The 71,225-nt window shown below is 50.6% G+C and overlaps 1 protein-coding gene across 1 annotated transcript; it reads right to left on the reverse strand.

Moving 5' to 3' along the window:
* Window positions 1–2,035: 2,035 nt before the first annotated feature.
* TNFRSF8 (TNF receptor superfamily member 8) lies at window positions 2,036–46,450 on the reverse strand. Its single transcript, XM_077763961.1, has 12 exons — window positions 46,435–46,450; window positions 42,702–42,772; window positions 39,870–40,068; window positions 29,916–30,032; window positions 27,004–27,156; window positions 19,480–19,573; window positions 19,137–19,282; window positions 17,165–17,266; window positions 16,985–17,038; window positions 10,465–10,490; window positions 7,695–7,899; window positions 2,036–4,203 (listed from the first exon to the last, which is right to left on the reverse strand). Exons 1-12 carry the CDS (start codon window positions 46,448–46,450, stop codon window positions 3,959–3,961), a joined length of 1,428 nt encoding a protein of 475 aa, XP_077620087.1. The 3' UTR covers window positions 2,036–3,958.
* Between the last annotated feature and the right edge of the window lie 24,775 nt (window positions 46,451–71,225).

Here is a 71,225-nt window from a genome sequence, read left to right on the forward strand (position 1 = left end):
GTGAGCCTATGGAAGGGAGGGAGGGCAGGATGAAGAGGGGATGGAAGCCACTCAAAAAATAGACCTTGAGGGGCTCCCAGGTGGCTCAGTCAGTTGGGCGTCCAACTTCAGCTCAGGTCATGATCTCACGGTTTGTGGGTTCGAGCCCCGCATCGGGCTCTGCGCTGACAGCTCAGAGCCTGGAGCCTGTTTCAGATTCTGTCTCCCTCTCTCTCTGACCCTCCCCTGCTCCCGCTGTCTCCTTCTCTCTCTCTCTCAGAAATAAAACATTAAAAACTTAAAAAGAAAAAAAAAAAGATCTTGAGCAGCAACACAGTGCAGCCTGGAAGGCACTAGAACCATGAGCAGGACGTCCCCTGCAGAAGGACCCAGAGTACATCGCAAATGACCATAGTTCCACACATCTAATAAACAGCCCAGTCCTAGGACTCTGACGTGAGGGGTTCTCGGGGGCACCCCACAGAGCAAGAAGTCTATTCACTGTGGGGTTCCCAATGCAACCTGGCCCCAAGGGACACCAGGTCCCAGGAGAGCCTGAAAGCCCCGGTTAACCAACACCTTTTTGAAGATGACCTGTTTGTGGGTTGGAAGGAGCTGAATTCTGCCAGCCTAGGAAGGGCTCGCTCTTGGCAAGCGGCAGCCAGGCCGCACCCACGACAGAAGCTTCCATGCAGCAAGCATGACCCATATATCAGGTGGCATCAACGGAACCCCATGACCCGGCCGGATAGGGACTGATACTGTCACCTCGCAGACCAGGAAACAGCTTTAGGGAGATACAGGCACATAACCAACACTGCCCATGTGGTAAGTGGCAGAGCTGGGATTAGAACCCAAGTCTGACTGCAGGACCCATCGCCACCTGCACACTGCTGCTGTTCTGTGCCCATGCCCCAAAGTGCAGGCCTCTCTGCCTGCATCTTGCTCTCTGCCCCTGGTGACCTGTGCTCCTCTGGCCCCGGGCATGGCCCCAGGATGTGCACCCAGCATAGGGTGCTGGCCCAGGGCAAGGGGCCTGGGGAGGGTGTAGGAGCCTAAGGTGGGCTCTGCCAACTCCTCCTTGGGCCCACGGAGCGGACTTCAAAACTTTTAATATCCTCACTTTGGCCTTCTGTCAAGCCCTATTCCCCCACTTACACTTAGTCTCAGTCCCATAGGTGTTTTTAGAAGGAAAATTCTCCCTTCTCTCTCCACTTCCACCCTCCACTTCCCCCACTGTTAGCACAGATTTTCATTTCTGTTTAGCCCAACAGCCCAGTTCCTGGTGACTGGTCTTCAGGATCTCCCCACTCTGGGGAGGGGTGAGAGGAGACAGAGGCCTCTCGTTCCACTTTAGGGACTGGCCCTGGCCTTACAGATTCTCAGAACCTAAGACAGCCTGCAGGCTATGAGACTGCCTTGGGAAATGATAAATTTCCTTTGAGTGCAATAGCTTCCGTAGGACACATCACTTACCGTCACCCCCAGGATGCAACGGCTCAGGAAGAGGGATGTACGCGTGCACGGACGGATCCTCACAGCTTACAAAGTGCTAGCCTGAGTAGGAGGGGCCTTGCCCGTCTGTCCACCTGGACATCAGGACAGACAGAAGTTGAGAAGTGGCCCCTGATCACTGGTCAGGACAGGGAAATTCACAGTGGCTCTCGGGCCAGCCACACGGCAGGCAGACGCTGGTTAAACGGCTGGGTTGATGATCAGGTCTGGGCACGAGCTGGAGTCCTGGGGCTGGGGTGGGTGAGGTCTGACCACAGCCCTCCGTCTCCTTCCTCCACCCCACAGGGGAGCCACAGTCAGAGAGGGGGACTTCCGGCTGCCTGTTGTGGGGGGCAGTCCCCTCCCAGCTGAGGCCCGAAGTCCAAGTGTCACATTTACCCACTGGTCCTCACCTTGGCCCCGCACCCCACCCCCACCCCTGGGCCTTCACGCTCCTAATTTGTGACTCCCTTTTCCTAAGCTGTGAGACTGCTCAGCCCAGCCCAGAGGGAAGAAGGTCATAGGGAGGCCAGAGATCTCTTTCTGCAAATACTCAAGGGGAGACTTATGACGAGAGGCTTTATTTTGCATATCCTTGGAGGGCAGGTCCGGGACCAGGGAGTAGGAGTTACGCGGAGAAAGGGCTGCCTCAGCAGATAGCGGGCTCCCTGCCATCAGAGGCTGGCCGCCCGGGTAGATGGGTGAAGAGGGACCCGCCTGCCCTGCGGGGAGAGAGGCTCGCCAGAACCTTCCTGCTCAGAGGTTCTCAAATACTCTTAATCCCAAAGATAATTTCCTGAGCCTTACGATTAGTTTTTTTAAGGGACCTTACTAATTTTCCGAGGATCAAAAGTTTTGGAGGATCGAAAGTTCTGTGAGGCAAGGGAGTGCTCCATTTCATTAGACGTGGGTCAGCATCTTCAAGCGAAGATTGCCAGAACCCTGCTGGGTGGGGGCAGGGGGAGGGGGCATCCTCGGGGCCTCTCAGAACCAAAGCTCCAGGCGCTGCATGCCCCCGCTGTCTCTAAAATCTCACGTAAACTCCTCCAGGTTCTGATGTAAGCGTCCTAGCCTCTCCAACTTTCCCCAAGACATCTGAGCAGTTTCAGAAACTACCCTTGTGATTCCTGACCCAGCCTCGACTTCCTCCAGAGAAGGTGCAGGCTGGCGGGTAAACAGCAGCTTTCCCAGCCCGGCCTCCAGTGGGTAATTCCAGGAGCCTCCAGGCGGCTGAGACGCAATGCCCTGGCCTGCGGCGGACCTGTCCTCTGCCCACAGGCCCCTCTCCAAGGCCCTTTGTTTGTACAGGAGTCTGAAAGCCCCGGGGAGAGCAGGTCAGCAGAACCAAGTGGGGCAGCTTTACTCCTTCCAGTGAAATGCAAAGACGCTGAAATCCAGACTGAACTACTTGTTTTTTGGGGAACCCAGAAGAAGGCACTTGAACACCAGGGCAAAGCTGCATTGCTTTTTGACATCCACATCCCTGCCGTGGGTGCTGAGCGGCGGGAGCCCGAGGACGGGGCAGGGGCCCGGGATCTGTAAGCATGGCAGATCTGGGGAGGACACGTCGTCATTTCCCGGGACACAGCGGGGCGCCCACAAGCAGGCAAAGATCCAGGAAGGGCCTGGCTCCCCTTCAGCAGGCCCTTCTCCAGGCGGCAGGGGGGCGGGCAGGGCCTCCGGCGGAGCGGAGCCCTGCAGCTGGAGCGTCTGCAGACATCGGGGTCCCAAGATGCCCCCGCTGGGAAGACTGTAGGGATGTCCTGAGACAGTTGACCCCAGGCCCTCAGCCCACGGTGGGGGCTGCAGCATAGGGAAGGGCTGGCGGCATCTGTGGGGTGTCACTCAGCCCCAGCGGGGCGGGAGGCCAGGCCAGGCACGTGCACCTTGGCACAGAGCTCAGCACGCTGGCCGCTGACAAGACGGGGCCGGCCGCCGATGCCTCATCCTTTGGCTTCCCCGCTGACTCAGGAGAAACCACCACCGGCGCTGGCTCAGTGCCCACAGGGGCCACGCTGCGGTGTCCGGGGGCTGCCGGCACAGCAGCAAGGTCGGGTGGGCATCGCTCCTGAGGCCCGGGGTGAGGGTAGCCAGCAGAGCGGTCTGTGCCTTGTGTCCTGTGCTGCCAGCGAGCTCCAGCCCTGGCGGTGTGTGTCTGATGCTCAGGGCTCCAAGGGCATCGTCCTGGCGGTGATGGCAGACGGGGCACCCCGTCCCTGCTGTCTGCCTGCTGCCATTCAGACCCAGCCGCTGGGTTGTCCCCAAGGCACGAGCCCGGGCCCCCCTGCGGTCTGGGCTGGGAGGCAGCTGGGTAGGGTGCAACTAGAAACCACCAGAACCCTCCTGCCCAGGCTGGTCTTCCACTGGATGCCGGAACCTCAGTTCAGGCCACACGGGCCTCTGCCACCATCCTGGTGCTGCTAGTGCCACCCTGGCCCCGCAGGGACCACCCAGGTGCCCTCTCAGCCCCAACCCAGACCAGGCCTCATTTCTCAGAGACGGTCATGGGCAAGGTGGCCTCCTTTCCTTCCTCTTCTACTGAGAACATGACATCCCCACAGCTGCCCAGAGGTGGTTCTGTCTCCTGCTCCGGGAAGTGGGGGGCATGGTCCCCTTCTAGATCCTCCTCCAACTCAGGCCCCGTGGGCCCTGCCAGGCCCCGGCCCTCGGGCACCTCGGTCCTCACGGTCCCCACAATCACTGTATCCGCCTTCATGATGTAGATTTTCTCTGCAAGGCAAAAGGGTGGGTTGAAGGGAGGGCACTGGAGCCATGGCTGGATGGAGCCAGGAGGCAGAAGAGGGTGCGAGCCCCAGCCCTGTCACTCCTACTGTGTGGCTTCAGGCAGATGACACAATCTCTCTGATGCACGGTAAGCCCCACCACCCTCACAGGTGTCCTGACGCCCAAAGGAAATAAAAGCTAGAAACCATGGGCTAAGGAGTTAAGGGTTGGTCCACCTGCTCCTTGTGGGAGAGGCTCCCCGTCTTCTGGGCATTTTGGTGGGGATGCAGCAGGAAGGAGAGAGTAACGCGAGAGAGAAAGCGAGCCCTGGGGAGAGAAGGGCCAGGAAGCTCTAGAGCAGGTTAGCTGGTGCTGGAAACTGTCCAGACACTTTCCACGCATTACTCCCGAATGCTCACATCCCCGCAGCCAGGGGGAAAGTTGAGGTTGTCTCCGTGGACAGACAAAAAACTGAAGCCCCAAAAGGTGAAAAGGCCCAAAGTCACCAGGTAGTTAGAAGTTTCAGAAAAAACACCCACCTGACTGGCCACCCTTTCCACTCCTATCCCAGGTTTCTGCCTAAATCAGAAACCTGGGGTGCCCGACTTGTCCCGGTTTGCCTGGGGGCACTCCTGGGGCATGGCAGTGACAGTCCTACACCCCATGAGCCTCTTAAGTCCAGGTAAACCCAGACAGTTGACCACATGCTACAGAAACCCCAGCCCTATTGATAATTAGCAGGAGGCTGGGAGTCTCTCTCTGGGCCGTATTTCAGGTGTTTATCACTTGCTGCCGAGCGCCCACCGGAGGCCTTCACAGCTGTGCCTGACTAGCACACAGTAGGGCTGCTTATGTGTGTTGCGTGGATGAATCAGCAGCATGATCCCCTGCGGTCCTCACTACCATCTGTGGCTCTGCCTTCGGAGGCTCAGGGGACCTAAGTAAGCTGCGCAAGAAGCTGAGAAGTGAGGCACCTTCATCCGGCCTTGCACTCAGGGCAGGGTCCTAGCTCCCAGCGGCTCAGCCCTGGGACTGTCTCCAGTCTGAAAGAGGAAGCTCAAGCGGAAACTTGAAAGCTGGGGTGGAGCAGCTCTGGGATCCCTGCCTCTCTGGGTAGCCCAGAGATTTAGGAACCCTCCCCAAAGATCTTCAGGGGCCCTGTACTGGGCACCACATTGCATAAGGCCAGCTCTTCCGTTTTGGTTTTTAATATCTCCAGGAAAGAGGGAAGTGATCATATTGCAGCGAGGACTACAGGATAAGCTAGTGTGGCAAGCTGAGGACTGGGGGCCCCACACCCACACCAAAAGAGAGAGCTGGGCCCCAGGCCCCAAACATACGCCCTCCACCTGGGCCTGCAGGCTCTGTGCCCGGGGAGCCTGATCAGAGGGGCTAGGGAGAGACGGGAGCCAGAGGTGGTGAGAGGGGGGAGCCCTGGGAAGCGAGAAAGGGCACTGAGCCAGACAGCTAGAGGAGATGAGGCACAGGGGAGCAGGGAGGGAGGGAAGGGGGGGGTGGGTTTGCCCGGGCAGAAGAAGCCAAAGCTGGGGCCCAGGCTAGCGACCCCTCACTTTCCATGGGTCCTGGCTGCTCTGATTCTGGGCTGCCCAGCAGCCAGCTGGGAGGGGCAGGGAGGGTCTTCCTGGAGCCGCTTGGACTTTGTGCCCCACCCAGGGCTCTAGAATCCAGAGAAGTCATCTTGGTGTGGTGGGAAGTGAAGGGGCTCCCCCTGCCTGGTGCCCTGGGGGCGAGGGATAAAGCTCAGGCCACGGTTTGGTCCCCCCGGGGGTACTGGACAGATTCATCAGGGCAGCGGGGGGCCCTCTGGGGCGGTGTCAGAAGGACGGAAGGCTCCCGAGAGGACCTCCAAGACCTCCTCTCCCAACTACCACACTCACCTGCGAGGCCGACAGGCCTCTGGGGCAGGCTGCCCACTCGCAGGCCATCCTGGGAGCCTGGTACCTCCCTGCCCCTGCCCCTGCAGCTCCGGGCACTGCCCTCGGCAGGGACTCAAACATTCAAAGTAGGACTTCTTAGGAAATTTAAAGGAGATGCCTTTGGTGGTATTTCCCCAAATAACCCTCTTTTAAAGAGCTGAGAGCTAGAATTCCAAAAGTTTTAGTTTCATATGACTCAGCCCCAAAGAGTTCAATCCACCAACACGTGCGGCAGAAATGTGTGGGACAATTACAAATGCCTCTTTGGTATCATCCCAGCAATGGCTAATCCTCCAGAGAGGACAGAGATGGCGGTCACTAAGGCCCTCCCCTCAGGGAGCTCATGGCCACGTGGGGGAGAGGGGCGCTGGGGGGAAGGGAGGCTACGAACACAGTCACACTGCTGGGTGCTTAGGATACTAGGTCGGGAGGCCTGGGGTCTGAGGTAGCACAGCAGAGGGGCATCTGGTTTCGACAGGAGAGTGGAGAGGGCCAGGAAGACTTCCTGGAGGAGGAGGCAAATAAGCAGGGGCCTCAGGACCTCAGGAATTGACTAGATTTAAAGAGGGAGTTGCCCATCCAGGGTGAGGAAGCAGCTCCCACAGAGAAGCTCAGGAGGGGAGGGAGGGCTCTGTGAACTCAGAAAACTCAGAAGCAGACCTGTCGGGTCAGGAAGCTGGTGAGTCTGCGGAGTAGGAGGCAGCTTATGACCAGTCTGAAGGTCGGGATACGAGTCCTGGAACCCACCCTGAGAGCAAAGGGCCCCCGCCCCAAGGGTTTAAGCAGGGGTGCAGAATGGACAGGCATATATTTTGGCGCACACACTCCAGGGGTACCAAGGTAGAGAGAAGGAAGAGAGGATGCAGGGAGGCCCTTGGGAAGCCAAAGCGGACAGTCTGCCTGAGTGTGAGGGTGGCCACAGCTCGGGAAGGGCTGGCCTCCAAGCCGCCAGGGGCAAGCCAAGGGCTTCGGAGCCCTGCAGGGGCCACGTCCCAGCTCTACCGTCAGTGGCTGTGTGACAGGGAAGATCTCTTCACGCACCTACCCCCACCCCCCAGCTGCAGTGTCCCCTGCTGTAAAAAGGGGAGGAAGATACTGTCCTCAGAGGGCCATGTGACAATGAGAGGTGACTTTCACCTAGACACATGGCAGGTCACATCGTCACTGGCATGTCTTCCTCCTGTCCCTTCGAGGGGCTCTTTGTTGGGGGAGGGGGCACGTTCCCATCTCACCTCAACAGCAGGCACCGGGCAGGGGGGTGCCTTGCCCCCCACCTCTCATGTGTGATTTCACAAAGTCTCGCGATGGCCCTATGAGGCAGAATGACTACTATTCCTGTTTTGCAGAAACTTAAACTGGGGTAACGGGGTGGAACAAGCTTTGTGACCCACCTGAGGGTGCTTCATTCTCTCACGAAAAGCACCTCCTGCTTACAGGGGCCGGGCCTTCCCGCCCGAGGATCTCTGATTCTGGTCGGGGCACTGGACCCTGAGCCAGTGCCCAGCTCTCCCCCGCCTCCCTGCCCTGACCACACTGGGATCCCCAGATCGGCATACTCACCGATCCTGTTGTTGGTGTGCTCTGAGGTCACTCGGGGCTCAGGAAGGTCCCTGGGGGGCTCAGGGCTCCCGGCCGGGCTGGCGTCCAGCAGGCGCACGCTCTCCAGGTGAGCCGCCCCATTGGGGCAGGTCTCCACGGCCAGGGGGTTCATTAACCCCAGCTCTTCTGTGCCCGGCTCCACCACCGATATGCTCTCCTTCAGCTGCTGTGGACACAGACGGTGTGGGAGTGGATGCGGGAGGCCCCAACGTCCCCTCAGGCTCTGAACTGGGAAGCCCCTGTCTCTTCATCTCTGTAGACCCTAGTGGTCTCCCTCTCTGCCTTAAAGCTGTCACACACCACCCAAGGCTTCACAGCTTTGAGAGCCTGATGTCCCTGTGAGAGTTTCAGAAGTCGCGTTGCTTTTCGCTTGTACTAAACGACAGTAGCCAGCACCCCACACGGCGCTCCCCACGTTCGTGGCCCTTGACACGTGTTAATCCTCACAACCACCCTGCAAGGGGGCTGATGTTAGCCCACTCCCCACTTTACAGATCAGGAAACAGAGACACAGAAGAGTTAAGGAACTCGCCCAGGTTAGTTAGTGTCTGGGCCAGTACTTGAACCCTGGCACCTAGCTCCAGAATCCATGCTTATAAGCACCTGTCGGTAAGTGTGCACCCAGACCTACCCCAACTCCCCAGCCCTGACTTCCTGGGATGGTGGTCACTGATGATGACATCAATGTGCTCTATACATTTTCAGGAAAATGGTTTAGGTTTTTAGTTTTATAGGTAAGTATAAAGGAGAAGTAGTCTCATGAAATGTTCTAATTTTTTTAAGGTTATTTATTTTTGAGAGAGAGAGAGAGGAAGCACGTGAGCACGTGGGGGAGGAACAGAGAGAGAGGGAGAGAGAGAATCTCAAGCAGTCTCTGAGCTCTGACTCGGGGCTCGAGCTCTTGAAATGTGTGATCAAGACCTGAGCCAAAACCAGGAGTCAGAGGCTTAACGCACTGAGCCGAGCAGGTGCCCCTCGTGAAATGTTCCAACACACACTATTTACCCTTAGCCTACAAAATGGAATGAGTTTGAGTGATTCACAAAGTATATCTACATAACCCTGAATATTTTTATATTAATTTGAAGTCCAAAAGATGGCATTTTAAACAAGTTGCTATAAAAGCACTGACTCCTGTGGCCAAAAGATGTTTGGTTAACTCACAAATCATTAAGTGCCTTTTTCATGAAATTTCTCGGTACTATAATAGTCCTTTATCTGACCCAAGTATATCTGAATGTGACCTCCCATAATTTGAAACTGAACTCATACTGTGGTTCTATTATATTTTAAAATTAAAGGATAGAAACCTTTCTCCATGTGTGAAAGTTTGAGCCAAAGGAAAGTCATGGTGGGGGGGGAGGGGGACATCTGGGTGGCTCGGTAAGTTAAGTGTCCGACTCTTGATTTTGGCTCAGGTTATGATCTTGCAGTTTCACAAGTTCAAGCCCCACATGGGCTCTGGGATGACAGTGGGGAGCCTGCTTGAGATTCTCCCTCTTTTTCTGCCATCCCCTACTCGTGCTTTCTCTCTCTCAAAATAAATAAATTTACTTAAAAATAAAAAAGAAGAAAGAAGTCATGGGGCACCTGGGTGGCTCAGCCGGTTAAGCATCTGACTCCTGATTTCGGCTCAGGTCGTGATCTCACAGTTCATGGGATTGAGCCCCACACTAGGCTCTGGAATGACAGTGTGGAGCCTGCTTGGGCTTCTCTCCATCCCTCTTTCTCTCTCTGCCCACCCCCACCCCCGCCTCGCACGCATGCAAGCTCTGTATCTCAAAATAAATAAACGTTTTTTAAAAAGTCATGGAAGAATTGATAAATGAAAACAAAAATTGGTGAACCATACACAGCTGAGAGCCGTCCATATGTCCTGCCCCATCCCTCAGCTCCGGATGGCAATGCCCCTACTCTTACCCCCCAAGACTACTCCTGGAGGCTGGGTGCATAGCAGGGCACCAGGCCAAGCCCAGTGGGGACCAGGTGTCTGGGCTCCATCTGGGGTAATCGTAGGATCAGTGGTAAAGTTTGCCAAGCCCCTGGCCTAGCGCCTGCCCACAGCACGCTGCCTACAAAAGGCAGATGAAGAGGTCCTCAGAGCTCAGGGTACCAGACTTGCAGCCGTACAAACCAGGGCTCAAACCAAACCAGGGCTCGCAGATCTGCTTTCCAGCTGTGGAACCACCTTTCCCATCTGCGCCTGTTTCCTCTTTTGTAACACGGACCATGGCACCAACTTCTGAGTGTTGTAAGGACTACCCAAGGAAACTTAGAGAGACACAAGCGAGGTGCCTGGCTCCTGGGAAGTGCTCCGTGTGCCACGGCTACATTTTCAGAGTCGTGCTATGCATTTGTCTTCCCAGCTGCGAGGAGGAGAGCCACAGAAGAGTGAAGGAGAAAAGGGGAGGTAAGCACGGCCTTCCTCTGACCACACCTGGCACCCAAAGTGGCCCAAACCAACTCCATAGCCCTTCTGGAAGAGTCCCCAGCAGGATGAGCCGGGAGCCAGAGGCTGCTGAGGGGGTGGCCAGCCTTGGTGGCCCCCACTGTGCTCAGAGCACCTCACGTGGGGCAGACCCAGACTGAACCTGCAGGGGGTGCCCGCACCCCAGTCACTGTGGGAGGAGAATGACCCGCCGGCAGCTCTCAGAACTGGCAGATCTGTTAGTGAGGGAGTCAGAGTTAGGGGCACAAAGCCAGGGAGGCAGGGCAAAGGAGGGCTACTTACGATCAGGTTCCTCCTGGGCCTACAGTCTGCAAAAAGAAACAGAGCAGTGACTTCACCAAGGAGGGTCTGGCAGCTACCTGGTCCTGTCCCCCCGCCACATGGATGACCCTCGGGCCTGATCCAACCAGCAGTGGATAGTTTCAGAGTCTGTGTCCACCCCGGGCCCAGACGCTCACTTCCCAGCGCTCACTTCTGTCGCAGCAATGGGAGAACTAGGAGCCACCTCTCCCAGCCACTGAACCCATCACAGTACTGAAGCCCTCTCCCAGCCTACCCACTCAGAAATTGGTTTGTGGCTGCTGCCACTATCTTGTAGCCCCCAGATTCTAGAGAACCCAGAATTCCCCAGAGCCCCATGCGAAGCTCACACGGACGACCTCAGGGCCAGGTGATAGAGAGCAGATGACTGACCCTGAGGACCTCTGCTGACCCCTGCACTGGACACACTCGAAGCCAGTCGATGCTGGAGGCCTTCTGTGGGAGTTCAGTTTCTATTACACGCGCCTGGAAGAGCCCATATGACCACCTTCCAGGATGACAGCTGCTCATCATCAGCCTGCTACCTATGGCCCCCCTCTGGTGGGCTCAGGAGGTGCTGACTCAGTGATCCTTGGGGCACAACTTCTCATCCCAAACCCCCAACCTCTGCTCCAGCTTTTCTCTCCTATCAAATATAGGGCCAGGTCATGGCCAAGCATATGTTGACATTTAACCATGGCCTACTGGCCATCTGAGACAGCTGGAGATGCTCCCAGGTATCTGGTCTACCCAAGGGCACATCAACTCCTGGCACAGACCATCCTCTGGGGACACAGAGCCCTTTGGGACTGCCAAGGAGGCCCTCTCAGAGACTTGGAATACACTGATGTGGGGTGTGCATACCTGACCAGAGAGATCTGCTCTGAAAATACCAGTGAGCTAAGTCACCTCCAGAACTCCCTGATCTCAGCAGCTCTGGGAACCACAAGCCCTGAATCCTAGCTGAAACACTCACTGGACGCCAACCAGCTGTGATAATACAAACAAGACAGGTGGTTTGAACATGCTGTGTAGACATTAGGTGAGTTTGGGGAACACTCTCACCTGTACCTCTTAAATGACCACCAGCACATAAAAAAAGTGTCTAAAGAGGAAACAAGCCGAATGATGGTCAAGAGGAGAACATGTATAAAATGACACAATTCTGGATTCTTTATTTAACAAATGCACCGCGCTTCCTGCCTCTGGTAACTGGTGTCCCCAGCAGAGTGGTCACCTTGGGAGGTCATGGCTCCTTGCCACTAGGCAGCCACAGTCCACAGTCCAACCACTTTGAGAAATGCTCTCTGGCCTGAGGCAGCCTCCTTTAAATGATGTCAATGAGGCCTAATCTTTGTCCTTTAAGAGTGAGTTTGAGTTTTGCAGACAGCCAACTTTGGTTTGGGTGGCCACAGGGAGAAAGCACGACAAAGTAACAATACAAAATAAAATAAATAAAAGTGATAAAACTCAGTCTTGGGAGGATGTGGGTAAAAAGGAACACAGCGTCTCATGCCCTGTGAACTGGTTCCACGTTTCTCAAGAGCCAACTGGCAATGAAAACCCCACACCCTTTGACCCAGTAATCCCTCTTTGGGTACACGCCCTCAGGAAATAACCCAAGAGAACACAAGAGGGCTGTGCACAGAGGTGGTATTTATAATAACCAAAAAACTGAAAACGAGCCAGATGCCAAACAATTAGGCAGCTTAGCAATCTTGAAGCAGAGGCCTTCCTGGCAGGGAGCCCCCAACACAACATTACTTCACCTTCCCAGCCTCAGTCCTCATTATCTGGAAAAAGGGACACATCATGCCCACTTTGGAGGGTTTTTGTGAAGAGAAATGAGACCTCAAACGTGAAAGCGCCCAGTGATCAATCACACGGAGACCATGTACCTCAATGTGATTTGATGAGAATGAGCCTGTACTCATGTGTCTTCCTCCCCTAGACCCATAAGCGCAATCTAAGAAGGAGGAAAATATCAGACAACTTCCAATAGGGAGGCATCCTGCAACATAACTGGCCAGTGCTCCTCAAAACTGGCAAGGTCATCGGGGAGGGGGTGCCTGAGTGGCTCAGTCAGTTAAGCATCCAACTCTTGATTTCAGCTCAGGTCGTGATCCCAGGGTCGTGAGATAAAGCCCTGTGTCAGACTCTGCTGAGCATGGAGCTTGCTTAAGAGTCTCTCTCCTGCTGCCTCTCTCCCCTGCTCATGCTCTCACTCTCTCTAAAATTAAAAAACAAACAAACAAACAAACAAAAAACTGCCAAGGTCATCAAAAACAGAAAAGTCAGAAACTGTCCCAGCCCAGAGGAGCCCAAGCAGACATAACAACTAAATGTAATGTGGTTTCCTGGGTGGGAGCCTGGAACAGTAAAAAAAAAAAAAAAAAAACTGGGTAAAACTAGGTAAATCTAAATAGAGTGTGGGGTTTAGTTAATAGTAATGTATCAATATTGATTCATTCATTGTGACAAATACACCATATTAATGTAAGACATTAATAATGGAGGAAACTGGGCGTGATAAGGAAACTCTCTGTGCTATCTTTTCCAATAGCCTACGAACCTAAAACCGCTCTAAGAAATGAAGTCTGTTTAAAATTTTTAAAAATTTAAATGTGAAAAAGGGACGGTGCCCAGGACACTGCCTAGCACGTGGTGGGTCCCAGGACATGGACGGGGCTCGGCATTCCATCACACCAAAGAGAAAGTCAGCATTTGATACTGACTCTTGGAAACTAGCATGAAATAACACAAAGGTTAAAAGGCAGAAGCCAGAGGCACTAATGTCTGCCTGCAGCTGCTTACAACCCACGTGTGTGCTTTGATTAAAGACCCAGAACCAGTCATGCCAAGCACAGAGGTCAGATTTCACAAGTGCGTTTCCCCTAAAAATGTTGCTTCAGTCTACTGCCTTCATTGATTTGTTTTCTTGCTTTGGGGAATAACTGTGATCTTCTCGTAAACACGCCCGACACCGGAGAACACGAGTCCAGGGACACACTAAGTGTTGCGGGCCCCGCTGGGACAAGTGCATGGCATCCCCGGGGCAGCTCTGAGGGTCACCATAGTGGAACACAGGGGTTCTGATGCTCACGCTATCGGTCCCCTCCATCTCGGTCGCTCTCCCTTTCAGTCCCAGCTGCCGTGGGAAGGAGAACGGGCCCAGGGAAGGAGTCTGGCACAGAGGTTCAGCCAGGCTTTGGCAATGGGCACCCCCTTAGATTAAAATCTAGGCTCCTTAGAGACACAGCTGATTCCAGGGCGGGGGCAGGAAAGCACCAGGTAAGTTGGGATCATCTTAGAGTAAAGAGGTGCTCAAAGCAGGAAAGAATGGGACAAAGGACCCAGGAGCCAGCTTCAACGGCCCCCGCTGGCCTGATCTGAGGCTATTTGAACATTAAATTAAATCATGATGGCAACAGAACAGAAGTCCGCGAGTCCATGCAGCTACGAACACAAAGGGAAAAGAATACGGTCTGAGAGGCACCGGTTTTCACGGGCCTCGACGTGCCTCGCCTGGAGGTGCTTAGCGCTTGCCAAGGAGCAAAGGGCAACGTGGTGCTGCAGCAGCCTGGCAGGACGGATGCCACCAGGGATCGCTCCTGGGATCTTCCCGCCACCAGAGCCACATGACCTGACTCCACACTCTGCAGTCGCAAGGACGCATCAGGCAAACCCAAGGTGAGGGCTGGGATCTCTAAAGTGGCAAGGTCATGAACATGGAGGAGGAGACAGGAACACACCCAGACTGAAGGAAACTCAAGAGACATGATGACCAGATGCAACATGAAATTCTGAACTGGATTCTTCGCTATAAAGGATGTTGTTGGGATCCATGAAAAAAGTTGAACGGGGTCTGGGAATTAGTTGGTGGTAAATGCATCAGTGTGACTTCTCTGATTTTGATGGTTTCACTACGCTGTGTAAAAATCTGCCCTCATTTGTACGAACACACACTAAAGTGTTGGAGGTGAGAAGGCATTAAGTTGGTAACTTATCTCAAAGGGTTCAGGAAAAATAAGTTCTTTGTACTATAGTGGCGACTTTTCTGTAAGTTTTTTGAAATTGTTTCAAAACAACACAAAATGTTTTTCAACTTCAACCTGCCCGAAGTAGCAAATAATGACTTTAGTGTCCATTAAAATGAAGGATTAAAGAATTTTAGTCAGTGTTTCTCGACCAGGCGCGATTCCCACCCCTAGGGGACAGTGAACAGTACCTGGGGATGTCTCTGATTGTCACAACTGGGAGGCGCTACTAGTATCTGGCGGGTCTACAGGCCGAGGAAACTGCAGAACTTTCTAGAATACACAGGACAGCCCCTACAGCAAAGGATGACCGGGTCCCACATGTCAACAGTGAGAGGCCCAAAAATCTCACCACTAACAGTAACAACAATATCCTGGTCATACTGCTTATTAGCCAAGTGGCCTTAAACAAGTTTTTCCACCTTTCTGTGCCTCAGATTACTCATCTGTGTAATGGGAATGAAAACAGATACCTCACTGACCCACTGTGTTTTGCAAATGCCTGTCACCAAGGACACATGCCATACAGTCACATCAGTTCAAGAGACGGCTGGTAAGCGCTGGAGCTCCGGGATGGGGAAGGCTAGGCCACGCATTCCCATCCTGCTTTCCCTTCTCCCCTGAAAGATCGGACACTGGCATGGCAGCTTGGGAGAGCTACGACCGTTTCCGTACCCAGCACAGACTCACGCGAAAGATGACGTGAATACACAAATGAGCAAGCACACGAACGAAAGCTCCTTCTCCCCGTTAGCACCCACCGCTCGGGAGGGAATGGGGCATCCACCCACCTCGTCCCTTCTCATCCTGAGCCCTGGGTGCTTATCTCGGGTTCTCCTTCCTTCCATCTCGGGCCTGGGAACCCAGACCCCACCCTGCCCCCACCCGCCCAGGGACCCACCGGAAGCCAGAGGGCCAAAAACAGCCCCAAACAGGATGGCCAGCACTGAGTCTCAGAGCTTGGTTTCTTGCAGGTCTGGCTTCTTAAGGGAAGGCGATTTTTTTTTCTTTTTCTCTCTCTCTCTTTTTCTGTGTGGCAAAACTGCCTTCACGAAGGTTTGAAGAAAAAAATAAACTGACGGCAATGGAAATTTTAATACTAGAAAAATGTCAAGAAAGCAAACACAGGTTTCAATGAGACATTAGGGCTGACAGCTCATGGAAAAAGGCTTGAAACTACCAAAACACGAAAACCCCCCTTGCTAAGGGAGCGCATGCACCTGCTGTGAAACTCATCAAATTCAAAACAGGCCTCAGTGGACAGGTTTTGTGCCCAAGTCAAAAGGCGGGCCACAGAGAGGGTCTCCAAGGGTCCTGGGGAGCAAAAGGGCTGCGATCTGACCCAACGCGGACCACTGGCCTCATGGGTGGACTCTGGGGGTGGACACAGCTTGGTGAGGAGGAAGGCGGAAGGGACAGGCCTGCACTCCACAAAGCCCACAGTCTCCAGGGCCACGCTCAAGCCTTGAAGGCTACGTGGCCCTGGGCACCTCTCCACCTTTTCTGAGCCTTGCTGCCTCCTTGTGGAACGGCCATCATCACCCACCTCCCTTGCGGTTCCTGGGTCAGGAAGACCCCCTAGGGGAGCCTGCCTCAAAACCAGAAAGGGAAGCTCAGACCATTCCTGTTCACTCCTTCCCCCGTGGTCAGGGCCCAGCACACAGCAGGTGCTCAGGCAGTGTTTATGGAGTACTGATGAAGACCTTGCCCTGCCTGGAAAGGGCTGCACAGGGGAGAAAAGGCTCTTGGGGGACAGATGGCTGGGACCCCTCCCCCACAACACACACACCAGGTGAGAGCTAGAAACAGGTCAGGGGCTCTGAAAGGTGGCCTGAGAAAGTTGGCCCGGAAGCTGGGCAGGGATCAGAGAGTAAGGGCCAGGGAGGGCTTCAGAACAACCTAGAGTTCAGAAAGCCCTGAGGTTGCTGGTGAGGAAAAAGGCTCCCAACACAGGCCAGCGTGCCAGCCAACAGGAGCCACCCACTGCACGGCACGAACAGGTCCCCTCGACTAACCCACACGGCTGCCCTCTGAAGTCCCACCGCCCCCCTTTTACAAGTGAGGAAACAGAGACACACAGGAATTAAACTCACCTGCGGCCACGTAGCTGGTAAGTGGTAGACCCAGGATCCCAGCCCCATCAGCCTGCCCCACAGACCCCTAGGGCCCCTGCTGCCAGCAGGAGAGGGGAGGAAGGAAGGAGTGGGGAGGCTGGGGAGGAGGGGAAGGCATTCCAGAATGCCTCTCCGGGTGGGGGGCAAAGGGAGGAAAGGATGAAAGGCAAGGGGGATCTTACACCTTCCTGCCAGTGCTCTGGGAGGACTGTGGGGGATGGGCCGTGTAGTTCCCACCCACATCCCGTGCCCGTTACAGATGAGGCTGTGGAGACAGGGAGCCCAAACCAGGGCCCAGAGCCGCTGCGTCCGTGTGGCCCAAGCAGCGCCTTTGGACATGCGGACACTCACCCACAGGCTCCAGCGCGGGCCGGAAGGTCCGGGCAGGGTAGCACAGGTGGAGCTCTGAAAGGACGGCAGGGTCGGCGGGAGGTGCCAGCCTCGGGGAGCCTCAGAGGGCAGGGCTGGGCCCCAGCCAGGCTAGTGCAGGGCAGCTGGCGCTTTCCAAGGCCCCAGGACCCATCTACTCACTCTGCCGGATCCACTTCCTGCAGGCCCTCCAGTGGCACAGGAGGAAGGAGACGGAGACCAGGACCACCACCAGGACCAGGACGATCCAGAAGAGCACAGGCCCTGGAACGCAGAGGCGGCCCTGCACTCTCCGCCCTGGCGCGGGGGCCCTGAGGTCCCCACCATGCGGTGCGCCAGGGGCCCTGCTGCAGCCTCACGGGAAGGCCCTCCCCCCAGGCTATGTTCTCCTCCTGGGACACAGACACCGTGGAGGCTGGCAGGACCCCGTCCTCCCCCGGCCGGGGACTGAAACCCAGACCCTGCATCTCCCTGTTGCGGCCCGCACCCGCCTGCCCTCCCTCACCTGGCTCTAGGGGCCCATCGGGGGAGTGAAGTAGTTGACAGAAGAGCAAACCATTTCTAAACAGTGAGAAACTGAGGAGTTATGGGGCCAGAGTGAAGGAACCGAGGTCCAAAACGTTACGGTCTAGGGGTGCCTGGGTGGCTCAGTCTGACTTTGGCTTAGGTCACGGTCTCACGGTTCATGGGAGTGAGCCCCACATCAGGCTCGCTGCTGTCAGCACAGAGCCCGCATCAGATTCTCTGCCCAACTCTCTCTCCACCCCTGCCCTGCTTGCAGGCTCTCTCTCTCTCTCTCTCTCTCAAAAATAAACAAACATTTAAAATCAACAACAGCAACAACACAAAAGGAGTCACACTCTCAGTGGCTGTGGAGGAGGGCACGTGCCATGTGTGTCCCCACTAGCCAGTGGCACGTTCAGTGCAGCCGGAGTCAGGCTGGGGCAGGCAGAGCAGGGAGGCGGGGGGCATGCAGAGTGTGGGACTCCCAGCTCCGCTCCAGATGGGAAGCTCCGGGACAACAGCCACGGGGTCTTTTCCGCACATAAACGCGCTCAGCAAGTGTTCCCTGAGTATCACGTAGGCACCACTACCATCTCCATTTTTACATGAAAAACTGAGGAAACTGAGGCTTGCAAAGATTAAGTAACTCACTTAAACACAAAGGGTAACAGCAGAATCATGGCTTGGGCCAGGCCAGGGTGGCTCCAGGGCCCACACACTTACCTGCTATGTTTCGTTTCGTTTTGTTTTGTTTTACAACTCAGTACTTAAATTGCTCCTTTTTTCGTCTGTCCCTTATGAAGACTGGAAGTCTAGTTACTGTTTTTTTAAGTCCAGTTTTAGATGGTAAAAAGTAGCATGTGCCATATATGTGCTTTTCAAACTTTAATGTGCATAGGTATCTCCTGGGGCCATGTTCAGATAAAGAGTCTGGTTCAGTGGGGCTGGGGTGGAGCCCACAATTTGCTCTTCTAAAAAACTGCCGAAAGTGCAAGTCCAGGACCCGCGTTTTGAGGACGGCTGGCTAGAGAACTGATGCTGCCTAGTGTCTGATATGAGAACTGCAAGCCCTAAAGTGAAGCGCGCTTAGAATGTCTGTCTAGAAGGAGCCCTGCCCATGCTGGACTCGCTGCCTGTACTCCGCGGCTCGCTGCCCTGCGTGCTACATGGCGTGACAATTTTACAGGTGAGAAAACCGAGGCTCAAAGGAATTAAGAGCAACTAGTCAAGACCATATACACATTCACCAAATTTTTTTAATTGTCTCTTGAATTTCTTCTTTTTAAAAAAGTTATATTTATTTAAGTGAACTAACTCTACACCCAACGTGGGGCTCCAACTCATGACCCTGAGATCAAGAGTTGGATCTTGATCCAACTGAGCCAACCAGGTGCAAATATTTTCTGAGTAGCAGTCATGGGCCATGGGGATGAAGCTGTGAGCAAACTCCCTGCTCACAAGAACTGAGGAACAACACTAGCCAGTGACAGCGTCGCAGGCCCAGCTCGAGAAGCCAGAAACCTGGGGTCAACCCTGGGCGCCCCCACCCTGGATGCCGCTGCTCAGGAAGGGCCTCCCTTCTCCTGGCTCCTGGGGAGGCAGACCCTCCTTTCTGAGAGGTAATCATTACCTGAAACCAGAATGGGCTTTCCTGTGGAGGAGAAAGAGATGGGAATGCTCGTTGATGTGAAGGTGTCTCCCCAGGCGTGCGTGATGCCTCCTCCATTCTCCTTACTGCTCTGGGGGTCGGCTGGGGAGACCAGAGAGGCCGTGCTGCTGCCAGGAGAGAAGCCGGAGGGAAGACTGATGACTGAGATGGAAAAAGGAAAGCGTGTACACAGGCACCATCCCAGTCACCCCAGACAGAGCTGGGCACGTCTCCAAAATGACCTGTGAGCTCGGCACAGACATCCAGCCCAGGCCCCACCTCCACCCCCCAGCCCTGCTTCCCCCGAAAAGGACCAGGAAGTCACCTGGTGGGCACCTTGCTGCCCTCTGGGTTGGTGCTGCACTCAGGGTGGGCTTCTGGGGGAGGTGGCTCATGGGTGGCATCCCTCTCGGCTGTACCTGCAGGGAGTGGACGTAGAATCCACGTCAAGGAGCCTTACCCAGCAGGACTGGTAACTTGCAGGGAAGTGGCATGGTGAGGCCAGAAGGACACTGCAGCCAGGCAGACCCAGGCTAGTGTCCTGGGCCTGTCTCCTTCTCTCCCTCCTTCCTTCCTTCCTTCCCTCTATGCAACAACTCTTTACTGAGCACCCACTATGTACCAGGGACCATGCTGCAGGCTGGGACATAGCAGTGCACAAAACTGATCCCACTGTCAGGGGCTCACAGGCTGGTGGGGCTCACAGACATGACTCAGGTGTCACACGAAGCCACACGGCCTCCCTGAACTGGGACACTCAACCTCGTCTGACCAGGAGGGCTCCCCTTGGGAGGCTGTTGCTGGGATGTGTGTATGGGTGGGCCTATCTAAGCAGAGGAAATTGAAAGTGGGGTGGCCCATAGGTGGGGGAAGGAGGAGAGTGAGCACATGGGAGAGGCTGGTGTGCAGCCGCATTAAAATGCGTATAAAAGTGTCTGTTGTACACAATTGTTCAGAGCTGGGCTCTTCATAGTAGCCAGAGAAGTGGAAACAACCCAAATGTCCATCAAGTGGTAAATGGATAAATAAACTGTAATATGTCAGTACCAGAATACTGTGTGGACGTAAGAGGAACAGAAGCACTCATTCATGCTACAGCCTGGATGAACCCCAAAAGTATTATGCTCAGTGAAAGAAACCCAACACAGAACATGTATTCTGGAAATGTCCAGAAAAGGCTTATCCAGAGGGACAGAGAGTAGATTAGTGTTTGTCTAAGCTGAGGACAGACACGGGGATTGACTACTAAAGGCATGAGGTCTCTTAGACTGAGGCGATGGTTTTACAACTTGGTAAATTTCCTTACAATCATTGAATTATACACACCTAAAACTAGCAGATCTTGTGGTATGTAAAGCATACAGCAATAAAGCTATTCTTTAGGTCTTTCTCAGGGTGTCCGGGTGGCTCAGTCAGTTAGGCATCCAACTCTTGACTTCGGCTCAGGGCATGATCTCACAGTTTGTGAGTTTGAGCCCCCGGATGGGCTCTGTGCTGACAACCTGGAGCCTGCTTGGGTTTCTCTCTCTCTCTCTCTCTGCCCTCCCCTACTCCCTATCTTTCTCTCTCTCTCAATAAATAAACATTTTTTAAAAATTGGGTCTTTCTCCCAAAACAACAATTTAATGAGCCATGAGGTGGGACCAGTGTGGCAGGTTGAATCAAGGGTCCACTCCTCACGTGTGGGAGGCGTCTGTGTTCCTGCCTCGCCAGCGTCCTGGGGCTCAGACGGCCAGTGCAGCAGGATGGAGGCAACAGCGTGCCTGTTCCCAGCCTGGGCATTTCTGCACTTCTGCCATCGCCACAAGGAGATGGTGCTCTGGGCAGGGAGCGGCCTCCGCTGGTCCCAGAGTATGAGAGAAACACTAGAAGCAAACCCAAACCAAACCAACAAACCCAGGCAAGACAGCAGAGTGCCCAGCTGACCCACGGAGGAGCAAGAGCCGAACACTAAAACGTCAGTGTTGTTTGTCAACTGCTATTCCTGCGGCTAGAGCTGGCTGAGACAGTCAGGTTTGTGTCTCAGAAGATCAAAGTGAAAGGGCTGCTCTTTATCTCCAGCCAACTGCGATCACACAGGAAGATGGGTTGGTGGTTCTAGACCTTCTGATTTTATTTAGAAGAGAAACCTGGGGACGCCTGGGTGGCTCAGTCGGTTAAGCATCCGACTCTATTTCAGCTCAGATTGTGATCTCACATTTTGTGAGTCTGAGCCCCATGTCAGGCTCTGCACTGTGAGGAGCCTGCTTCAGATTCTCTCTCTCCCTCTCTCTCTCTGTCTCTCCCCTGCTCATGCGTGCTCACTCTTTTAAATAAATAAACTTTTAAAAAAACTGATAAATACACGTAAATGAATAAATTTAAATACTATCTCCTGATATTTAAATGTAGCCTCAATTTTTAATATCTCTTTCTTTTGAAATCAACTTTATTAAAAAGGCATAATTTATAAAGAAGAAAATGACCCCTAAGTTTACAGTTTGATGGTTTTGAAGAATGTATACAACCATGTAACTCTAACTCCATTTAAGATCTACAACATTCCCGCCATTCCAGAAAGTTCTCTAGTGCCTTCGGCCATAAATCCTTCCCTCACATTCAGGCAACCACTGGTCTGCTTTATGTCACTATAGATTGGTTTGCCTGTTCTAGAATTTCACAGGATGCAATCAGGCAGTATGTACTTTCTGGTGTCTGGCTTCTTTCACTCAGCATAATATTTCCGAGATTCATTTATGTTGCAAAGAACAGTGTTCCATCGTAGAGATGTACCACCATTTACCTACTCATTCACCAGCTGATGGGCATTTGGGTTGTTTCCAGTTTGAAGCTATTATAAATAAGGCAGCTCTGAATATCCTTGTACAAGTCTTTGTGAGGACATAGAATTCCATTCCTGTTGAGTACCTAAGAGGAGGAAGGCTGTATCACTGTGCTGACCAGACAGAATGTCTTTAAGGACCATTCAGAGATGACCTCCTCTGATCTGACCCAGTCCTCTCTTTTTATATATGGAGAGAACCACAGAGCCAGAGCTAGAGCCAGAAGGCAAGGCTCCTGAGTCCCAGCCCAGAGCACACCTTCTGCCTTGGGACTTAGCACTTTCTTACAAGTTTATAATTAACTGGCCCACATTTGAAGTAGATCACTATCCCTCTTTCCCTGGTGACAGCACCCCTCTTCTGATGGGGTGCAAAGCAAATCCCCCACCCACATTCATTTCCCTTCTAAAAAGTTCTCATGATGCCTCTCAGATTTCTCCTGAAACACCTTGAAGAAAAAGTGAAGCAAGGATTAATTTCCTTTTTGGATTAGTAGGGTCCCAAGGAACTCTCCTCTTTTGAGGGTTCTCCAAATAGATGCTAAGTCTTTCCACATGGTCACTAGACTATGACTGGAATTAGCTGAAGCCTGGAGGCATTAGCCTATGAGGAAGATGATACAATTTGTTATGATAATTTCTATTTGTTTGCAAATCAGTATTTGAATTACATTTAAGATGTCATTGGTTTCAACAAGAGTTGACTTTGAGAGGACTGGAGGAGTTCTTGTGTTCAAATATACCACTTGTGGCTCCACCCAGGTAGCACCAGCAGCAGAGAGCCCTCTGGCCTCTCTCTAAGGCAGCCTCAGTCTGAGCTCCCTGAGTAGGAATACCTGCTGGAATCCAGCAACAGAACTCCTCTAAGTGGAGAAGATGGACCCAATGCTCCTTGGATACCGCTGAACCTCTCTATGTGTACCATACCTCATCTGTAGCCTTCCTCCTTCCTCCCTGGATTAGTGACCCTCCCTTTTCTTCCTTCTTTTGATCTGGTGGTGAACAGAGGTATTGTTTAGTCCCTACTTAGTCTGCCTGTGTTCTCTGGTAAAGGCCCACTGAAAAAGAAAAAAAAAAAAAAAGAAAGAAAGAGACTACCTACTCTTAGTCCCAATTTAGAACTAAAAAGGATATTATCTACCAGATTGAAATATTTCTCTTTAAATCCAAATACCTGATCCTTGGGGCCATTTGAAGGAGAATGGTCTTAGCATCAAGGTTAAATGGATTCTTTTTTTGTACATCCAACAAATGCTTAAAGTCAGATAAAATTTTCATCTTTATATTTGGAGTGTAAATTTCTTGTCCGCTGTCTATTTTCCCTAGAGTTTTCAATTGCCTTTCTTTTTCTTGTTGATAAAAGAATAATGTGCCCTCACCATATCAAGTTTTTCAAATGTACTTCTCATCAAGTTTACTGTAATTCTTTCTTTCGTTCCTGCCGACAAGATAATTCACTGGAGCCCTACTCCATTTTTCCATTCTTATCTGGCTCAACTGGTCTGCAACACAGCTATCATTCTGGGACTTCCCTTTCTTGGTCCCCTAGGACAGAGTCACTGTTTTCTAGATTCATTGATTTTTTTTTTTTTTTGGTCCTCCCTCATTTAGCTAGTTTATATCTTCAAGTAACTCTAAAAGAAGACACATGAGGGAAAATCCTTCTGCCCTTTTATGTCTGAAAATGTTTTTGTTCTGCTCTCAAACTTAATTGTATCTTAACTGAAAAATTCTAGGTTCAGAACCAAGAAGGAGCTGATGTAGTCTGGTAGAGAATAGTCTGGGCTAAAACTCAGGATCCTTGTGTTCCAGCTCTAGCTCTGGCCCTAACATTCTCTCCATCTGTAAAACTAGGTTGTGAGGTCAGATCACAGGTGGTAGGTTTTGAATTGACACTTAAAGACATTCTGTGTGGCCAGCAGAGTGATCCAGTCATTCCTCTCCTGGGTATTTACTCATGAGAGACAAAAATATATATTTACACAGAGATGTACAAGAATGTTTGTAACTGCCATATTCATAAAAGCTCCAAACTGGAGGGTGCCTGGGTGGCTCATCGGTTAAGCATCTGACTTGATCTCAGGTCATGATCTCATGCTTGTGGGTTCCACAAGTGGATGGGGCACCACTGTGGGTACGAGGCCCAGAGTACACAGTGACCAAGTCAAGAGGGCCATGAGAAATGGGAATGCAGAAGACCCAAGACTTGGGGTAGGGGGTGCATGGAGGGGATTATGGCACTTCTGCTGACATGGGGCCTGAGATGAGCAGTGTCCCCATTGGGAGGGCCACACCAGGGTGGTCACCAGACCTAGGCTGGGGCTATGAGGTTGCAAGGGACCGTCTACTCTGGGAGCATGACCGGGACCAGATGACCCCACCCACATGACCTGCTGACAGAGTGTGCAGCAAAAGCAAGAAAAAGTAAATGTAGCCAAGAAAAAGCTTCCTTCCTCCTGCAGTGGCTCCCCAGTACCCTCTATGGGCAAAGCATAACATCATGTTCACAGGAGAAATGTGCAGAGTCCAGTCCTTTACTGCACAGCAGGTGCTCAGGGTGCAATGAAGAGTTGAGAGGCAACTATTGGTAACAAGCACACTTTCTAAAAGCCTTTTTTTTTTTTTTGGTCCTCTATTTTCTTATTATTTCTTTTTCATTGTGTTCTGTTCTCACTTTATTGATGTAACAACTTCTTGAATTTTTCTGTAGACATTTTTAAAGTTTATCAATTTATTTTGAGAGAGTGAGCAGGGAAGGAGCAGAGAGAGAGAGGGAGAAAGAGAATCCCAAGAAGGCTCCACACTGTCAGCACAAAGCCCTATGCAGGGCTGGATCCCATGAACCTCTAGATCATGACCTGAGCAGAGATCAAGAGACACTCAGCTGACTGAGTCACCCGGGTGCCCCCTGTGGACACTAATTTAAATTTTTCAACTTCTATTGCTATTCCTGAAGCAATTCCTATTGCTTCATCCATAGTAAGTTTTCCTATTAGTGTATCTTGCTATTCTCCTTCATGCTGCTGGTTTTCCTTATCAGTCTGGATATCTTTATTGTTTATTCATATTTACTTAAAAAGAACTATGCTGAGGGGTGCCTGGGTGGCTCAGGTGGTTGAGCTTCCAACTTCGGCTGAGGACATGATCTCACAGTTCTTGAGTTCGAGCCCCATGTCAAGCTCTGTGCTGACAGCTCAGAGTCTGCAGCCTGCTTCAGATTCTGTCTCCCCCTCTCTCTGCCCCTCCCTCACTTGTGCTCTCTCTCTCTCTCTCTCTCTCAAATATAAATTTAAAAATATAGAGGCGCCTGGGTGGCTCAGTCAGTTAAGTGTCCAACTTCGGCTCAGGTCATGATCTCACAGTTCATGAGTTCGAGCCCCGCATCGGGCTCTGTGCTGACAGCTAGCTCGGAGTCTGGGGCCTGTTTCGGATTCTGTGTCTCCTTCTCTCTCTGACCCTCCACTGCTGGCTCTCGCTCGCTCTCTCTCTCTCTCTCTCTCAGAAATAAATAAAACATTAAAAAATAAATAAAATTTTTAAAATAATGATAAATTTTTATAAAAAAACTATGTTGAATATTCCAGCACATCCTTTTCACAGTGGGTCTCTTCGCTGAGTAGGAGGTCCCAGGAACTCTGGGCCCATGGTGGGGAGTGCGGGCTGGCAGTCTTCATTTCAGGGTGATTAGCAGGGGTAGCCTATTGACAATGCATACTCCCAAATACACAACCAAAGGGACTTTACACCAGGGTGGCAGTACCACACCGGTAGTCCTAGGTTTTCCTAGATACTCCTTCAATGTCTTTAGCCAAAAAGATGATGATTTTCACTAGAGGATGAAAGCTCAGGTACCGTCTGTTCAGACTGGTCAGTGTCCATGGTATGCCACTGTTGCAAGATTTGTTTTTATTTTCAAGATGAAGTTTCAACCCTCTATACCTTTCAACTCTCCACTCCCATCCCATCCCATTTTACTTGCCTGCTCTGAGCCCAGAGCCTCTGTGGGGGTCTTCAAACCAAGTTACCCTCACATTTCCTGCAGCACTCATGGAGTGAATCCGGGGGTGAGCTTTCCTCTCCCTGGTTTCATCTGTCACCACCCTTCCCTCTGTTTTCTGCCTTCTAGAAATTTGCTGAAATCTCTTGTCTACTGATTGTTCTATTCCCCCCACCGTCAAGAATTTATAATTGTCTGTACTCTGGCAAATTTCTAGTGTTTTTTCTGTTTCTTCTTTATTTGTTTTTTTTTCTTATTTTGTTCTTTAAGTAAGCTCTACACCCAACATGGGGCCTCAACTCATGACCCCATGATCACGAGTCCCATGCTATACTGACTGAGCCAGCAGGCACCCCAAAATGACTACCATCTTGAGTTGGAGCCCTCTTCATGTTGATTTCATATTGATCCATCTGAGTCATGAAACAGCCTTTCAAAAGCAAGTCAAGATTTTATCAACCCAACATCAAAAGGAAAAAAAATTTTTTAAATATTATCAGAATCTCTTACCAAAATGCCAAATCTAGAATTTTTCTTAGTTTATTTATGTTTTGAAGTACCTGGGTGGCTCAGTCGGTTAAGCATCTGACTCCTGGTTTCTGCTCAGGTTATGATCTCAGTCATGAGATCGAATCAAGCCTTGCATCGGACTCTGAGCTGACAGTACAGAGCCTGCTTGGGACTCTCTCTCTCTCTCTCTCTCTCTCTCTTCCACACCCCCCCCCCAAAATAAATAAACATTTTTTAAAGTTCATTTATTTCTTTTTAGTAATCTCTACACCCAACGCAGGGCTGGAACTCACAACCCCAAGATCAAGAGTTGCATGCTTTTCTGACTCAGCCAGCCAGGTGCTCCAAAATCCATATTTTATTCCACTCCCTGGATCTAGCTATTAAAAGAAAAACCAAAGCCCAAACCTGACCTAGTTAACAGCTAGGGCTGAAGGTCACTTGCCCAGCTTGGGACAGAGAGAAATACAGCTGTAGGGGCACAGACCTCAGCCCCCTGGCTGGGGGCGCAGACTGCTTACCGTGGGGTTTGGTGGCCATGCCTGGTGGGCAGATGCGGCGGGTGACACAGCGGGCACAGGAGTTGGTGGCTGATGTGACACAGAACATGCCAGGTCGACATTCGCAGACACGAGAGGAGTTCCAGGTGCAGGGTGTCTTCTCCACCAGGTCATCTAAGGGACACAGAAGGGTCACGGGGAAGGATCTGACATGGCAAGGGCAGGGAGTCCAGAGAACCCCCAGGAGGGCAGAGAAGCATTTGTCCAGAAGCAAATGCTCAGATGACTACTCTGTTGAGCCGATCTCTTGGCACACTCAAAAAATGCTGAGTGAAAGAAGGCAGGAAAAAAAGAGTATACACTATATTATTGTATTTATGGAAAAGGCTAGAAAATGCAAACTCTCCCACAGTGACAGACAGCAGAATGGTGACCTGGGAATGGACGCGGGGCGAGCAACAGTGGGAGGGATAATCAGGAGCACAAGGAAACTTTCTGGGGGGTGGAGGGTTCATTTACCTGGATTGTAGTGATGGTTTCACCGCTACATGCATATGTCAAAATGTATCAAATGGCACATTTTAGACATTACATTGCACTGCATGTCAATCATACCTCAATCGAGCTGTTAAAATACTCTAGAAGCCAGGGTGAGCAGGCATGGGTATAGATAAGCGCACACTGGCCATGCCTTGTTCATTCTTTAAAACTGGGCAATAGTCCATGACCGTTCCTGACCCGCTCTGCTTCTCAGTGTGTCTGAAATTTTCAATGATAGCAAGGGATTCACCCCCACCAAAATTAAGAGGTTTTGTAAAAGAAAACATAGAATAATGCATTTACATATGTTCAGAAATATTCTGTGTGTCTATGTGGGTGAAAATAGAGCTACTGCATTAGATTAGACAAATGTGACTTGATCATTAAGGACTTTTCTCAGTCAGCAGGATACTTAAGAGACCTCAAATGATAAAGGACCTCACAGTCTCTTCCTTAAACCTCCAGAGGGAGTGGGAAGCAGAGAGGATCTGGGGAATGTGTGTGGCGGGCAAGGGTGAGCTCCCCAGTGAGAGAGATGAGAGGGGACAGTAACAGCTATTATCAGGGTTACAGCTATTGATATCATTGAGTAGGTGTGAGGCAGCATTAATACAATAGAGTCTGGGGGAGTAGAATTCCTAGCACTCTGCCCAGATTAATCTAGTTTAAACTATTTAATTCCCACAACAGCTCTCTGGGAGAGTACTATTATTTTTTTTTATTTTTTATTTTTTTATTTCTAGGAGAGAGAGACAGCGTGAGCAGGGGAGGGTCAGAGAGAGAGGAAGTCACAGACTCTGAAACAGGCTCCAGGCTCTGAGCTGGCAGTCAGCACAGAGCCCGACGCAGGGCTCGAACCCATGAACCACGAGATCATGACCTCAGCGAAAGTCAGACACTTAACCGACTAAGCCACCCAGGTGCCCCGGGAGAGTACTATTATTATGCCCATTTTACAGATGACGAAATTGAGGCACAGAGAGGTTAAGAAACTTGCTTGTGTTTAAAAGATGTAAAGGAATGGAGCCACGATTTGAACCCAGGCACTTGGGCTGGGCTGTGCTCTTAGCCCCTGTACCACACCCCACTGCTTCGCACGCAGGGCTTTATCCTTAGAGGTGAAGGAATCTCAGACCCACAGCCACCTCTTGCATCTCTATCTGATATGGTGGTTATGACAGGTTACTTTTTTCCAAAATGGCCAGAGCAATGTTTCTGGCCCCATCTGCTCATCTTGGCCTCTACCACTTAACTACCAAGAAGCTGGATTTCTTTTCCTTCCATTGACTCAAGTGGGACTTGAGGCTGCCTCAACAGGTAGAAAACGGCAGAAGCTATGTCATGGATTCTGAGGCAACGTCACCGAAAGGGATAGCTTGGCCCCACCCCTGCCCCATCCTTGGAATCCAGCCACGAGGCCTTGAGGAAGCCCAAAGTCAGCCACGTAAGGCCAACACAGAGAGCATCGAGGCCCTGGCCTGCGGTTGGCATTGACCTGCGGGCCCGTGAATGAAAATGCTTTCAGAGGATTCCAACCTCCAGCCTTCACACTTTCCAGATGAAATGCCAGACATGGTGGAGCAGAGGCCAGCAGTCCCCGCGGTGCCCTGTCTGAATTCTGACCCACAGAACTCACGAGCACAAAGACTGGTTTGGTTATCAGCACCGAGTTCTGACAGAATTTGCTATGCGGCCGTAGTAACTGGGACAGTGGCCCCCAGTGACAACAGTGTCCTCTCCTCTTCAGGCCTCCCCTGACTTTAGGCCATGTTGTTGTGTGAAATAAACTCTGGACAAGGAAGCATAATCACGCATTCCCCGGGGCCTGGGAGGCCTCCCCAGCCCTTTGGGGCCCTGGCGGATGTCATGGGGCAGCTGGTGTTGCCGTAAGGCTGTGGTGAGCAGACTGTGCACACAACAGTCACCCAGCAAGCAGCTATCCAGGGCATGCTCTAAAGGACAGTGAATAACCACAGCCCACAACCTCAAATTTCAAACTCCAGCTCTGCCATTCTCAAAGACTTGTGGCCTTTGTAAAGCCTCAGGACCCAAGCCCTCAATTTTCTCTTCTCTAAAATGGTGACAGTCATAATCTATGCACCATAAGATAGCTACCAAAAATAACAAGACCAGTTTAGAACAGTTAGGTTATAACAAATGCTTCCTTGCAGGTGTGAGCAAATGGAAGCTCTCTGAAAAGGAGTCACCACCATCAAAACCCTATGATCATGACTGGGCTCAGAAAATCATACTGCTCAGAAATGCTAAAGAGGTGTGCTAGGCTCCTAAGGGCTGAGCAGTCCCAGAAAAACTCAAGGTTCCCCATCCCCAGGTTCTCAGTCAAGACCCTTGCTCCCAGAGGGGACCCCTGAAGGGGAAAAGATGGCCCTTACCTCCAGAACAGCTCACACAGGCCATGCAGCGGCCATCCCTATCCAGGTAGTGGTCAGGCTCACAATGCTTCCTGCAGTCAGGTGACTCCTGCGGGCACAGCTGGGGCAGGGTCAGCCCTGGGAAAGACAGAGAAGCTCCAGGCCAGGCCGCCTTGGCAAAGGCCCTACCTCTTCACCCAGCCACCACCACCAGCTCCATGGCCGGCTCCCAGACTTCACATGTGTCACATCAGTCTTCAGAAGGAGTCCTGAAGCCCAGAGAGGGAAGGAATGTGTCTAAAGCCACACAGGAGAAGAGCACTAACTGCCTCCGAACTGCTCCCCTGCTTCCAGTCCCTGCCCTCTGCGATCCGTCATTGCCACTATGCCTGAGCCCTCTCCACAGCCCCACTGCTGTGTCACCATCCTCCTCGAAACCCTGGGGCCACTTCCCTCTGACATCAGCCATGAGGCAAGGATGCCGACTACCACAGCTTCTGCTCAGTGTGGCCCTGGGGTCCCACGCGATGCAGGAAGGCAAGGAGAAGAGAGAAAAGAAGTGAGGTCGGGAGAGGAAGACACCAGTCTGTCAGGGACAGATGACATCATTAGGTGCACAGATTACCCAAAAGAATCAGCAGATATGTTATTAGGACTCCCAAGTGAGCTTAGCCAGGGAACTGGATATAATGTTATTACATCGAAATCAACGGAGTGTCTATGCATTTGGGTTGAACCACATGAGATTGCTATTTTGATAGGTTAGTCTGCCAAATATTGGCTATTGACACGGCTCAAAACAATACTAAAAATGAACACTTAGAACACGAAATACTGAAAAATAAAATATCATTGTCATCATCATCAGAAACATCAAATAACTAGAAATCTAACACAAAGAAGTAAATCGTACTACGTGGAAAATAATAAAACATTATTGGGAGAGAGAGGTTCAAGCAGACCTAAGTAAAATTAAATACATAAAGATAAAAAAGACCTGAATAAACACAGAGTTTTCCCATGTACTCGGTGCTATAAAAATACAGTGTCTCTCTAACCTGAGCTACAGACTCAGGCCAATCCCAGTCAAAATCCCAACGGGACATTTTGTGGAATTTGAAAGGATGATTCTAAAGCTGATGTAGAGATGCAAATCACCAAGAAGAGGCAGGACAGTGCTGAAGAACAGAGATGGAGAAGTTGCTCAACTGTACGGAAAACCTCTCGTAATCGAGACAGTATGGCATCCACACAGGCCAGACGAAAAGACCGATGGAAAGGAATATAAAGTCCGGATCTTAGCCAGGCACCTACAGACCTTAGATTTACCCCCAAAGAGGGCATGCAAATCAGTAGGGAAAGGACAACTGGTTTGATAAAAGGTGTTGGGTCAACTGCATATCCACGTGGCCTCTTTCAATATGACCGCTGCCTCCGCCACACACAAAAGGTAGGCAGACAGCAGAGCTAACTGTGAAAGGCTAAACAGTAAAGATCCTAGAAAGTAAGGCAGGAAGTCTCCAAGGCTTCAGTGAACATAAGGCAGGACGTAAGAAGAAAAGATGGATCCATGAAAATTAAGATCATCTTTTCAGTGGGGCACCTGGGAGGCTCAGTTGGTTCAGCATCGAACTATTGGTTTTGGCTCAGGTTGTGATCTCATGCTTCCTGGGATGGAGCCCATGTCGGGCTCTACACTGACAGCACAGAGGCTGCTTGGGATTCTCTGTCTCCCACTCTCTATGCCCCTCTAGCGTGCTCTCTCAAAATAAATTAGTAACCTTTAAAAAGTCAATTAAAAAACACAGGCACAGAGANAATTAAATTTAAAAAATTAAATGGGAATTTTATCTCAAAGAAGAAAAATATCACCGGTATAAGTAATTAACAAATGCAAACATCCCTGGAAAGAAACACAGGGCATCCTTGGTCCACCAGAAATGAAGACTTCCTGCAATACGGAAGGTAGATGGGATGCATGGAAGAAAGAGATCAAAGCCCAAAATACACCCAAAAGGATTATTCTGGGAGAGGCTCTGGGGTGGGGTGCTCTGGTCTCCAAGTGGGTGAGGGCAGGGGCAGGCCTCAGGGAAGCTGATGGGGAGTGTCCCAGGAGCATCCACGCTTCTCACCCACTGATGCCACACACCCGGAAGCCCAGCATTTCCCCCGGGAGACTCTCGCAGGAGGTATCAGGACAGTGCCCTAGGCCGGTCATACCTGGGAGGCAGGGACCCTGCAGGCCTAGATCAGCCACTTACAGAACCCCTCCCAGTCACCATCAGATAGGATGTGCAGAACTAGAGGTCACCACACATGAGAGAAAACCAGCACCAAGAAAAAAACACCTCCAAACTCACAAGAACTCTTGAGAAAGCAGATAATAGAAAACAAAAAAACAAAACAACAATAACAACAACAACAAAAACAGAACAAGCTGTTAGAATCAGTACAATGAATATTCTCTGGCACTGGCAGCTATAAAACAGAATCCCCTGGAGCTCAAGGAAGGAAGCAAAGGAAATTGAAGCCATAAAAAGAAACCCTCTGGAGCACAATGCTGTGTTCACCAATTCAAGTGGTCTCCCAGAAAGACTACATATCCCAGCCTCCCTTGCAGTTTGGGTTGGGTCATATGATGGTATTCTGGCCAATAGGAGGTGGGCAGAAATGATAAGGGCTTCTCCCAGGCCTGGCCCCTAAACCCATCTCAGGAGGCTCTCTCTTCTCTCTCATCCTTGCTGTGGTTACACTGGGGTAGCCCCTTACTCTGGCTTGCACCCCAGAAGTGGTACTGAGGACAGATAAAAATCCTGAGAATTCTAGAAAATCTGAGATAGGTAGGCCAACTGAGGACAAACAGTGGACATCGCTGTTAAATTCATGTAAAAATCCCTTTGAGGGGGTTCTGGGTGGCTCAGTGGATTTTGATCTCAGTTCAGGTCCTGATCTCAGAGTCATGAATTCAATCCCTGCTTTGGGCTCAGCACTGGGTGTGAACCCTAATTAGAAAATTTTTAAAAAATTAAAAACCCAGAATAGTAGCCCAAACATAGTTACCTCAGACCTGAGCAAAGGTGGGAAAGGCGCCGGACTGGCTAACTTTCGGGTGGACATCAGCAGAGGCCCCAGGAGTCAGGTACACCTCTCTGCAGCTGCAGGGACTCTGCTAATAACTATCTCGCAGAAGGGAAGGCAGATCTCTGCTCCAGCAAGGACGACGACACCCGTCTCTGGATGCACGCGGCCTCCCACCCAGTCGTCAGACTCCTGAACTCAGTTTCAAAAATAACACTCAGGATTCCTCAAAAACTTAAACAGGATTACCACATGATCCAGCCATTCCACTTAAGTCTATTCCCAAAAGAACTGAAAGCAGAGGCTCGAACAGGTATGTGTAGACTCACGCAGACAGCAGCAGTATTCACAATAGCTGACAGCAGAAGCACCCCAGTGTCCACCAACATGAATGGAGAAGCAAAACGTGGTAGATCCCGCCAACGGAATACTATTCAGCCTTGAAAAGGAAGGAAATTCTGACACTGGCTACAGTGCCTTGGAGACATTATGCTAAGTGAAATAAGGCAGTCTCAAAGGATAAATATTTTATGATTCTACTTATATGAACTTCCTAAAGTAGTCAAAGTCACAGAGACAAAGAGTAGATTGGCAGCTGCTAAAGTCTAGGGGGAAGAGGGGATTAGGGAACTAGTGTTTAATGGGGACCGAGTTTCAGTTGGGGCAAAGAACAAGTTCCGAAGCTAGACATTGGTGATTGTTGCCCAAAAAATATGAATGCACTTAATAGTGCTAAACAGGACACTTAAAAATGCTTACAATGATAAATTTTATACATGTATACTTTACTACAGTATTTTTTAAAATAACACTAGATTTTATGTTATGTATATTTTCCTACAGTATTTTTTTAAAGTTACACTCGTTCCCCACCTGAAACTCTGAGCAGAAAAGACTAAGTACAGCCCCATGAGGTGGGGGTGTAAGGAGATGGATCTAAAAAAGATAGAAATACATTTTGGAAAGACAAAGAACCCGGTCTAAAACAAACAGAAGCCATCCCAAGCATACTGTAAAGAACTTAATGAGAATGTAAGTTTAGCAAAGGAAAAGATGGTCTGCAAAAAGAATGGGCTGAGAAGGAAGACTAGAGAGCTAAAGAAAGCAAACTGAGATGCACTGCATAGATACCCAATAAATAAATTAGCAGTGTCCTGGCAGCCNAACAAAGGAAAAGATGGTCTGCAAAAAGAATGGGCTGAAAGGAAGACTAGAGAGCTAAAGAAAGCAAACTGAGATGCACTGCATAGATACCCAATAAATAAATTAGCAGTGTCCTGGCAGCCCTGGCGACAGCTGGGAGGCAAGCAGCAGAAGACATGACAAAGAAAACAGAGTTCATGGCACGGAGAAAGGACTGAGGAAGTACCTGTGGACGCAAGGTGAAGAGACAAAGATACTAATGCAGTTAAATAAAGCAGGAGGAAAGGCAAACACAAGCAAACAGAAGGGTAACTACAGTCCATAAAGTTGATACTGAGATACGTATTTAGCAGAAATAAAAAGCCAGGGGGCCTGGGGGCCTCAGTCGGTTGAGAGTCCCACTCCTGATTTTGGCTCAGGTCATGAACTCACAGTTTGTGACTTCAAGCTCCGCAATGGGCTCTGCACTGGGCATAGGGCCTGTTTGGGATTCTCCTTTCCCTCACTCTGTGTCCCTCCCCCACTCACATGCTCTCTATTAAAATAAATAAATAAACATAAAAAAAAAAAAGAAATTAAAATCCAGGTCAGTTTCCCTGAAATGAAGGAAGAAGTAAGTGTGCAGACAGAGAAGTCATTCCAGGGGCACCTGGCTGGCTCTGTCAGTGGAGCATGCGACTCCTGATCTTGAGGCCACAGGTGCTGCAGGTTGGGTGTAGAGATTACTTAAATAAGTAAAAACATTTTTTTAAAAAAAGGCGTTCCAGGTACTGGGAAAAATTATTTCAAAACAATTAATATCAGGGCATATTCTGGTTAGATTTTTGATGATTAAGGATTAAAAAAAAAGAATTGTTCTTGTTCATGCAGTCACCCACAAAGGAGAGAAAAGAAGGCAGATAGCAGATCCCTCCCCAGGAATATTCACCACGAGAAGACAATGCACCAAGGTCTACAAAGTTCTGGAGACCAGTGGTCCCAGAAATAATCATATACCTGCCCAGGTCGTCATTTGAGTATAAAGGCAAGAAACATTCTCAAACATTAAAGAATCCTCTGGGAGGTGTGTAAAGATGAGTCCTTCCTGATAAATCCCCAGGTCAGTGAAATCTAACCAACCAAGCAATAAATCAAAGTGAAAAAGTCAGGAATGGAGAAGCTGTGGTCAATGTGCTTATAGTGCACAGTGAGTAAGTTTAAATAGCAAACTAAAATTAACATGCTGAGGGACTGAGGGTTACAGAAAAGAATATAAATGCCATAGGCAATAACAAAGTAAAAAAAAAAATGTAACTAATAAAAGTCAGGAAGAGGACAGGGAGGTGGCAAGCTAATTACTTTATTTTTCATTACAGGAAGCCGATCTACTCTAACCCATCCAAAATCTGAAACAAACAGAACATGACTTTACCATAAGACATAGTTATTCATTAAATGATTCCTAACTGCTTCTTGATTTTAAACACCTCTTCTTAATTCTAGACGGATTTTTTAAATGTTTTTTTATTTGGAGAGAGAGAACATAAGCAGGGGAGGGGTGGAAGGAGAGGAAGAGAAAGAATCCCAAGCAGGCTCTGTGCTGTCAGCATAGAGACTGACCAGGCCTCAATCTCATACACTGAAAGATCATGACCTGAGCCGAAATCAAGTCAGATGCTTAACCAACTGAGCCACCTAAGGACCCCAGAGGGTTTTGTTTTTTGTTTTTTGTTTTTTTTAGGAAGTGCTATCTCTTGTGGTCATTTTGTTTTACTTTCTTCTTCCTCTGATACACCTGAATAAAAGTAAATGTAATCAATCACTTGAACATCATAAACAGTATGATCCCAACCTCTTAAAAATCCCAAGTCTCAGGGTGGCTGGGTGGCTCAGTCAGTTGGGCAGCCAACTTTGATTCAGGTCATGATCTCACGGTTTGTGGGTTTGAGCACCAAGTCAGGCTCTGTGCTGACAGCTAAAAGCCTGGAGCCTGCTTTGGATTCCGTGTCTCCCTCTCTCTCTGCCCCTCTCCTGCTCGTGCTCTGTCTCTATCTCTCAAAAATAAATAAAGATGTTTTTAAAAAAATTTTTAATCCCTATTCTCTATGTATGTATAGTCTGGCTACAAATCTTCCCACTCCTCTTCTCCCTATATATAGAGAAGTATCAGACATCCAACGATGGGGAACAGGCAGAGTTGGCCTTGTTCCTTACACTTCTGTATTGCTAAAATTTTTATAATGAATGCCTATAACTTTCATTTCATACAACACATCATCAATTTTAAAAACTTACAGATACAACAGAGAAATGCTGTAGACAAAGATGAATGGCAATATTATTAAACAAAAATGGAATTAAGGCAAATACATTATAAGGAGCAAAGAGGTATATTTCAACTGATAAAAGGTCCAACCCACCAAGAAAACACAGTATTCATGAACCCTGTACCTAATAACACAGCTTTGAGATAGAGAAAAAGAATAAACAGAACCCAATGAAAATCTGATGAAACACAAGCATAGGGGAAATGGATTTTAACACATCTATCTCAGACAACAACCTTTGGGAAGGTGACAAAAATAAATAAGAATGCAAAACAAATTGCATATTATTTCAAGATATGCCTGGCTGCCTTGGCTGGAAGAGCATGGGATTCTTGATCTCAGGGGTCATAAGTTCAAACTCCACATTGGGTGTAGAGATTACTGAAAAAAATAAACTTACAAAAATGTTTTTGAAAAGACAGCATATTACTTAAAAATCACAATTAACAAGCTTGATCTAATAGGTATGTAGAGAATTTTGTACACAACAAACAGAACTACATTTTCCTCCAAACACACTTAAAAATATGTACATCTATTGGGGCACAAGAAATCTCAACAAATTTCCCAATCTCACCTCACAAAACACCCACACAGAACAAAACGAACACCAGAGAGCACACAAACCACATTCACACACCCGGCTAAGAAAGTAACAACAGAAGGTTCAGTTGAAGGATCTCCTGAAAGCACCTGTGGCCGTAGGCAGAGAGCCCAGCTCCTGGTGTCAGGCCACAGCTCATACTCCAGATCTATCCCTTCTCAGACTTCTGTAACCCTGCACAGGGCCCTAACCTCCCTAAGCCTGGGTTGCCTCACTGTAAAGCAGGGATGAGAAAAGAAACTTCCTGGCGCCTGGCTGGCTCCATCTATAGAGCGTGCGACTCTCGATCTCAGGATGAGAAGTTCAAGCTCCATGTTTGGCAGAGATTACTTGAAAACAGAAAAACAAAGCTTCTCCTAGGAGTCTTGTGAAGATTGAACTCAATATGTGAGTCCCTCCCTCAAAGAAACAGGTTAACTAAGTCTCTCTGAACAGAGGCAAAACATCGTGGCTGATCTCAACTCACAAATCCAGAGGGGTAAACTGAGGCACCAGGGAGCCAACCTGGAGTCCAGGCACCAAATCTTGATTCTCCCCACCTTCTCTGCCACCCACTGCAGGGGCTCCTCCCGAGAAGCTGCCCCTGGAGGGGAGAATACGGCAGCCCTTACCTCCAGAACAGCTCACACAGGCCGTGCAGCGGCTGTCCCTGTCCAGGTAGTAGTCAGGCTCACACTGCTTCCTGCAGTCAGGTGACCCTGGGGGACAAGGCCGGTGTGGGATCAGCCCTGGGGAAAGAAGCAGAGAAGTTCCAAGCCAGGCCGCCTTGGGAAAGGCCCCATGTCTTCACCCAGCCACCACCACCAGCTCCATGGCCGGCTCCCAGACTTCACATGTGTCACATCAGTCTTCAGAAGGAGTCCTGAAGCCCAGAGAGGGAAGGAATGTGTCTAAAGCCACACAGGAGAAGAGCACTAACTGCCTCCGAACTGCTCCCCTGCTTCCAGTCCCTGCCCTCTGCGATCCGTCATTGCCACTATGCCTGAGCCCTCTCCACAGCCCCACTGCTGTGTCACCATCCTCCTCGAAACCCTGGGGCCACTTCCCTCTGACATCAGCCATGAGGCAAGGATGCCGACTACCACAGCTTCTGCTCAGTGTGGCCCTGGGGTCCCACGCGATGCAGGAAGGCAAGGAGAAGAGAGAAAAGAAGTGAGGTCGGGAGAGGAAGACACCAGTCTGTCAGGGACAGATGACATCATTAGGTGCACAGATTACCCAAAAGAATCAGCAGATATGTTATTAGGACTCCCAAGTGAGCTTAGCCAGGGAACTGGATATAATGTTATTACATCGAAATCAACGGAGTGTCTATGCATTTGGGTTGAACCACATGAGACTGCTATTTTGATAGGTTAGTCTGCCAAATATTGGCTATTGACACAGCTCAAAACAATACTAAAAGTGAACACTCAGAACATGGAATACTGAAAAATAAAATATCATTGTCATCATCATCAGAAACATCAAATAACTAGAAATCTAACACAAAGAAGTAAATCGTACTATGTGGAAAATAATAAAACATTATTGGGAGAGAGAAGTTCAAGCAGACCTAAGTAAAATTAAATACATAAAGATAAAGAAGACCTGAATAAACATACAGTTTTCCCGTGTACTCGGTGCTATAAAAATACAGTGTCTCTCTAACCTGATCTACAGACTCAGGCCAATCCCAGTCAAAATCCCAACGGGACATTTTGTGGAATTTGAAAGGATGATTCTAAAGCTGATGTAGAGATGCAAATCACCAAGAAGAGGCAGGACAGTGCTGAAGAACAGAGATGGAGAAGTTGCTCAACTGTACGGAAAACCTCTCGTAATCGAGACAGTATGGCATCCACACAGGCCAGACGAAAAGACCGATGGAAAGGAATATAAAGTCCGGATCTTAGCCAGGCACCTACAGACCTTAGATTTACCCCCAAAGAGGGCATGCAAATCAGTAGGGAAAGGACAACTGGTTTGATAAAAGGTGTTGGGTCAACTGCATATCCACGTGGCCTCTTTCAATATGACCGCTGCCTCCGCCACACACAAAAGGTAGGCAGACAGCAGAGCTAACCGTGAAAGGCACAATGATCCTAGAAAGTAAGGCAGGAAGTCTCCAAGGCTTCAGTGAACATAAGGCAGGATGTAAGAAGAAAAGATGGATCCATGTGACAACATGAAAATTAAGAACATCTCTTCAGCGGGGCACCTGGGAGGCTCAGTTGGTTCAGCATCGAACTATTGGTTTTGGCTCAGGTTGTGATCTCATGCTTCCTGGGATGGAGCCCATGTCGGGCTCTACACTGACAGCACAGAGGCTGCTTGGGATTCTCTGTCTCCCACTCTCTATGCCCCTCTAGCGTGCTCTCTCAAAATAAATTAGTAAACTTTAAAAAGTCAATTAAAAAACACAGGCACAGAGACAAGAAAATAAAGACTAATTTATCACTGTCCCTTGTAGCCAAAGAGTGGAAACGACCCGAATATCCAAACACTATCGGATACACATACTGTGTGCACCCATACAACGGAAGGCAGGTCAGTAACAAGCAGGAGGGAACTGAGGACCCCAGGCCGTCACCCAGGAATCAGAGGGCATCATATCCACACCTGCTCCCTTGCCAGCCCCTCAGTGTCTGGCCCATTGGAGGCACTAAGCTGTCAAATGAATGACTTCTTCCTCTATCCACTCTGGCCCTCGAGGCCTGCAGCCTAAGGAGACCTAGAGACCCCCTTCCCCCCAGACCAGCAGAGACCCCACCCTGGACCACCCGCGGCCCATACCACACACAAGCCGCCTGCCAGTGAGACACTGCGGCCTGGGAAACAACCCACAGCTTCTCGAGAAATTACCTGGATCTGGACTGAGCTTCCTCACAAAGGATGAAGACCTGGGGTCCCCCGTCACTTCGGGATCATCTTTGGGGGTGAGGGCAGTGCCCCCTCCAAGAGGCGTAGTCCTGGCACTGGAGCTCGCCGAGAAGGTCACCAGGGGCCTGGCCTGGGCACCGGCGCCGCTGAGAAAGAAGCCGGAAATGGCACTGCCAGCCCCCTGGATGGGGCAGGGAGGTCTGTGCTCAGGGGTAACTGCCTCCACAGGAAAGGGGGCCTCAGAGCCTCTGCCCACAGGCTCTGGCAGCCCCACNAACAGCTCAGAGCTTGAAGCCTGCTTCAAATTCTGTATCTCCCTCTCTCTCTGTTCCTCTCCCACTCACACTTTGTCTCTCTCTCTCAAAAATAAACATTAAACAAAAAATTTTTAATGGTGACTTTTAGGGGCACCTGGCTGGCTGAGTTTGTAGAACATGTGACTCTTGATCTCAGGGTCACGAGTTTGAGCCCCATGTTGAGGCTTATTTCAAGAAATTAATTAATTTAAGGAAATTATATGGTGAATTGTATCTCAAGAAGAAAAATATCACTGGTATAAGTAATTAACAAATGTAAACATCCCTCGAAAGCAATTCAGGGCAACCTTGGTCCACCGAAAATGAAGACTTCCTGCAATACGGAAGGTAGATGGGATGCATGGAAGAAAGAGATCAAAGCCCAAAATACACCCAAAAGGATTATTCTGGGAGAGGCTCTGGGGTGGGGTGCTCTGGTCTCCAAGTGGGTGAGGGCAGGGGCAGGCCTCAGGGAAGCTGATGGGGAGTGTCCCAGGAGCATCCACGCTTCTCACCCACTGATGCCACACACCCGGAAGCCCAGCATTTCCCCCGGGAGACTCTCGCAGGAGGTATCAGGACAGTGCCCTAGGCCGGTCATACCTGGGAGGCAGGGACCCTGCAGGCCTAGATCAGCCACTTACAGAACCCCTCCCAGTCACCATCAGATAGGATGTGCAGAACTAGAGGTCACCACACATGAGAGAAAACCAGCACCAAGAAAAAAACACCTCCAAACTCACAAGAACTCTTGAGAAAGCAGATAATAGAAAACAAAAAAACAAAACAACAATAACAACAACAACAAAAACAGAACAAGCTGTTAGAATCAGTACAATGAATATTCTCTGGCACTGGCAGCTATAAAACAGAATCCCCTGGAGCTCAAGGAAGGAAGCAAAGGAAATTGAAGCCATAAAAAGAAACCCTCTGGAGCACAATGCTGTGTTCACCAATTCAAGTGGTCTCCCAGAAAGACTACATATCCCAGCCTCCCTTGCAGTTTGGGTTGGGTCATATGATGGTATTCTGGCCAATAGGAGGTGGGCAGAAATGATAAGGGCTTCTCCCAGGCCTGGCCCCTAAACCCATCTCAGGAGGCTCTCTCATCTCTCTCATCCTTGCTGTGGTTACACTGGGGTAGCCCCTTACTCTGTCCTACACCCCAGAAGCAGTACTGAAGAGAGCATACAATCCTGAGAATTCTACAAAATCTAAGAAAGAGGCAGGCCAACTGAAGGCAGTGGATTTCACTGGAAAATTCATGAAAAAAACCCTTTGAGGGGCCCCTGGATAGATAGCTCAGTTGATGAAGCATCAGATTCTTGATCTCAGTTCAGGTCCTGATCTCAGGGTCATGAGTCAAGCACCACAATGGGTTCTGCACTGGACATAAAGCCTACTTAAAAAAAAAATACCCCATCCCCCCCAAGAATAGTAGCCCAAACATAGTTATCTCAGACCTGAGCAAAGGTGGGAAGGTGCCCGACTGGCTAACTTTCGGGTGGACATCAGCAGAGGCCCCAGGAGTCAGGTACACCTCTCTGCAGCTGCAGGGACTCTGCTAATAACTATCTCGCAGAAGGGAAGGCAGATCTCTGCTCCAGCAAGGACGACGACACCCGTCTCTGGATGCACGCGGCCTCCCACCCAGTCGTCAGACTCCTGAACTCAGTTTCAAAAATAACACTCAGGATTCCTCAAAAACTTAAACAGGATTACCACATGATCCAGCCATTCCACTTAAGTCTATTCCCAAAAGAACTGAAAGCAGAGGCTCGAACAGGTATGTGTAGACTCACGCAGACAGCAGCAGTATTCACAATAGCTGACAGCAGAAGCACCCCAGTGTCCACCAACATGAATGGAGAAGCAAAACGTGGTAGATCCCGCCAATGGAATACTATTCAGCCTTGAAAAGGAAGGAAATTCTGACACTGGCTACAGTGCCTTGGAGACATTATGCTAAGTGAAATAAGGCAGTCTCAAAGGATAAATATTTTATGATTCTACTTATATGAACTTCCTAGAGTAGGGGATGGCTGGGTGGCTCTGTCAGTTAAGGCCCCCACTCTGAGGTGTCTTGATCTCATGATCTGAGGTCATGATCTCATGGTTCGTGGTTTCAAGCCCCACGTCGGGCTCTGTGCTGAGAGCCTGCTTCGGATTCTGTGTGTCCCTCTCTCTGCCCCTCCCCCGCTCATTCTGTGTCTCTGTCTCTCTCTCAAATATAAATAAACATTAAAAAAAAGAAAGAAAACAAAACAAAACCTTCTAGGATTCTTGTGAAGATTGAACTCAATAAATGTGAGTCCCTCCCTGAGGAAACAGGTTAACTAAGTCTCTCTAATTACAGATGCAAAACACTGTGGCTGATCCCAACTCACAAATCCAGAGGGGTAAACTGAGGCACCGGGGGGTGCTCCCCACCTTCTCTGCCACCCGCTTGGGGGTGGGGGCCCTCCCGTGAAGCTGCCCCTAGAAGGGGAAAGTGGCCCTTACCTCTAGAACAGCTCACACAGGCCGTGCAGCGGCCGTTCCTGTCCAGGTAGTAGTCGGGCTCACACTGCTTCCTGCAGTCAGGTGACCCTGGGAGACAAGGCCGGTGCGGGGTCAGCCCTGGGGAAAGAAGCAGAGAAGCTCCAGGCCAGGCTGCCTTGGCAGAGACCCCACCTCCCCAATCGTCACCTCTCACCCCTAAAGCCATCCCCAGCTCCCCCCTTGAGCCCCCAAACATGTCAGTCCAGCTCTCAGGTTACAAACAGAGGCGCTGGCTGGTGAGAAGCCCGCTGTCCTCAAGGGCCGCGGGCAGCTGGGCGGAGCCCTGGGCCCGGTGTTGTTAGGGCTGTTGAGACGGTGACAGGGGTGTGAAAATAAACGTGTGTCCTTAGCACACAGCAAGCGCCGGAGGAGCACTGGCGGCCTTTCCCGGGTGGCCTTTCTCACCGCAGGAACTGGGGAGCCCTAAGTCCCTAGACCCTGAGCAGCCTAAGCCAGCCTGAGACACACGCAGGTGAGCGGGCCGCCCCAAACTGCTCCCTGCTCCCACTACACAGGGAAGCAACGTGAATCGCGTTGATACCGGCCGCCCGGGGCAAAGCGAGCAGGCAGCCGTCACCTGCCGCGTGGGCTCTCGGTCTAGTCACGTTCTGACGGGCCACCCGCCCACAGCTTGATTCCAAGATGGCCACTGACCCAAGGCCAATCAGAGTACGCCTCATCCTTCAGGATGGGCACATGACCCAAACAGGCCAATCAGAATACTTCATCCTTCAGGATGGGCACATGACCCAAACAGGCCAATCAGAGTACGCCTCATCCTTCAGGATGGGCACATGACCCAAACAGGCCAATCAGAATACTTCATCCTTCAGGATGGGCACATGACCCAAACAGGCCAATCAGAATACTTCATCCTCCAGAACGGGCACATGACCCAAATAGGCCAATCAGAGCACATCTTCCTCACCATTGTAATTGCTTCTTAAAAGACACCGTGACCCATGCCAGCCAATGAGGCCATCCCTGAGAGTTTCACAAAAGCTACCGGGAAATTGCCCGCCTCTTTACTGTTGGATTTCTGGTGTGGGAAGGGTGGTTTAAGTCCAGTGCTGCCAGGTCGTGGCAGGTGCAGGATGGGCAGGGTGCCTGAGAAGGAGATGATTCAAAGGCGAGCGGAAGTCCAGAGACAGACAGAAATGGACTGCTGAGGGCATTCTAACTGAATTTATGGTGCCGTGGACTTCTGTCATTTCTCTTTTGTCTTGTTTGTGTCTAAATAACTTCGGCCTGAGTTGGTTACAGACCAAAGAAGCCAAGCCATGGGTTCTCAATATTTCTTGTGCCCCCTAGTCATTCTGGGGAAACCTGGGACACCGCTCAGAATCGTGTTTCTGAGCTCATAAAATAAAATACAAAGGATTACAAGTGAACCGTGTGAGAACACGGTTATCAAAGCATTAAAATAATTTAAGATCTAGCAATATATGTGATTCTTTGTAAAGTCATTAAATAAAGTCTAATAGGGGCGCCTGGGTGGCTTAGTCGGTTAAGCGTCCGACTTTCGCTTAGGTCATGATCTCGCGGTTCGTGGGTTCGAGCCCCGCGTCGGGCTCTGTGCTGACTGCCGGCTCAGAGCCTGGAGCCTGTTTCAGTCTGTGACTCCCTCTCTCTCTGACCCTCCCCTGCTCATGCTGTCTCTCTCTCTCTCCTAGAAATAAATAAAACATTAAAAAAAATTTTAAATAAAGTCTAATAAATATGGCTTCATAGTACTGATGAGCATAAATATTTCAGGACAACCGTAGCAACTATAATTGCAATATATCACGAGAATGTCTGATTTCTACTGATGGAAAAGGTACTACGATATTATTACTGTGGTTTGTTGTCTTGATTCATAACGTTAGGAATTAAATACAGGTCATTTTAGTTAGAGGCTTATGAAAAATGAGTGACCTCGTTCAGGTTCAGGGCCTCCCTGAAATCTACCCATGGGCACTTGGGAGTCCGTGGACCCCAGGGCAAACCCCTGCTCTAGAACAACATGGAAGAACCTCTCAAAAATACTAGCTTGTTGGCTAACACCCTCTAGCTCAGAAAACTTCAGTAGCTTCCCAGTGGTCTTTCATAGAGGTAAATCTGATCCTATCTTCCCTTGCCTAAAACTTTCAAAGACTTCACATGGCTCCCAGGATAGAGGTCTAGGGCCTTACTGGGTTAAGGAGGTTCTGCACACCTACACCGCCCCCTATCTAATCTCTAGCCACATTGGCATCTCCATGTCCCCAAAGGGGCCATGCTCCCTTCTGCCCCCAGGGCCTTTGCACAAGCTGGCCCTTTGCCAGGAACGTTCCTCTCCCCTTTCCCCTGGTAAACTCCTGCTCAGCCTTCACGTTATTGTCAAGGTATCACTTTGTCAGCAGCTTGGCCAGCGTCTCTGTGATAAGCTATCAGAGACCCGTATACCTCGCCCTCCTCCACCTAACTCTGCCGTAATCTATTTAACCTAGATGTGTGATCGATCACACTGGGACAAATTGCCTCAGTGTGTGAATTCCTCTCATGAATGTCAGCTCCTCGAGGCTGAATCTTTCCCTTTCAGCTCACCAGTGATTCCCATCTCACAGAGCCTGGCACATTTCTGATCAACACATGCTCAGACCACCCAATCAATATGGACCCAGCCTCGCACTCCCAAGCCTCCCTCTGCTTCTGACTCCTGCTCTGGCATTACTGTACATGGCTCACTTCATGGACTCTATGCTGTAGCCAACACTGTGCATCTTGGACTTTTCTCTAGCACCCCTCCTATGTCCTGAAGTGCTGTTATAGGGTGAATTATATCCCCCTCTGTATTTAATTCCTAAGAGATACGCTGAAGCCCTAAGTCCCAGTATCTCAGAATGTGATTTTTTTAATGTTTATTTATTTTTGAGAGAAAGAGAGCGAGCAGGAGAGGAGCAGAGAGAGAGGGAGACAGAGGATCTGAAGTGGGCTCTGCACTGACAGCAGAAAGCCCGATGCGGGGCTCAAACTCACAACCCATGAGATCATGACCTGAGCCGAAGTTGGATGCTCAATGGCCTGAGCCACCCAGGCGTCCCCAGAATGCAATCTTGTTTGAAGACAGCATGCTGACAGAGGCAATTAAATTAAAATGCAATCATTGGGGTGGACCATAACCTGAGATGACTGGCATCCTTATAAGAAGCGGGGGGAAATCTGGATACGAAATACACATGCACACAGGAACACAGCCAGGCAAAGACTGGAGGCATGCTGCCACCAGCCAGGAAACTACCAGAAGCTGAGAGAGGGGAGACCCTTCCCAAGAGCCTGCAGAGGGAGCATGGCCCTGCCAGCACATTGATCTTGGACATCTAGACTCCAGATATGTGAGACAATAAATTTCTGTTGTGTTGACCACTCAGCTTGTGGTTTGTTGTTAACGGCAGCCCTAGGGAACGAATACAAATGTTCTTTGCCCAGGCTGAGGCATCTGTCCATCTCCATTTCCACCCAGTGGGAACCCTCTGGATACAGCAAGTTTAGGATGAAATACCATCCCCTGGTGGGATTTTCCTGATCCCCACCCATATCCCCTCTCTGGATCCCTTTAAAATCACCTCTCAGCACCAGGGGCTGTTCGGGGTGAACTTTAGAATCCCCTCCTGCAGGAAATCTATTCAAGGACCTGAGCAACTAATCTGGCTAATCTGGCGGCGGGATTATGTTTTCAGTCAGCTCACCTTTATTGACCACCATCTTTGTGCCAGGCACTGACTTAGACATAGAAGGTGAGGTCCCTGCTCCTATGGGACTTACCCTCTAGCCCAGGGAAGAGAGGCGGCAAGCAAGTGCAGAAAGAAATTAGCAAGTTGGTTTTCAGCAAAGTGGTTTCCACTTTGAAGAAAATAAAGCAGGAACTAAGAGAAGGCAGAGGGAGAAGGGTGAGAGCTCCAGAGAGTGGGATCAGGGAGGGCTCATGGAGTCCCCGAGGATGGAAGCAGGCAGCTCTGCAGAGGGCTGTGGGGAGAGCACTGGAGGCAGAAGGAACTGTCAGTGCAAAGGCCCTGAGGCAGGCACAAGCATGGCTTGTGCCAAAAAACAGAAAGGCCACAGGGGCTGCAGCAGGCCAAGCCAAAGAATTTCTATTTTCTTCTTTTCCAGTCTTCCACATAGATCTTCTGCACTGAATAGCACTTTCTTCCTTCTTTTTGTTTAATTAATTTATTTTTTTGAAAGAGAAAGCACAAGCAGGGGAGGGGCAGACAGAAGGAGAGACAGAAACCCAAGCAGGCTTCATGCCATCAGTGCAGAGCCTGACTCGGGGCTTACACTCATGAACTGTGAGATCATGCCCCGAGCCAAAATCAAGAGTCGGACACTTAACTGACTCAGCCAGGCAGGCACCCCTGAATATCACTTTCATAATCAGAAACAAAAATGGCTGAGGGGCGCCTGGGTGGCTCAGTCAGCTAAGCATTGGACTCAGTTTGGGCTGAGGTCATGATCTCATGGTTTCTGTGATCGAACCCCATGTCAGGCTCCGTGCGTGGAACCTGCTTGGGATTCTCTCTCCCTCCCTCTCTCTCTCTCTCAAAATAAATAAATAAACTGAAAGAATGAAAGAAAGAAAGAAAGAAAGAAAGAAAGAAAGAAAGGAAGAAGGGAGGGAGGGTGGAAGGAAGAACAATGGTTGAGAAAGTCTCCAGAGCTGTGGGGGTGACGCCCGAATTGGTCCCCACGTATCCCTTTGCCCTGATCTGCCTCCAGCCCCACCCACTCTGGCTCAGGGCACATTGCTGACTCCAGATGTCCTGAAAGCTCGTGCTAACATTCCCACACCGCCTCCCACCTCTGGCTCAGCAATCAGGCAACCCNTGAGCCACCAGCCTCTCCCGCCTGCCCTCCCCTGCTCCCCCTGCACACTTTGGGTTTGGGCTGTAGCCAAATGGAAACTTCTCAATTCTCCAGCGGCCCATCCTACTCCCCTCCAGGACTTTGCACATTCTGTGCCTCTGCCCAGAACACACCCCCTCCCCACCTCGGCCTGGCCTACCCCTGCTCATCCCTAGGACTCCTCCTCCAAGAAGGATGCCACCTCCTCCAGGAAGACCCCGTGCATGCCCTGATCAGGTCAGGTGTCCTGGGAGTGAGTTCCCATGGCTCCCAGCAACACCACCCCATGTTCTAACAGCCCACTGCAGCAGACACATTTTGCGAGGGCTTGCCACCCCACAGGCCACCCTTCTCGGAGAGCTGCCCCCACCGCTCCCTCCCCTGAGCTGTTGTCTAGAACAGTCCTGGCCCTGGGGACCAGAGCGGAGGTGAACATCTGGACTTATCTGCACCATCAGATGCTTCCTTATTGGGGCTGAAAGATGTTTGCCAAGTGTTCCTTCTGGTGACTGAGGGAGAACAGACTGGGGAGGGAACTATAGACCAGCCAAGCTCTGCCAAGGGCCAGAGGGCTGGGGAGGCCTCCTCCCACTCTTTCCTGCTCACAGCTCTTGGGGAGACCCTCTGCTCCTGGGACAAGATGGGATATACTCGCCAGGCCCCAAGCAAGCCACGTTCTCTGCCTAACACCAGGCCCGGCTTTCCTGGTAACCTGGGCAGGCCTCGTACATCTGCAAAGGACATCCCTTCCTCTGGTCTAGAATAAGAAGGGGTTTGTAGCCCCCACGTGGGCTCTTCGCTGATAGACTCTGCTGTCTCCTTCTCTGATATGCTCTGTCTCCGGGGTCGGCACCAGCTAAGGGGGAAGAGCTCGGGTGTCTGAGTTAGCCAGCCACACTGGAGCCCCCCACTGGCTCCTTCCTAGCATGTGACTGTGGGCAAATCTCTGAACCTCATCAAGTCCAAGTTTCCTCTCTGGGCTTCCTATCAGGGTTTTGGTGAGCTAATGTTGGTACAGGGCTAGCCGTGTGGCTGGCATAGAGCACGCTCCATTGTGGGTAATGGCTGTCCTGGTTATGTAGCAGTGAGTGAGCTCCCCATCACTGGGGGTGTGTAAGCAGAGGGCTGGGGATCAGCTGTCAAGGACGCTACAAAGAGCATGTACAGGCTGGGCAAGAAGAGAGATTCAGTGACATCTAAATTTCTCAATCTCAAAGGTCTCCCAGTTTCCTTCCTCCAGCAACTAACCCCTGGCCAACCTTGCCACACAGCTGAGCTGAGCGCTGATTGCAGAGGGCGGGCAAAATGTCAGAAATTTCCCCCAGAGACGGAGGAAGGGGTTTTTGTGGGTTTTTCTTTCTTCCGCTTGCTTGGCGGAAGCACAGAGTCAATAAAACTCCAGCAAAATGCCCCGCCCACCACACGAGCATGAAGTGCTCACCTACCCCCAGTCTCTGGGCCATGGAGAGGAAACATGGGGGGAGGGGAGCCCCCTCTTCCCAAGTCACATCATCTAAGTGAAGGGAGCTGGGGACCCATACGTCACTCTGCCTCCACCCACTTCACCGGCAGGGCCCTGCCAGGCAGGGGCGAAGGCAGCTGGAGGGCGTGGGAAAGGAGTGTCTTTCTTCCTGCAGCTGGAAGTATGGCTCCTATGGGAAGTCACAGGGCCCTGTGGGCCACCCCGCCCCGGAACCCTGACTGCAGTTGTCCTGGGGAGAAGCAGTGTGTGAGCAGCCACACGGCACTGGGCTGGTGAGGGAAGGCTTCACGGAGGAAGGGGTGCCAGGATGCAGCAGGTGGAGGCAGCAGGGGCGGGCATCCCAGGTGCAGCAGGCACGAACGGAGACCCAGAGACCTGAAAGCACACGGTGCGTTCAGGGGACACCAAGCACAGCAGTTCCAGTAGAAAGGCCCGGGGGAAAGAGGCTGGAAAGGCGGCAAGTGACCTCAGGACAAGAAGGAACAATAAACAATTGTTGAGTGGGTGGACAGAAGAGCAGGTGAAGGGGGCGCCTGGGTAGCTCAGTCGGTTAAGCGTCCGACTTCGGCTCAGGTCGTGATCTCACAAGTTCGTGGGTTCGAGCCCCGCGTCGGGCTCTGTGCTGACAGCTAGCTCAGAGCCTGGAGCCTGTTTCGGACTCTGTATCTCCCGCTCTCTCTGCCCCTCCCCTGCTCACACTGTCTCTCTCTCTCTCTCTCTCTCAGAAATAAATAAAACATTTAAAAAAAAAAAAGAAGAGCAGGTGAAGGGGGTGGGAGCTGTGGGGAGATGGGAGGGGCTGGGTGGGAGCAGTGTGGTGCTGTGGCCTGATTATGTTCCCCTCCCCCGCAATCCATATGCTGAAGGCCTGACCCCCAGTGTGGCTTTATTTGGAGAGAGGGTCTTTAGGAGATAATTAAGGTTAAATGAGGTGGGGGGGGCGGGGGACGGCGCTCAGTCTGTTAAGTGTCTGACTTTGGGTCAGGTCATGATCCTGCAGTTCGCAGGTTGGAGTCCCCCATGCTAACAGCAGAGGGCCCGCTTCGGACCCTCTGTCCCCCTCTCTCTCTGCCCCTCCTCTACTCACACCCTCTCTCTCTCTCAAAAATAAATAAACACTAAAAAACAAAAGGGAAAACTGAGATCATAATGGTGGAGCCCTGATCCGATAGGATTGGTGGCCTTATAAGGAAAGAAGAAAAATGTATCTCTTCTCTTCCCTTTCTCTCTCTCTCTCTCTCTCTCTGTCCTTCAGCCATAACAAAGGGGACTGGCTGCAAGCCGAGAAGAGGAGACTTGTCACCAGAAACCAAACCTTGCTGGAAACCTGACCCTGGACTTTCTAACCTCCAGAAAACCTTCCAGAACAGTGAGGAAACACCTGTCTGTTGTTGAAGCCTCCCGGTCTGTGATGTTCTGTTATGGCCCCCAGAGTGGACTGAGGTAGACAGGTGGATGGATGGGGGGTGGGTGGCAGAAGAGATGAGGAAGGGGGGTGAAGGAGGCAGAAAGGGGAGGAGTGGGCAGGTAAGAGCATGGGTGAAGGGATGGGGTGATGGGCAGGCATACGGGTGTGGGGCTGGCCAGTCAGGCACTGGAGTCCCAAACACCAAAAAAACCATAGGCACCCACCTGATATATCCTGCAAAACCCATACTAACCCACAAAATAAAAGTGAGAAAATACGTCTATTTTTTTCCCTACAATGACTACTTTGAATCATTTTTGGAAATAGAACATATCAAATTCTTTCCCAAAATGCTTTCCTCGGTCCTTTGGGGGCCTGAGCACCGGCTGGGCCTTCCCTCGAAGTGGCGCGTGCGGGACAGACTGCGGTTCCCGCCCGGCTCAGGCCACTTACCCTAGGTGACTTTGTGCATCACCCCCCTACCTACCCTGAAGGTCACTCGCCGCCACTTCCAGTGGCCTGCTGGCCTCCGAGCATGAGGAGTTCTCCTGAACCAGCCACGTACACCCTCACCCCCCCATCGCCAGCCACGTACAAACTCTCCCCCTCAAGACTGCGACCAGAGGTCAGAGCCCACAGTTCAGCTCTATCTCATGCCCCACCCAGCGAAGGCCCCTGGATGTGCCTTGGGAACTTTCCATAACAACCACAGCGCAGGGCAGCGCCTCACGACCCTGTGCTGCTTCTTCTTGGGGCCTAAGCATCACCTGCGAAGTGAGGACGGGCAGGCTGATAATCTACTCAGAGCCGATCACTGTGCTGAGGGTGGGCGAGACTTCCAGAAATGTGCTCTGAGCAGAGAGCCTGGTTCCAGAGAGATCTACAGTTCAGGGGGCCCAGGGATAAATGCATGTTCTGGGCTGAAAAACATGAGGACCACAAAGGGCTTCTGGGCCCAGAAATGAGGGGCAGTCAGGTGGGTGCTGAGAGCCCAGGCTCTGGGGTCATGAAACCCTGGACTCCAGCCCCAGGCAGACCCCACTGTTTCCCATCTCTGTGACCTTGGACCAGTTACCTAACCTTACAGCACCCCTAACAGCCTCGTCTGCAGAGTAGGAATGATAAAGGATACTTGTGGGGGATCCAATGAGCTCATGCAATGCATGTGAAGGCCTCAGACCAGTCTCTGTATGTATGGTACGAGTTCATAAGGAGCAGCTACTAATAACTAAAAAGAAAAACTCAGAGGGCTGGCCTTCAGACACCTATAGCCAACATGGCCATGTGGGCTCCCATCGCGCCCACTCACCAATTCCCCCCAGGGATTTTATAACTTGAGGACAAAAATCCCCCCTTGTCCCACCCCAGCACTCCCCACTCACCCACAGGGCAGCAGTGACAGCACCTACCGGCACTTTTATCATGATGGCGTCCAGGGTCTCCAGCATAAATGTCCCTCGAAACTCGATCCTGGAGGATGGGATCAATTAGTGAGACCAGGCCAGTCCCAGACACGCATCCTCCCTCCCTCCTGCCCCTCAGGTCCCAAGAGGCCTGGTCTCTCCACTCATTGTCAAGGCCAGACCTGAGACAAAGCTTCAAGTTTTAGAAGGCATCGGGACAGAAATAACTGATTTTACATCTGCCTCAAAAATGCCCCAGCTTGGGGGTGAGGGCAACTTCACCCCTTCCATAACTCCACCCAAAACCTGGGGTCTCCCCTGGCTCTCTCTTTGCATGTTCACATCCAACCCAACAGCAAACCCTCTCTCTCTCTCTCTCTCTCTCTCGGCCTCTTTGGACCAATGTCCCCCCCGCCAGCCTGATCCCAGTCCCCATCCTCTCTCTCCAGGATTAATTCACTCAGTTGCCTCCTACCTGGCCTCTGGCATGGACCCAGCAATACAGATTTCTAGTAAATCTGTTTGGTGAAGTCTAACACGCTTATACAGAAACGCGCACAGATCTCAGATGCATACCCACTGAATTTTTACAGTGTGAACACGTCTTGCGGGCAGCACCCAGATCAAGAAACGGGACATTGGCAACACCCCAGCGCCCTCCCTCTGGCCTTTCCCACGCATTACACGCAAAAGGCGGCCACTAACCCAGCTTCTGCACCATTGCTTTGCTTGGTCACCTTTGGAGCTTACGTAGGTAGGATCACTTCTGCTCTCTTACAACTGGCTTCTTTAACTCAACACTGTACTGTGAGAATCACCCACATTGTTGCAGGTGGTGACCATTCATTCAAGTTCAGTGCTTTGTAGCACTGTATCGTGTGAATATGTGCAATTTATTAATCTTTTCTACTCTTGATAGACCTTGGGGTTATCTCCACTTTTGATCATTATGAGTAATCCCACTAGGAACATTCCTATTCATATATCTTGGTGCACAAATGTATACACTTCTTCTGGATATATACCTAGGTATGGAATTGCTGGGTCATAAAGTATGTGTATGCTCAGCCTTTTTAAAAAATTTTTTTAAACATTTTTTAATGTTTATTTATTTTTGAGAGACAGAGAGCGAGTAGAGGAGGGGCAGAGAGAGAGGGAGACGCAGAATCTGAAGCAGGTTCCAGGCTCTGAGCCATCAGCACAGAACCCGATGAGGGGCTTGAACCCACAAATGCAAGATCATGACCTGTGCGGAAGTCGGATGATCAACCGACTGAGCCACCCAGGTGCCCCGTGTATGTTCAGCCTTGATAGACTTTGTACAGTTTTCCAAACTGGACTGAGACTTCACTGTAGTTTAGAAGTGTTCCAGATGGTCCACATCCTTGTCAACATTTGGTATTATCAGTTGTACAATTTTTAGCCATGTTGGACCACCTGGGTGGCTTGGTCGGTTAAGTGTCCAACTCTTGATTTCGGCTCAGGTGATGATCTCGAGGTTCTTGAGTTCGACCCTCACACTGGGCTCAGTGCTGAGAGCTCAGAGCCTGGAGCCTGCTTCAGATTCTGTGTCTCCCTCTCTCTGCCTCTCCCCCACTCGCGCTCTGTCTCTCTCTCCTCTCAAAAATAAACATTAAAGGGGCACCTGGGTGGCTCAGTCGGTTAAGCGTCCGACTTCAGCTCAGGTCATGATCTCGCGGTTCGTGGGTTCAAGCCCCGTGTCAGGCTCTGTGCTGACAGCTCAGAGCCTGGAGCCTGTTTCAGATTCTGTGTCTCCCTCTCTCTCTTACCCTCCCCTGCTCACACTGTCTCTCTCTCTCTCTCTCTCAGAAATAAATAAAACAAAAAAAATTTTAGTATAAAAAAATAAAAATAAAAAAACATTTAAAAAATGAGATTGACTTTTTTTATTGATGTGTGGGAAATCCTTATATATTCTGGATACAGACCTTTTGGTGAGTAGATGTGCTGCAAATATCCTCTCCCATTCTGTGGCTTGTCTTTTCAATTCCTTAAGGGAGACTTTTGATGAACAGAAGTTCTTAGTTTTGTTTTTTAATCTTTTTAAGATTTTTATTTTTAAGTAATCTCTACACCTAGGGCCCTGGGTGGCTCAGTGGGTTAAGCATCTGACTTCGGCTCAGGATACGATTTCATGGTTCATGAGTTTGAGCCCCACATCAGGCTGTCTGCTGTCTGTGCAGAGCCTGCTTTGTATCCTCAGTCTCCCTCTCTCTCTGCCCCTCTCCTGCTCATGCGTGCTCTCTCTCTCTCAAAAATAAACATTAAAAAAATTTTAAGTACGCTCTACACCCAATGTGGGGCTCAAACTCACAACTCTGAGATCAAGAGTCACACGCTCTACCGCTCTACCAACTGAGCCAGCCAGGCACCCCCAGAAGTTCTTAGTTTTAATGACAAACAATTTATCAGTCTTTTCTTTCACAGTTAATGTCCTATGTAAGAAATATTTGCCAGCCTGCTGTCATTCAGATTCTCTCCCACCTTATCCACTAGATGCTATCACTTAACCTGCCATAATTAGGTTTCATTTTGGTGCACGGTGTGAAGTAGGGGTCATGATTCACTTTTTTCTGGAATATGCATTTTTAACAAGCTCCATAGGTTTCCAGGTCTCTTTGAAAATGAAGCCCCTTTGTTAGGGGGGCCATAAGAGAGGAAGGTCTCTGCTGACATCCTGGGGAGGGCACTTTGTCCTGGTAGAATGAAAGGGGAAATCAGGTTTATAGACTCCAGGAAGGGAGGCGGGGAGAAGGAGGGAGCCGCATCCCACCTCTCTATCTGCAGCTTCCCAGAGGCTCCCTGACATCTGGCATGATGGATGAAGGAGATGAAAGGGCTTTCTTGGACTGGGGGAAAGCAGGGGCCGCGGCAGGAGAGGCCTGGCTGGCCTCCAGGGCTTCCCTACTCTCCTCTCCAGCCAAGGGAACAGTGAAAAGTAAGAAACATTTCCTTTATGGTCAGAGAGCAGAAGGAGGCCAGCATGGCAGGGTAGTGGACACACAGAGCACTGTTACATTTTCCTTGTTTCTTGTTTTTGCACATCTGAAATGTCTCTGTATACATGGGAAATAATAAATCCGATGTGACATTTGTACACTAGTCACGTGGCTCCCGTGTGCCTCCTTTCTCACTTAATCCAGAGCCACAGGCCTTGACAACCCTCTCTTCCCGCTCCCCTCCCCCCACACCCAGCCTCCTCCCTCCAGCAGAATCCCATTCTTCTCAAGGAAAGCGGGGAGCCCCTGGGGGCCTCTCTAGGGTCAGGGACCTCCCAGGACAACTGGAGGTTCGCTCTGACCCACAGCGTTTCACCCCGTGAGCTCGGAAGCCTACAGGTGAGGTGCAATCGGGGTGCGAGGGTTCAGGCCTGCTGGGCCTGCTGAGTGTGGGGAAAATTCTGGTGTCTGGCCTGGGTTTTCCCCTCCTGGCTGCCTGCTCATCTCATCAGTAGCTATGGACTCTGAAGGAGATGTAGGGCCAGGCCCTCCTCTGTCTCCTGGGTCTCGGGGGACAGCTGAATTCTTCTTCACTTCCTGCCAATCCTGAGTCAATGGAAGGGAACAGGGAACTCATGGTATTGCGTATCACTTCCCCCGCCTCCCTGTCACACTTCACCACCCCATGTTACACGTGAGGAAACTGCAGCTCAGAGAGGTACAGTCACCCACCCGAGGTCACACAGCAGCTAAAGGCAGAGATGGTATTTGAGCTTCACTGTGTCCCCAGTTCTCTTCCCCTCTCTGGGCCACAGGCTGCCCATCTGTAAAACAAAAACTGTCTATTGTGCTGACAAGACTCTCCTATCACATCCGTGGTCTTTTTACCAAAAGTCCATAATCTGAATCAAATCATGAGGATACATCAGATAAACCCAACTGAGGCACTTTCTGTAAAACAACTGGCCTGGACATGACAAAGCATGGACAACTGGCATGACAGACAAAGAAGAACTGTGGAACATTCCAGAATAGGGAGACTAAAGAGACATGGTGGCTGATTGCAATGTCTGCATTGGATTCTGAATCTGGGCGGGGCTATGAAAGAGCATATTGAGATTGCTGATGACTCTAAATATGGTCTTTATATCTGATTCTGTCCTATCAATGTTGAAATCCTGAATCTGATAACCTGTTTACCTAAGAGGTGTCCTTGTTGTAGAAGAACCTGCTGAAATATTTAGGGGTAAAAACTCAAAATGTTTGCAACTAACTTGCAAATGGTTCAGCGAAAGAAAATGGCAATAGGAAGAAGGAGGAGGGGGAGGGGGAGAAGAAGGAAGTGGAGAAGAAGGAAGTGGCGAAGGAGAAGATGGAGGAGAAGGTGGAGAAGACGGAGGAGGAGGAGAAGGAAAGGAAGAGGAAGAGGAAGAGGAGGGGGAGCATACATTATGAGAGAGAAATAAAGCAATTGTACAAAACCACACGTGTCAATAATAGGTTCCCCGGGAAGGGATGGCAACAAGTTTCAACGATAAACCTGTGTAAGTCCATGGCTGCCGCCGCCAGGGGGCGCTGCCTTCCCGCGGTCCACAGGAGTGGGGGGATACCTCAGCCAGGATGCCGCGGGAGAGGTCAAGGTCGTGATGGCCTTGTTCCCAGGTGGGACTTATGGGGAAAGGGGCATCAGCGGAGTCCAGGACGGGCACAGCTCAGGGCCAGCCCCCGGCATCCACCGCAGATGCTCCCAGGAAGCTGTGGCTGGCTGTCTCTGGCAGAGACACTGGGGGAATTTTCTTGCCTATGATGTCATGACTCTACAAGTGCCCAGAAAATGGGGCCAGTGCAGTGCACACGTGTTGTAGAAGCAACAGCAGTAATTGAACCCAGCAGCCCTGTGAGACCCTCATACCCTGAAAACTAGCCTCAGAGAGGAGAAAGACCTGCCCAAGACGGCACCTTGGGGCAGGCAGGATCCAAGTCGGGTCAGCTGACTCCTGACCACTCTGGGAGTACATACAGTGCCCACAGAGCACCAGAAAGCCGGCCGGGCCCCCAGACCCCCTTTGGGAGCTGGCGCTCCAATAGGGAAGACAATCCCACCTTCCCAGGGCATACCGGGCTCATAAACTAGAGAGCGATGGCACCTGGGGCCCTGGGCTTCACCTCTGCAACACTGTGATCTCCCAGAGCTGGCCCAGTCGCACACCCCAGGCACAGCCCTCACCTCTGGGCCTGTGCGTTACTCTCCTCCTCCGGCCATCTCTCCACCTGCCCCCATATCCCCTGCTGCCCTGCGCCACTGCCCATTCACACAGACCCTTTACCTTGGTACAATGCAGCCCCGAGAAGCCTGACCCTCTGAATACTGGGGCACCGCCAATCCCCACTGGCCATGGGCCCAGACCCCGGATGGCCCATCAGTTCCTGCCGCCCCTGGGGAACTGGCCCTGGCCTGGAAGAGAAGGGGCGTCAGAAAGGGGAGAGTGGGAGGGGGAAGCCCAGGGACTGGAAGGGGGGCTTTTGGGTGGGGTTCCCCAGCAGGGTGAAGGCAGAGCGAGGTGTCCACAGGGTAACGAGCTGTGCAACCCGAGGCCTGAGGCCCTACTTTGGTGGCATCAAGATAAAAAGAGAGTGGCCTGAAACCTTCCCATTTCTAAACCTGCCTATTTTCAGGCTGGGTTTGGTTTTCCCTACAAAACCTGGTAAATTTCACTTTCAAAAAGCCCCACCTGGTTTCAGCCGCAGAGGGGAACAGCAGCAGGGCCGCACCTGCAGGTACCAAGCTGGGGCCCGGGGGGCGGGGGGCTCGGAGGGGTCAGACCAAATGCAAAGTACCCAAAGGGGTCAGAGCCAGGCAGAGCTGAGGGGTGCACCCCACTCCCACCCGAGGGGATCCCCACCTCTATTACTCAAGGTGAGGTGCCTGGGCCAGGGGCACCGGCACCACTTGGCTCCCTGAAAATGCAAAATCCCAAGCCCCACCTACTATCAGATGGGGGAAACTGAGGCACGGAGGGATTAAGAAATTTGCCTCAAAGCACACAAGGGGGCGACGTTGGAGCCAGGATCTGGCCAGAACCGTCCTGTGCAGGCTCTTAGCCACAGTGCTTGTCACTGGTCCCGCCTGCTTAGCCTCAGTGCTACCCTCAGATTCACCAGCGCCTCCTCACTGCCCCCCAATCTGGACTTAAAGTAGCCGTTGAAGGCCCTCCTTGTTCTCCACGCCCCACTCACAGAGCAGGTGCCAGAGGGATCTTTTCAAATCACAGACCTGGTGGCCTCCTCTCCACCTGCTGAAGACACTTAGAAGGGTCCTGACCTAACTGTGAGTGAAGCTCATAGTGCGGACAGTGGCCCAGGAGACCCAGCTGGCCTGTGCATCCTTCAACACCCCATTCCCCTTGCTCAGCACACCCCAACCCATCCTTCTGCCCTCACTCATGTGCCTCCACGTCCTCAGGGACCCCTCCCTTCTCACTCCCATTCAGGTCAAGTCTCAGCAGGCTAAAATCAGGGTGTGGGCAGGACTGCATCCTCACTGGAGGCTATGGGGGAGAACCCATTTCCTTGTGGTGAAGACTGAGGTCCAGCATTGCTGCCAAGCAGTGAAGGGCATCTTCTAGAGACCATTGTGTTCCCTAGACTGCACTGCTCGACTCCTCCAAACTCTCCCCGCCCTTCCTCCTTCTGCCCATACTGATGGGGCAGACCCTTCCGTTCCACCTCTCCCTTCTTCTACCTCACCCCTCCCTCCCTCACACAGCCAGGGAAGATTCTGCTTTTAAGGATGCAGGTGAGGACAGCAGGCCCACCGATAAGCCAGGCCAATCTCCGCCCCCGCCCCCAAGGCCTGGACCCTTAATCACATGTACAAAGTCCCCTTTCTCCATAAGGCTCCAGGGGTCAGGATGTGGACATTTTAAGGGACTATAATTCTACCGACTACAGCCCTGCTTGTAAGTGACCGCAAGGCTATTCTGCCACCAGCCTGGGTTTTGTCATCTCCTAGTCCTGGACGGTTCTGAACCCCACTCTCTGTCCACAGGGCAGACTGAGCTCCAGGCCAAGACACCAGCTGAAATTGAAGTCATGTTCCTCTCCGCCCTTAACACACCCACAGACACGCAGTCTGTCCCTGCCTGCGGGCCACATCCCTCGCAGCTCCCACACCTGTGCGCGAGGGCCAGGTGAGCTTCTCCCGAGCGCCCACCTCTGGCCTCCAGGGAGGGGGAGGGTGCGTGGCTCTGCGCGGCCTGGCCCCGTGTCTGGAGATCAAACCCAAAGACAGAAACAGCCACAGAGGATGCAGTCTGGCACCCCTGGCAGGAGGGAACACCAGGAATCAGGTGAGGACCTTTTCTGAGCTGCAGTTCACAAGAATAGCAGCCATTCTTGCAGAGAATCTCCCCTGTGGAACAGAAGAGGAGAAGGGGGCCATGGTGGTCAGAATAATGCCCCTCCAATGACATCCCCATCCCGATCCCCAGAACCTAGAACTATGTCACCTTATGCGGCAAAGGGGGACTGAGGTTGCAAATCAGTGACCTTGACATGGGGAGACAACCTTGGATCATCCAGGTGAGCACAGGGCAATCACAAGTGTCCTCGAAAGGGCAGAAGGGTCAGAGTCAGAGAAAGCTGGGACGCAGCAGGGTCAGAGAGATGCTACGGAGGAAGGAGCCTAAGCCTCCAGTGGCTGGACAAGCAAGGGGATGGTTCAGGGTTCTGCCCCTGAACCCCCGGAGAGGAAGCCAGGCCCACCCGCACCTTGATTCCAGCCCCGTGCCATTTGGGATTTAGGAACTACAGATTGGAAGGATAATCATTGTGTTCTGACCCACTAAATGGTAATGACAGCCACAACAGGGAACTAAGCCAGGCCCCCAACCAAAGAGGCAAAGAATAAAGCCAAGTCCCTCCCCACCTTCCACCAAGCATTCCTCAAAGGCCCAGCAGGAATCAGGTGCTGGGTTAGGTGTTAGGGGCCACCCCAAAGCCAGTTCCAGATGGTTCTAGCTCATGAACGCAGCTCCCGTGACAGGCACGTGGGAGACACTAAACAGCAACCTCTGGAGTGAATGACTATAGGAGAAGCTCAAAGTCAAGACCAGAAGAGCACGTGAACCACCATAAGCGAAGCAGAATGACGCAAGTATCACAAGGTAAGGAGAGAAAAAAGCTAGCACAGGGTATTCGCGCAGGCTTCTTGGATGAGGAGCACTTCTCTGTTCTGGAAGGAGGGTAAGATCTTGGCAGGAGGAAATGAGGGGAGAGCACTCCTGGCAGGAAAAGCCGGAGAAGTGAAGGGTGCAGAAGCAGGAAAGAACAGAGTCGCAGGGGGATTCAGTGGTTTGTGGAAGGAGAAGAAACTCAGGGCTCAGAGCCACAAAGCCTGCACTTACTTGTCATTTCCCGCACACTGTTCCACCCAATGCTGGTGCGACCTGATGTCCAAGGGTGACCAGCAAAACCCAAAATACAACCAACCACCCAACCACTGGATCCCATTAGAGAGGTTTACGTTTTAAATTGGAGGGCCTTTAACGTGCCTGCTGGCTCTCCATTTCTCCAAGGAAAAGTGTGGCGGGAGGGACACAGATGGTTTCCCCAACCTTAATTGGCCATAAAACGTTGTCTTCATGCAACTCCTATTCATTCCCTGGAAGTGACTTTGGGAAATGGTGCCATCGGCCATGGGGAGCCACTTAAGGTTACAGAGCCACTCATAGGTGAGGAACCGGATGGGATGGAGGCGAGGAAGTCAGCATTGTTAGGGTCTGGCCTGGAGTCCAAATTCTGTGACTGCTCACTCCTCACTCCTCACCGAAGCCCCTCCTGCCCTAGAGTAACCCTGGGCCGGCTGCCTGAGCCAATTGTGAAAGTTCTAGGGCTGCAGCAAGCCCTCAGGCCTCACACTCAGCTATACCTCAGAGGGGATCAAATCCACCAGTCTAGACCGCCAGTCCCAGCAGCAGCCACTGTGGGACACCAGCAGCTCCCAGGGAAGATGTAATGGCATTAAAGAAGTGGCCAGTGGTACTGTGGCTTTACCCCCCCCCCTTGAGGGTAAAAAGGGCCCCAGCTAGAAGAGCCGGCTTACTTCCTCAACCACCTCCATCCCAGCCCGCACAAGAGGGAAGCCAGGTTCCCAGCCCCCCACCCCCCAAAATCGTTGGGACAGACCCAACTCTTGGCCTCCCTCCTCTGACAGAGTAACAGTGGCCACCCACGTTCTGGGCAGGAAGGCGAAGGTTTGGTTTAGGGGATTTGTGGTCCTGGGCGACTGGAACCATTTCAGAAGTGTGTGCACTCCCCCAGCGCAGGAAGCGTGTCAGGCACGTAGGTTTGGGAGGCTCAGAGACCTCACATGGAAGCTAATGATGGAGCTTCTAAGCGCCAGGCCCACCCCACACACCCTCACTGACATGCTCTTCCACCCGGCCATTGGCGAGGACGTTGGCACCATCCACGGTACACACTTTCTTGTCACTAACTCTACAGCCCGGCCATCTCATCTCCCCCGCTGCAAAAGCTGTCCCCCACCAACCCAGGTGAAGGAGAGAACAGGCCCTTTGTAGGATCCCGCTGGTGGAGGACAGAGCTCCCCATAGTGCTGGTCACTCTCCTCTGTGTCCCTCTTCCCACAACCCTCGAGGGCAAGGACTAGTTTGCCTTTATCCTTCATTCACAATACCTAGCATACAACAAGAACTTAATAATGGCTTACCTTTACACAGCGCTCAGCACATGCCAGGCACAGAGCAACTTTATGACTTTATGAGTGAATGAATGAATGAATGAATGAAGCACTTGGATGAACATCCCTGAAGACTGAAGAAGTCAATAGCTATTGGACTGGGTGACGTATAAAAGTCCCTTCCCACCAGCGAGGCCACTGAGAATGCCAATGTTTTCCAACCATAAGCAGCAAAAATTTGGGATTGAAATCTTCCTCCCTCCACCCCAAGGACCCCTTGGGGAGGTGGCAAGGGAGAGAGAGATGTTGGAGAACTGTCTTGATTAAGCTGCCTTTTTTGACATTCTATCCATTGGGTGTGGGGCGGCGGTCCTGCTCAGCCCCTGACCGGTCCTGGGTCTGTGGGCAAAGCCCTCCTCCACCTCTGAGCCTCTGCCTCCTTGTCTGGAAAACGGGGACCATGACCCCGGACAGACCATGAGGTCATGATGGCCCCGGCTGGCCTAAACTATCAGTGCCAAGGACCCCCAAGTTTCCGGTGCTCCCCAGGCCCTGACACACACATCCCTTAGGCCCCATTTTCCTTCTGATGATGTTCCCGAGATGAAAGGCGTGTTGAGGAAGGTGCATTTGAGCTTAAGGATGAATCACAATCAACTCAAGAAACAAGTCTAGGTCAGATATGAGTGGGAGCAGAGTCAGAAACTTACAGTAAATGCTGCCCTCCTTCCAGCACTGACTGGTCTCAAGCTGACTAATGTCCCCCCTCTCAAACCCCACTGTGCTCTCCTGGCTGCCCCAGCCTCTCTCTGAGGAAGGGGAGGCCCTGACTAAGACTCACGCATAGCTCCCCTGCCCGCTCTCCACATGCAGCACCCCTGCCCTCCAGGTCCCTTCCTCCTGGTGCAAAATCAGAAAAGTCTCCTTTCCCGAACAAAACCGGAAGCTCTCCTCTCCTAGTGCCAGGACCTAAACCCCACTGTTAGCACTCCACTCTACGGGGTCACCAGCCCAGCTTCGGAAAGCTTGGTGAGAAGAGAGACACACAAAGCTTATTAATCATGCTAGCAAGCTAGCAACCAAAGAACGGTGCCCAGCGGGAGCCTCAAAGGTCGACATTTGGCAGGAGGGAAAAGGAGATGGAATGGCAGGGGGTGGGGGTGGGAGGAAGCTGTGTTGTAACTTTAGCGCCGGAAACCCCGGATGGGAACGTGAAGCCTGCAGAGCTCATGGAAAGGCCCTGGGCGTCGCTGCCCTGCTGCTGCAGCCACACCGAGGCCACCACCAGGGCACCCAGGTGAGAAGGATGGAGGTGAGGGGGAGGCATCAGAGCAATGAATTCTTCTCAGGAGTCACATCAGAGCAATCGTGGGTCACATTACGAAAACCACTCTTGGGGAGACTCTGGTATCAGGCATCAGAAGCCAAATCTCTTTCTCAGGTGACACACAGCAAGAATGCATTCTCATCTCGGGCATCAACCACAAAATGATGGAGTCTCAAATCAGACGGTGAGAAAAAAGGATTTAAAATGCAACCCTTGACTTGGGAATTTTTTTTTTTTTTTTAATAATGAATTCCCACAACTTTACTGGGACAACAGAAGCAGAAGGTAGCTTGGGTGAGTCAGAGGGTGTCCCAGGCTGAGCTTGCTGCCCCTACGCCCGCAGGGAGCCCAATTCCTGCCAAGAAATGACCTAGTGTCTGAGCCTACAACAGGCACTCAGCCTCTCTAGTAAGCGGGAAATGCAAATTAAGACAACAAGGATATGGGCCTTTTCACCGGTCACGTTGACAAAAATAAAAACTGATAAGATCAAAGGTCGGTTAGGATGTGGGGAAGTCGATACTCATGCACTAGTGGTGGAGGGTAAATTGTCCAGCCACCCTGGAAGGCACTTCGGTGGGGGCTCGCCATTTGAATGCATTTTCACCCTGCAACCTCTGCATTCTCTTCTCAGCCAGCCTCTTCTCGGGGAAAGCGGCATACACGTTCTGGAAGCATCCACGGGAGGCTGCGGGGCCATGCGTTGCAATAGCAAACCAACAAAAAACAGCAGGAGGAACTTCATCACCCACCCATCAAGGACATAAACAAATAAAATGATGGAGACCCCCATCTGGTAGAATAGTACATAGCATTTTAAAGGATTCACGGGGGATCACTGAGTGGATGTCCCAGACATACTGCAGACATAGTAAAAGCCAAAGGAAGAATGGTGTGCTCTGCGGAGTATATGGAAAACCCTACCTACCTCTACAACAGTGATAAAATATGGACACGCATTTATCAAGGCCTGGGAGGCTCCACCTGGCCTGCCCAGGACCCCCAGCCACAAACAGTCCCAAAGCCGTAAAGGCAGTTATACCTCCGAGGAATCAAGAAGAGGGAAGGTCCAAAGATTCAGTTTTATCTGTATTTTTTGCATTGAGGATATAGTCATATATCCCTGGGTCATTAAATATGTACTTGGTTTTTTCATCTAAACAGGGGTTTCGCTCTACAGAAAGGGAGCATGGAAGCCCCAGCCACCAAACATGAGCAAAGCCCCCAAGTCCCCCTTCACATTCCTTCCTTCCCTTTATCTCCCCAAGACTTTGGCTCCCCAAACTCACACCCTCCCCCGGGGCCCGCTGCAGACGACTTGAAGGGCCAGGAGGGTTCTCTAACCAGGGTGTCAGCTGCCCCTCTGCCCTCTGTTGGTGGGGGATAGTCTCCTACTGCCCCGCTGAAGACCTGGGCGGGGTGGGGGGCATTTGTGTGTCCCCTTTTCTACCTAAACTCTTCCTCCTCTTGCCTGAAGCCCACCCCTCTATCCTCCTCCCCGTTCCGGCTCCCGATGTTGGGATGAACAGGGATGACCTCCACACTGGAAGGCCCCCTTCCTAAAGGATTAAGGAGCGTGGGTCTGCCTCTCCCCCAACAGACCGCGGCTGTCCCCGCCTTTGCCCTTGACACCAAGATCCAGCAGGTCCTCACCAACACCTACTGCGTTCCACCCGTATTGTGGTCCGCCACCGGCCTGTCTCTCCTCTTCAGTAGTCTCTGCGCTCGGGCGCTGGCACCGTAGACCACCTTGGGTTAATCTGAGCTCGCCCCCCACCCCATGCCTACAGCAGTGCTGGCCACTGGTAAGTGCACAGTTTTCCTAAAGAAGTCCCCAAATTTGCTTCTGGGTATTTCCTGCGACAGACGTCAGGCCCACCACTGACCTTTCTCCAGGTGCTGCGACACCTACCACGTGCTCCAGGGCAAGGAATCCACATGTTGGCCAGACAGGGGTGGGGGGGGTGGATACTAATCTGGCCTGTCTAGCACCCTCACCCCTCACACTCCATTCCCCCAAGCCAATCGTTGGCTTCTGTCCATGGAGGCCCCACCTGGCCTGCCCAGGACCCCCACCCACAAACAGCCTACCTCGCCCAGGCAGCCCCCCACGGCTCAGTTACTGCTGATGGAACGAATAATGCCAGCATTCTGCCTGGGCGAGGGAGGCGGGGACCCCCAGCAGCCGGCCCACCTCCCACCTGTGAATACTTGCACATTCCGGCCCCCCTCCTCCTCACCTGTGCCCCCTCACTCCAACTGGGCGGTAAGGAGGGGAGGAGACTCCCTGACCTCCCCCGCCCCCCATGCCCCCCACACGGCCAGAGGCTCTCGGCAGTGGCGGCAAGGAGGGGGACTCCGGACCGCTTCGGGGCTCCGGCCACTCCCTTACCTGCGGGAAGGCTCCCAGCATCCCCAGGAGCAGAAGTCCCAGAAGGGCGCGGAGGGGGCGCATCGCGGCGAGTGGGAAGTGCCCACCCAGGCGGCCCGGGAAGCGCGCTGCGCCCACGTGCGGTGCCAGGGCCCCCCCCGGAGCCGCACCTGCGTGGACCTGGGGCGCCAGCCCACTTCCCACGGCGCACCCCGCTGGCTCCAGCCGCAGCTGCAAAGTCACTTCAAAAGTGACTGCTGTTTCTCCGAGGGTTCTGCCTCAGCTCTTTCCTACCCCCCCGCCATCCCGAGGTGCACCCAGAACTGTTTCCAGGAACGCTACCGGCAGCAAAGTAAGCGCGACAAACACGTGCAGAGATGACTCAGGACCAGCCACACTCCCCTCGAGCTGGGTGACAGACCTGCCGCGATTGGACAGAAGGCGTGGTCCCCAGCTCCAGGGAGCTGGCCGCCCGGCCCAGCTGCGTGAGGGGCTGGCAGGCAGCTCCCCCGGGGGCTGGTTTTGCAGCGGAGGGTCAAGAGAGAATTCTTAAGACGTTTTGGATGCAAAAAGGTGACTATTCAAGCCCGGGGACAGGACCCGTGGGCAGAAACAGCTGCCCCTGGGGATTGTGAGAAGTGGCTGATTATAACCTTGGGAGTTGGGGACAGAAAAGGCAGGGGAAGTTTCCAGAAGGACTTTGAAATGCTTAAAGAAGACTCACAGGGTCCCGGCGACCAAGCTGCTGGCTCGCTAAGGCTTTTTTTTCCCCCTAGCAAATCATTTACCTTAAGACTGGAGGAAGTTCCTGGAAGACTGGTTTACTCTACCTGCCTCAAGTATTTGTCAATGGGCTGCAGGTTATAAGGAAATCTAATTTTATCTGCCGTTTTCTTCTGCCTTTGTTCCCCATATCATTCCCCCCAGAACAGTTTTGACCCTTAAATCTTTAAGGTTGCTGAGGGTGGAAGGTCTTTTCTTCTGTAAATTCTACCTGCTGACTGGGCGTGGTGGGGTGACCCTAACTATGGGTCAACAATGGTCAGTGGGGAGATATATATCTATATATCTATATATCGTGTGTGTGTGTGTGTGTGTGTGTGTGTGTGTTAGTGCTGACAAGAGGCAGCCAATCCAAGGAGGACAGCATATATGAACCTCATTCAGTAGAAAGAAACATCTGTCAGCTGGAAGTTATGGTGGCGAAGGAGTCTTGGTACCAGGCAGAGACCAGGGAAAAGACAACAGAATATGGTTAGTGTTATTATGAGAAGGAGCAGCCCCATAAAAAATGACCTTTGACAGTTAATCAGAGTTTCCCTTCAATTCTTCCTTGTCGTTTGAAGAGAGATTGGAGGTCATCCACAGGTTTACATGTCAGCTGATGCGCTAGATTCTTGTGCGGAAGGTACAGGTTTAATTTTCCTGATATGGGAGTCCGTGAGGAACGTCCTACTTTTACTGCAGTGGAAGTGCATTATGTGACCTGGCAGGGGCCCTTCCATTTTGGAGTTAAATCCCCTGCTTTATTAGACTTCCAATCTATTAAATAAACCAGGTCTTCGGGCGCCTTGGTGGCTCAGTCAGTCATGATCTCGCAGTTTCTGGGTTCGAGCCCCGCGTCGGGCTCTGTGCTGACAGCTTGGAGCCTGGAGTCTGCTTTGGATTCTGTGTTTCCCTCTCTCTCTTCCCCTCCCCTACTTGCACTCTGTCTCAGTCTCTCAAAAATAAACATTTTAAAAAAATAAATAAACCAGGTCTCCTGGGTTTATATGGGGTGGATTTCTAGTACTATCAGATCAGGTGAGGAAAGATAGGGATTGTATATTTATTACAAAACTTATGAATTAACATGGCTTCAAGCGAATAACTTAATAAAGCACTATATTCTCCATCTACTGATAGGGGCTACAGTGAGAAAAGGCTTTTTGGAAGAAGATTGGAAACCTCGGTTTGGAGAGTCATAGCCAAATATCTGAGGAAACCAGAAGAATCCAGGATCTATTCATTTATAAAACAAGTCTAGTTTTAACAAACCCAATTATTTACATAAACTAAGCAAGAATAGTGACTGATCATGTAGATCTTTTAAAGTTTTTTGCTTTGCTGGAACTTTTTCAAAAGGAATTTCTAGATTGAACATTTGGTGGCCTCTCCAGGCCAGAAGCCAAGCCAAGTACTTGCCATTAGGCATGACTGTGGAAGGGGCTGAATTCCTCTTCACGAGGTCCCCAATTTATCCTGAGTTTCCTGCACCTGCAAGGAAGTGACATTCTTTACTCAGACGGGAAGGCTGCCGGGAGCTCTGTAAGCAAGGCATTTCCAAGGGGCTTTATGGCTTCATGCTTTATAAAGTCAACCTTAGTTCCTTAAAACTGTATGGTCATATCTGAGTCTATGCATGTCCCTCTCAAATATGACATTCCAGTCAAAGCCATAGTAAAATAACCAGTATTTCCAATGGTGTCCTCTTACAAAGAGAGCAAATTCTTAGTGAACTTATCCAAATAAGCATGATTGCCAGGAAAGGAAGAACACTCAATGAGAGTATGTGAATTTCAGAGGGCTCCGGTAGAGAGAAAGTTACATGCTTCAGTTTGTTCACAGAGGTATACTTTATCCTATTTCTTTCTTTCTTTTTTTAATAATTTGCACACAAAGTAGATTTGAATTTTATTTATTTATTTATATTTATTTAATAAGATAAGAGCGCAATGGGGCACCTGGGTGGCTCAGTCGATTAAGCATCTGACTTCGGCTCAGGTCATGATTTCNAAATAAATAAAAATGTTTAAAAATTTCTTTCTAAATAACATAAGAACACCAGTGAGCAAGAGAGAGAGAGAGGGAGAGAGAGTGCAGAGCTCAAAGCGGGGCTCGAGCTCACCCAATGCGGGCCTCAAACTCACAAACTCAGGAACCGAACCGTAAGATCATGACCTGAGCCGAAGTCAGACCTTAACCTACACCCAGGCCCCCTACTTTATCCTATCTCCGTAGATCATAGATATCTGAAGAGAAAGCTTCCTTAATCTGGGAGAGCAAACACTAGAAAACCAGCAATGTTTTAAAACAAGAATCACAAAACTATAATCTTCCTCAGTTTATTTAATCCCATGTTACTGATGACGTTTGGGAGGCGGGGGGAGGGGAGCAGAGCCCACAGCCAAGAGAAAATTCTTGAGATGTCTTTGGTGCAAAAGGGTGATTTTATTAAAGCCTGAGGACAGGACCTGTGAGCAGAAAGAGCTGCATTGGGGTTGTGAGGAGTGACTGATTATGGCACTGGGAGCTGTAAAGGCAGAGGGAGATTTCCAAATGGACTTTCACATGCCACAGAAGACTCCCAGGATCCTGGAGGCCTAGCTATTGTCAAGCTAAGGATGTTTTTCCCTCTAGCAAAGCAGGAACATTAAGGCGGGAGGGAGTTTCTGGAGAAATGACATACTCTGCCTGCCTCAAGTATTTGCCAATGGGCTGCAGGTTATAAGGAAATTTAATTTTATCTGCCATTTCCTTCTGCCTTTTTTCCTCACATCCCCATGGAGGGGACCGTGATGTTAGGGCTCCAGGAAGCCGAATCTATGGGTCTCCAGATGTTAGGCTATTGATAAAATTACAGACATTTATAAACTGGTGGAGACTCATATCCTGCGTGACTGTAATCTCTATCAGTAAACCGTTTGTTTTTCTCTCCTTTTTTTGGCTTTCGGGCAGTGAGGATTGCCCTGAGGAATGTCACATGTGTCCCATCAAAACCGGGAGGGGAATTGTGGGTTATCAGCTTGCGTTATGCTCCCTCATATTACTAATTCTTGTTTAGTTTGAAAGCATTTATTTATTAATGCTTTATTTGTTTATTTTTTTATTCATTTTTTTAAATGTGTGTTTATTTTTTTTAAATGTTTTATTTATTTCTAGGAGAGAGAGAGAGAGAGAGAGACAGCGTGAGCAGGGGAGGGTCAGAGAGAGAGGGAGTCACAGACTCTGAAACAGGCTCCAGGCTCTGAGCTCGCAGTCAGCACAGAGCCCGACGTGGGGCTCGAACCCACGAACCGCGCGAGATCATGACCTAAGCGAAAGTCGGACGCTTAACCGACTAAGCCACCCGGGCGCCCCCCGAAGTAGGATGTTTAACTGACTGAGGCATCCAGGCACTCCTGAATGCAGCTTTTTAATTCTCGAAATTCTGAACCTATTTCAGTTTTATGATTTTAAAGATGTCAAATACCTGTATTTGTCCTAAAGTTCCTTTTTATTTTTTTTTAAGTTTATTTATTCATTTTGAGAGAGAGAGAGCACACAGGGGAGGGACAAAGAGAGAGGGAGAGAGAGTATCCCAAGCAGGCTCCGAGCTGTCAGCGCAGGGCCCAACTCGGGGCTCGAACTCATGTGAGATCATGACCTGAGCCTAAACCAAGAGTCAGATGCTTAATGACTGAACCACTCAGGCACTCCCTAAAAGTTCTTTTTATAAATCACCTTAAAGATGAAACAGGTTTTTTTGGGAAGAGCATCAGAACAATTTAATATGACAAAATCTCAGGAATAGATATTGGTGATTGTTTTTTTTAATGTTTTATTTATTTCTGAGAGAGAGAGAAACAGCATGAGCAGGGGAGGGTCAGAGAGAGAGGGAGATACAGAATCTGAAGCAGGCTCCAGGCTCTGAGCTAGCCGTCAGCACAGCCTGACACGGGGCTCGAACCCATGAACTGTGTGATCATGACCTGAGCCAAAGTCGGACGCTTAACCGACTGAGCCACCCAGGTGCCCCAGGAATGGATATTGTTAACAATCTGATATGAGAGCTCATTATGATGCAGTTGACAACGAAATCCATTTATTTCTGTAACACAAAACACTTCAATCATCAGAATATCACATGATGACCTTATTACCAAAACATATTAAGACCTTATGAATTGCATATTATCTCTAGAATGGTTACAGCATTTACCCAAACATAACTTAAGACTTATTACTATATAAGACTTGTCATTTGTTTGACAGTACTCCCAGAGTAACTTAACAATACCAAATACAAAGGTCTACTTGGTCAAAAAGACTTCATTTACAATTTAAATCTTGAGAAGTTTGTTAAAAACTTAGAAAGTTATAAAGCATGTTGTAGATAGAATTACAAGTCATTACAAAACTTAACTATTTATTTTACCAAGGTGACAAGAGATCTCAAAAGCAAATATGTAAAATTATATGTTTGTTAGGAAAACTTAGCTCTGGGACACCTGAGTGTCTCAGTTAGTTAAGCCTCTGACTCGATTTCAGCTCAGGTCATGATTTCATGATTCTTGAGTTCGAACCCCAAGAGGGGCTCTGCACTGACAGTGTGGAGCGTGTTTGGGATTCTCTCCCCTCTTTCTGCCTCTACCTCTCCCTCTCTCTCTCCATCTCTCTCTCTCTCTCTCAAAAAAAGTAAATAAACTTTTAAAAAGCACTTAGCTCCTTTTATATTGAGAGGTTTTAACTTTAAGTAATCAAAGACCTGATAAAGAAAGAGCATAGAAATTAGTTTTCCAGGCAGACAAAAGAGAAAAAAAAATCCTTTTTTTTTTAAATTTAGAATTATTCCTTAATTTCTATCAGTCTTAATTACATCTAGCAGCACTTTTAACTCTTAGAAACTTTAGTCTCCAGTGAAAACTAAGCAGTAACCTATTATGAATGGTTTGTTACACCAGAATTCTTTAGATGGCAAATTTATGAATACATTTAAGCACAAAGCATGTCTATCAGGGCAACTGGGTGACTCAGTCCATTGAGCGTCCGACTCTTGATTTTGACTCAGGCGATGATCTCACAGTTCATGAGATCAAGCCCCGAGTCTGTCTCTGTGCTGACAGTGCAGAGCCTGCTTAGGATTCTCTCTCTCCCTCCCTCCCTCCCTCTCTCTCTCTCTGCCCCTTCCCCTCCCCACCTCTCTCTCCCAAAATAAATAAATAAACTTAAAACAATGTTTACCATC

Source organism: Crocuta crocuta, unplaced genomic scaffold (assembly GCF_008692635.1).
Source record: "Crocuta crocuta isolate KB4526 unplaced genomic scaffold, BGI_CrCroc_1.0 scaffold13, whole genome shotgun sequence".
In the NCBI taxonomy this organism is placed as follows: Eukaryota; Metazoa; Chordata; class Mammalia; order Carnivora; family Hyaenidae; genus Crocuta; species Crocuta crocuta.

What these genes read in the sequence shown, in the direction of transcription:
- TNFRSF8 (XM_077763961.1), bottom strand. An exon ending in ACGGCCGCTGCACGGCCTGT is followed by an intron (nt 40,069 to 42,701) that starts GTGAGCTGTTCT and finishes TGCCCCATCCAG; the next exon opens with GGGGCTGGCAGTGCCATTTC. An exon ending in AAAGCCCATTCTGGTTTCAG is followed by an intron (nt 17,267 to 19,136) that starts GTAATGATTACC and finishes TCTGCGTTCCAG; the next exon opens with GGCCTGTGCTCTTCTGGATC.